Source organism: Lactuca serriola, chromosome 5, assembly GCF_051521515.1.
Source record: "Lactuca serriola cultivar US96UC23 chromosome 5, Lser_US96UC23_V15, whole genome shotgun sequence".
In the NCBI taxonomy this organism is placed as follows: Eukaryota; Viridiplantae; Streptophyta; class Magnoliopsida; order Asterales; family Asteraceae; genus Lactuca; species Lactuca serriola.
The window spans coordinates 263,980,923-264,053,011 of NC_136412.1; the positions used below are offsets into that span (position 1 = coordinate 263,980,923).

Sequence of the window (72,089 nt, forward strand, 5' to 3'; positions counted from 1 at the left end):
GATTACATACCTCTTGTTGTTATATTGTAATAACAACTTGAATCTTCAAACCCTAAGTCTTGAAAGCAAGCACCACAAGTGTAATGCCTCTAATGGCTCACAAACACCAAGAGCAAATGGAGAAGATATAGAGAGAGAGGAGAGGTATAAAAATTCATCCCTGGGAAGCCTTGGGAAGGTATGGACGAATTCATGAGCCAAAGGGGTGTTTATATAGGTGTAGAGATAGGGTTTCAGTCCTTATCCTTATCTAGTTGCTTGCCCACCAAGCAACCCATAAGATAAGCCTTGAATCCTTATCATGAACGAATTCTAAGGCCTTATCACCTTAAATTCGTCCAAACTATCCTTAGGATAATCCTTACCATATTTTGTAACTATCACATAATTACAATTCAGCCCCTCTAGTTTAATTAATTACATTTGATCACAAAATTAATTCTTAATTAATTATTGACCAATATTAATTAAACAAATATGATTTCTACTTTAATATATTATTCTTATAACATATTAATAAATCATAATAACTTCTTTCTCTATTATTTCTCCAGTCAAGTTGCTTTGGTGAAGGCAACCCAAAAGGACCATGCACAATCGGGTCAAGTACTTACCAATTATGGTTAGAGGCTTAGACACTAATCCAACAAAACATCGCTCTACTAACCGGGCCACTTCCCTCTTCATACACAGCCACCAGTAACTATGCTTCAGGTCAAGATACATCTTAGTAGCCCCTAGATGAATGGAAAATCTCGACTTGTGGGCCTCCTTCATCAATACCCGTCGAGCCCCACCAGCATAAGGCACCCAAACCCGCCCGTGAAGAGTTAAAAGCCCCCTGATGTCGATATCAAATGTTGAAATCTGACCAGTTACCCCCTAACTTTTTCGATTTTCTTCATTTATGGCCTCCAATCGTGCTTCTTTTGTTCTTTTCCAACATTGGGTTCATCACAATCATCCTCATACACACATCTTAAATCGGGGTACTCACCGCCCTCTTGCTCTAGGCGTCAACCACCAAATTGGCCTTGCCTTGGTGATACAGAATCTCAAAGTTATAATCTTTCACTATATCCAACTTTGGGTAAAAGGAACGGATAAACTTCGACTCAATATTTGCTAGCACCCACTCACCAAATCACACACAACAATAAGTTTTATAACACCGAGTTACCGGTGTGTTTACATATTATCAATGTGCAACCGATTCGCAAGATACAACTCACACATCTCGGTTTCAAGAATACAAGATATTATCGTCTCACCAATCGCTCGTGATAAAATCCATGAAGCGATCCAAGTGAACGTGGGTTTAATCCAATGCTCAAAATCATATTCATAAGCACTCATGAATGTTGCAGCAAACCTTTGCTATGTCTAATACAATTTAGACAATCTACAAACCAATTCATGACAGTCTTCATTCATACTTACTTCCAACGTATGACTGACTGTGGTCCGTTTGAATAATTCGATTATTCTTAATAAACTCAATTATTCTGGAAGTCAAAACATGCAAAGTGAAACACAAAGGTAATACTAATCCTATATGGTCCCAACCCTTGAGTATAAATAAAACACCTTTATCTAATCACCATATTGATTACTCATTATCTATTGTTTAACGTTTCAGATAATCAACTTTATAACTTGAATTATAACCACAATTGTCCCATGCTCCAGGCATGCACATTTTGGTTTTCAATGGTCTATTACTTTGTGAAATAGATCAAGTGAACACATTGTCAATCATTCTCATTTCACAAATCCCAATTCTCATCATAAGCACAAGAATATCAAATTCTTGTCACTTATAGAATATGTCAAATTCTAATATTTTATGCAATGATTCTCTTGTGAAGTTACGGCACAAAATCACAAAGACTCGGCCATCGAAATCACAAGGTACTCTATTAAAATAGTTACAGAACTATTCTAGATGTGATGTCTCTCACTCAAAGTACATTCCTTGAACATCCTTTTGCATAGTTTTTTTTAATCTAGACATAAATTCTTAATTTACAACTCCCATTTATGAAACATTTCCATATTTACTATATGACAACTCATTCTTAATAGAATCTTATCCATTTATAATGATGTCGATATGGTCCGTTCAACGCCATACTTCCAACCACTCACAAACGACCAATCCTCAGCGAGCTTTGGATCGTCCTTTGATAGTTGTTTAATTATCTTAGTCAAAAAACCGATTCTTGTCCTTTTTCCCTCTTAATGCTCTAGACATTTGGAAAAATTTAGAATGGTGAAATATTATAGCATTTGCAATCGATTCTATACCCGAAGCGCATGGGACACGATGCATAATGTCTTACATGAAGATACGATACTCTATCAATCTTCTGCCATAACATTTTATGTGTCACGTTCTTACAATTCGAACTATGAAGAGGGATACTGTAATCATAATGAAAATTTAAGAACACACTATGTATCCTTTGACTAAATTTATTAAAATTTCTCAATCTAAGCTTTAGATTATGAAACAAAGTACAATATTCTCTCCCTTAATTATAGCAAAACAACTTTTCAACTCTTACGACATTGCAAAGTACAACACTTGTTTTCTATAATTAATATTGCCAACCTGCAATACTTACTATAATAATCATGCTCCCACTTACATGATGATTATTTCTCTACCAGCATAATACTTATGCTCCCACTAGCTTTGACATGTATTCAAAAATCAGCTGAACTTTAAGAAAACAATTTCTCAAGTTCATATTTCTAATACTAGATGCTTCGATAAGACTCTATCTAAGCTTCTTAAACTCATACACCTTTCCTTGGATAGCTCATATGTATATGTCTAAACGATTCTAAGACTCATATCAATAAGTCTAAGATGTTCAGACCTATTTGCCATTTCCCACTTTTCAAACTATGAAGAGGTATGCCGTAATCAAAGTTGAATTTAAGAAACCCAAATCATATAATGCTATCTTCAAAATCTCTCTTAGTGAAAGCGTTTCGTTACAATCATTCTTATGAATGAAAGAAACCTTATGACACTTAGATTTTGTGGTGTATTCATTCTCATCCATGTGAATTTGTCGTAACCATAATCACAAGATAATGTCGATGACAAATCCAAACTCTTATGGATAGAACTTGCTCTTCTTAATTTCTTGCCATCAAGGGTCCCACCATTTACTTCCTAGTTATTTAGCAGCTCACCCCTTCATTTCAATGTACTTTCCATTGAACAAGGTGCCTTGCCCCTATACAATCCATTGAGAACTCGTAGAACTCACTTGCATAATTAACTCAATTCGGAATGGTACAGAAACAAAATAGTGTCAACACGATAGGTCGTAAACCTCAAGTCGTGTGCTAGTGTTGTATTATAAGGTCTATTCTTGATTTGTTCTTGAAACCTTTCAAGACCATTAAGACTCCCACTGACTCCTTGACATATTAGATTCCCTTGTTAAGAAACATTTCTTGACAAACAAATATTCAAGAGTTAGTGCAGCCTTTATCAAGACAAAACTTTTCACATAATTGGTCCTAGTTGGTCTTTGTCTTATCCAAGACATCACAACTTACCAATTTCAAATGTGCGAGAACAAGAAAACCTTTTCCACGTTCCACATTTGATGAAAGTTATAAACCTTCTTAAGACTTGTCACCTAATTCACAATCTTGGATTATAACTCTAAGACTTGACATTGGAACGAAGTATGATTGACTTCTTGATTTAACCATTTTCACAATTCTCATTTCCTCTTCTTAGACATACAAATTGTACTAAGAATCACTTAGAGGCTCAATTTGAGATATGGTTCTTAATCATTAATTCATATCATAAAACACAATAAAAGGTACTCTCACTTCTTCTTAGAACAGAGAAACTTTTATCTTTCTGCCTACTTGATTCTTCTTATTCGTTCTGCTATTGATTGAAACTCTTTTAATCAATTATACTTAATCTTATAAGTGTAACCATATTTATTAAACCTTTAGTAAATCATAATGAATATCTTGTCACTCTTGTGGTGGACTTGATCAACACACAATTTTGTGTACTTGATCTCATAGTCCTTCACTCGACACTTTGCCAACGACTAGTCTAAATTTCCCAAATGTGACAGTTTTCATTCATCATGCAATACTTGTTGCATGATTCCAAGTTCCTATCCACTTGAAACTTGGGCGATGAGAAACTCTCCCTATTTGGTAAACTTTTGACGCTTCCACAAGTAATCTAATTAAGAATATTGCTAATAGTAGAAGTACACAAACATCAATTTTTCATATATGCCATTGCAAGGATAAACAAATAAGATAAAATCCAAATTTTATTTTATTCATTAAAGCAGCGGAAAACATGTCCTTACAACGCAAAATTCAAATGAAAAACTATGTATTCAAATACTTCTAACAAATCTATCATAACATCCTAAGCTCAAAATCTGATCTTCGAATCCATGCGATCGTAATCCATTTCTTCGTGATCAGACTCATCTTGCTATTCCATCAACCTTCCTTTCTTTTCTTTGATCCTGCAAAACATGAAAATGTAATCTTATCACATCATGTATAAAGAATAGGAATTTAATGGAGTTAGATAGTGGATTTTGTACCTGAATCAGAGCCACACTTCTTGACTCTTCCATCTCTTAGATTCTTCAATTCCTTTGGGCAGCTTCGTATCCATTTCCCTTTCCCTTGGCAGTAGAAACATGTGGCCTCTCCTAGAGCGTCCACGGAAGCATGGTTGGTTGATTGACTAGACAAATATGCTCCATTACTTCGCCAAATCATTTCTAATTCATCAGCAATAAGCATGTAAGTTAAGTCAATGAGGGTCGCGTCACTGTTCATCATATGATACTCTCTTATGAACTTATCATATGATTCAGGGAGTGACTGAAGAACCCAGTCCACAGCCAACTTATTGGGGAAAGACGCACCCAACATAATCAACCTATCAATGTGTGATTTCATCAATAGGACGTGAGCACACACGGGTTTACCATCTTCATGTTTCATTGCCAATAGGGTTTTGGTGATCTTGAACCTTTCAGATATTCGTTCTTGTGGGTCGGGGAGAACAACAGGAGGAGGAGGAGGGAGTGAGATCAAGCTAGTCCACATTGATCCTTCACTTTGGAACAAGCTATCACTTTCAATAGGAACACCTTTTCCTTGGGATCCGGGAAGACCACGGTTAGAATCAGACATCTACAAAACGGGAGAAAACAAATTCAAGTTAGTTGATTGATTGAGTCCTTAATAAATCACCCAAATGAGATATTAAGGCTAGGACCCAACAACATTATTTACACATCAGAAGAGGGATGCCGTAATCCAACATGCAAATAATTTGGAGGTAAGTGAATGACGATTCACTAATTCTTCACCATGAAAAACATAAAGGCTTAAGTTTTAAATGTATTAAGAATTCCTAGATTTCCTTTAAGATTCATTGAACTTTTCAATGGCATGTTTAAATCTCGATATGCCCCTCTCGTTTGTGACTGGGATGCCGAGGATCACAAAGCGGGTGTGAATAACCATGCAAACTTACATGGTGCCCCCACATGTTACAGTCATCTATTCGATGTGCCGGTAAACCACACACGCTCCACCGAACTATGAAAAACATTGAGTCACCCTTTGCTACCTTCGTTTAGAACCATTTTGTGTGTCGGTAAACCACACACGCTCCACTAACGTCTTCGCAAGGGTACAAAGTGTAATTTCATGGAATTGCATCAATTCACTTTTTCCTAAGTAACTAAGATTGGGAATTTGTAAATCATTTAGTTACTTTTGTACTTCATTATACTTATAATGGAAGATTTTTTTTGTCCTATCCTACCCGTTCGGCTAACAACCCTCCACTAGTCAAGAGTGCGGTGGGTAAGAGTGGATACCCATTCAATCGCCATTTTATAGACAATTTCTTTAAACACCCCTTATAGACCAGCTTCGTGAATGAGGCCTACTAACGGTAAGACTGACTTTTACTTATACATATATATATAATGTTAGACTTTTAATTTTATATATAATATAGGGTGTGTTTCACACTTTTAAAATACTAGGTGGTCGAATTTAACAATTATACTTTTAATTCAATTAAATTGAAAACCAAAACTTTATGGATTTATTAAACCTCTTTTAAATATACACCTTAATTAATTAATAAAACCATAAGGGTGTGATTTGAACTTTTCAAAACAATACTAGGGTTTTAGAATTTAACATTCCTAAATTAAACTTTTAATCAACTTTTAAATTCCAAAACTTGAGGGCAAGTTTTGAAACATTTCAAAACATTAGGGTTTAGAATTTAATATGTATCAAAATTAAACTTTTAATCAAAATTTAAATTCCAAAACTTGAGGGCAAGTTTTGAAACTTTTCAAAACAATTTAGTTTTAATTTCTCTTAAAAAATTTCGAATTTATGACATGTAAATTAAAATTTCAAATATTAAAACTCTTGATTTAATAATTATCTTGAATTAGACTATTAATTTAATTATTAAATCATAAGGGATTATCTAAATCATGAGGATAATTACCATTTATACATTTAAGATATCCTAATCCCTTAATTATCTCTCTAAAATTCGACAATATGGATAGGATAATGCAAAATCTATAATTACCATATATAACAGTTAGAGGATAATTAGAAGATATGGGATAATCCAAATCCCTAAAATTTAGGATCTTATCTTGGGGAGGAGGCAAATTTCAAAAATCAAGGGATTAAAACAAACCCTAGATTTCGAAATTTAAGGGTTTAAGGAAAGGATTTGAAGATCTTATTCAAACTCTTGCAAATTAGGGTTTGCAAACCCTAATCTCAAAAAACCCTAGCCTCCTAGGGTTTATTGGCAATAAACCCTAATATGTCAAGTTCATACAACTGAATAAACTAATTGAAAACAAGTTAACCAATGGCTCTGATACCACTGATGGGTTTTATACAAACAATCCTATGTGTACATGCAACCCTAGCATTGGATCTATGTTTTCACTATAAGATACACAACATCATGAACACATAATAAAACCCTAAAGATGATTGCTATTTTAGAAATTAACCAAGAAGGTTAGATTACATACCTCTTGTTGTTATATTGTAATAACAACTTGAATCTTCAAACCCTAAGTCTTGAAAGCAAGCACCACAAGTGTAATGCCTCTAATGGCTCACAAACACCAAGAGCAAATGGAGAAGATATAGAGAGAGAGGAGAGGTATAAAAATTCATCCCTGGGAAGCCTTGGGAAGGTATGGACGAATTCATGAGCCAAAGGGGTGTTTATATAGGTGTAGAGATAGGGTTTCAGTCCTTATCCTTATCTAGTTGCTTGCCCACCAAGCAACCCATAAGATAAGCCTTGAATCCTTATCATGAACGAATTCTAAGGCCTTATCACCTTAAATTCGTCCAAACTATCCTTAGGATAATCCTTACCATATTTTGTAACTATCACATAATTACAATTCAGCCCCTCTAGTTTAATTAATTACATTTGATCACAAAATTAATTCTTAATTAATTATTGACCAATATTAATTAAACAAATATGATTTCTACTTTAATATATTATTCTTATAACATATTAATAAATCATAATAACTTCTTTCTCTATTATTTCTCCAGTCAAGTTGCTTTGGTGAAGGCAACCCAAAAGGACCATGCACAATCGGGTCAAGTACTTACCAATTATGGTTAGAGGCTTAGACACTAATCCAACAAAACATCGCTCTACTAACCGGGCCACTTCCCTCTTCATACACAGCCACCAGTAACTATGCTTCAGGTCAAGATACATCTTAGTAGCCCCTAGATGAATGGAAAATCTCGACTTGTGGGCCTCCTTCATCAATACCCGTCGAGCCCCACCAGCATAAGGCACCCAAACCCGCCCGTGAAGAGTTAAAAGCCCCCTGATGTCGATATCAAATGTTGAAATCTGACCAGTTACCCCCTAACTTTTTCGATTTTCTTCATTTATGGCCTCCAATCGTGCTTCTTTTGTTCTTTTCCAACATTGGGTTCATCACAATCATCCTCATACACACATCTTAAATCGGGGTACTCACCGCCCTCTTGCTCTAGGCGTCAACCACCAAATTGGCCTTGCCTTGGTGATACAGAATCTCAAAGTTATAATCTTTCACTATATCCAACTTTGGGTAAAAGGAACGGATAAACTTCGACTCAATATTTGCTAGCACTCACTCACCAAATCACACACAACAATAAGTTTTATAACACCGAGTTACCGGTGTGTTTACATATTATCAATGTGCAACCGATTCGCAAGATACAACTCACACATCTCGGTTTCAAGAATACAAGATATTATCGTCTCACCAATCGCTCGTGATAAAATCCATGAAGCGATCCAAGTGAACGTGGGTTTAATCCAATGCTCAAAATCATATTCATAAGCACTCATGAATGTTGCAGCAAACCTTTGCTATGTCTAATACAATTTAGACAATCTACAAACCAATTCATGACAGTCTTCATTCATACTTACTTCCAACGTATGACTGACTGTGGTCCGTTTGAATAATTCGATTATTCTTAATAAACTCAATTATTCTGGAAGTCAAAACATGCAAAGTGAAACACAAAGGTAATACTAATCCTATATGGTCCCAACCCTTGAGTATAAATAAAACACCTTTATCTAATCACCATATTGATTACTCATTATCTATTGTTTAACGTTTCAGATAATCAACTTTATAACTTGAATTATAACCACAATTGTCCCATGCTCCAGGCATGCACATTTTGGTTTTCAATGGTCTATTACTTTGTGAAATAGATCAAGTGAACACATTGTCAATCATTCTCATTTCACAAATCCCAATTCTCATCATAAGCACAAGAATATCAAATTCTTGTCACTTATAGAATATGTCAAATTCTAATATTTTATGCAATGATTCTCTTGTGAAGGGATTATCTAAATCATGAGGATAATTACCATTTATACATTTAAGATATCCTAATTACCATTTATACATTTAAGATATTAATTTAATTATTAAATCATAAGGGATTATCTAAATCATGAGGATAATTACCATTTATACATTTAAGATATCCTAATCCCTTAATTATCTCTCTAAAATTCGACAATATGGATAGGATAATGCAAAATCTATAATTACCATATATAACAGTTAGAGGATAATTAGAAGATATGGGATAATCCAAATCCCTAAAATTTAGGATCTTATCTTGGGGAGGAGGCAAATTTCAAAAATCAAGGGATTAAAACAAACCCTAGATTTCGAAATTTAAGGGTTTAAGGAAAGGATTTGAAGATCTTATTCAAACTCTTGCAAATTAGGGTTTGCAAACCCTAATCTCAAAAAACCCTAGCCTCCTAGGGTTTATTGGCAATAAACCCTAATATGTCAAGTTCATACAACTGAATAAACTAATTGAAAACAAGTTAACCAATGGCTCTGATACCACTGATGGGTTTTATACAAACAATCCTATGTGTACATGCAACCCTAGCATTGGATCTATGTTTTCACTATAAGATACACAACATCATGAACACATAATAAAACCCTAAAGATGATTGCTATTTTAGAAATTAACCAAGAAGGTTAGATTACATACCTCTTGTTGTTATATTGTAATAACAACTTGAATCTTCAAACCCTAAGTCTTGAAAGCAAGCACCACAAGTGTAATGCCTCTAATGGCTCACAAACACCAAGAGCAAATGGAGAAGATATAGAGAGAGAGGAGAGGTATAAAAATTCATCCCTGGGAAGCCTTGGGAAGGTATGGACGAATTCATGAGCCAAAGGGGTGTTTATATAGGTGTAGAGATAGGGTTTCAGTCCTTATCCTTATCTAGTTGCTTGCCCACCAAGCAACCCATAAGATAAGCCTTGAATCCTTATCATGAACGAATTCTAAGGCCTTATCACCTTAAATTCGTCCAAACTATCCTTAGGATAATCCTTACCATATTTTGTAACTATCACATAATTACAATTCAGCCCCTCTAGTTTAATTAATTACATTTGATCACAAAATTAATTCTTAATTAATTATTGACCAATATTAATTAAACAAATATGATTTCTACTTTAATATATTATTCTTATAACATATTAATAAATCATAATAACTTCTTTCTCTATTATTTCTCCAGTCAAGTTGCTTTGGTGAAGGCAACCCAAAAGGACCATGCACAATCGGGTCAAGTACTTACCAATTATGGTTAGAGGCTTAGACACTAATCCAACAAAACATCGCTCTACTAACCGGGCCACTTCCCTCTTCATACACAGCCACCAGTAACTATGCTTCAGGTCAAGATACATCTTAGTAGCCCCTAGATGAATGGAAAATCTCGACTTGTGGGCCTCCTTCATCAATACCCGTCGAGCCCCACCAGCATAAGGCACCCAAACCCGCCCGTGAAGAGTTAAAAGCCCCCTGATGTCGATATCAAATGTTGAAATCTGACCAGTTACCCCCTAACTTTTTCGATTTTCTTCATTTATGGCCTCCAATCGTGCTTCTTTTGTTCTTTTCCAACATTGGGTTCATCACAATCATCCTCATACACACATCTTAAATCGGGGTACTCACCGCCCTCTTGCTCTAGGCGTCAACCACCAAATTGGCCTTGCCTTGGTGATACAGAATCTCAAAGTTATAATCTTTCACTATATCCAACTTTGGGTAAAAGGAACGGATAAACTTCGACTCAATATTTGCTAGCACTCACTCACCAAATCACACACAACAATAAGTTTTATAACACCGAGTTACCGGTGTGTTTACATATTATCAATGTGCAACCGATTCGCAAGATACAACTCACACATCTCGGTTTCAAGAATACAAGATATTATCGTCTCACCAATCGCTCGTGATAAAATCCATGAAGCGATCCAAGTGAACGTGGGTTTAATCCAATGCTCAAAATCATATTCATAAGCACTCATGAATGTTGCAGCAAACCTTTGCTATGTCTAATACAATTTAGACAATCTACAAACCAATTCATGACAGTCTTCATTCATACTTACTTCCAACGTATGACTGACTGTGGTCCGTTTGAATAATTCGATTATTCTTAATAAACTCAATTATTCTGGAAGTCAAAACATGCAAAGTGAAACACAAAGGTAATACTAATCCTATATGGTCCCAACCCTTGAGTATAAATAAAACACCTTTATCTAATCACCATATTGATTACTCATTATCTATTGTTTAACGTTTCAGATAATCAACTTTATAACTTGAATTATAACCACAATTGTCCCATGCTCCAGGCATGCACATTTTGGTTTTCAATGGTCTATTACTTTGTGAAATAGATCAAGTGAACACATTGTCAATCATTCTCATTTCACAAATCCCAATTCTCATCATAAGCACAAGAATATCAAATTCTTGTCACTTATAGAATATGTCAAATTCTAATATTTTATGCAATGATTCTCTTGTGAAGTTACGGCACAAAATCACAAAGACTCGGCCATCGAAATCACAAGGTACTCTATTAAAATAGTTACAGAACTATTCTAGATGTGATGTCTCTCACTCAAAGTACATTCCTTGAACATCCTTTTGCATAGTTTTTTTTTAATCTAGACATAAATTCTTAATTTACAACTCCCATTTATGAAACATTTCCATATTTACTATATGACAACTCATTCTTAATAGAATCTTATCCATTTATAATGATGTCGATATGGTCCGTTCAACGCCATACTTCCAACCACTCACAAACGACCAATCCTCAGCGAGCTTTGGATCGTCCTTTGATAGTTGTTTAATTATCTTAGTCAAAAAACCGATTCTTGTCCTTTTTCCCTCTTAATGCTCTAGACATTTGGAAAAATTTAGAATGGTGAAATATTATAGCATTTGCAATCGATTCTATACCCGAAGCGCATGGGACACGATGCATAATGTCTTACATGAAGATACGATACTCTATCAATCTTCTGCCATAACATTTTATGTGTCACGTTCTTACAATTCGAACTATGAAGAGGGATACTGTAATCATAATGAAAATTTAAGAACACACTATGTATCCTTTGACTAAATTTATTAAAATTTCTCAATCTAAGCTTTAGATTATGAAACAAAGTACAATATTCTCTCCCTTAATTATAGCAAAACAACTTTTCAACTCTTACGACATTGCAAAGTACAACACTTGTTTTCTATAATTAATATTGCCAACCTGCAATACTTACTATAATAATCATGCTCCCACTTACATGATGATTATTTCTCTACCAGCATAATACTTATGCTCCCACTAGCTTTGACATGTATTCAAAAATCAGCTGAACTTTAAGAAAACAATTTCTCAAGTTCATATTTCTAATACTAGATGCTTCGATAAGACTCTATCTAAGCTTCTTAAACTCATACACCTTTCCTTGGATAGCTCATATGTATATGTCTAAACGATTCTAAGACTCATATCAATAAGTCTAAGATGTTCAGACCTATTTGCCATTTCCCACTTTTCAAACTATGAAGAGGTATGCCGTAATCAAAGTTGAATTTAAGAAACCCAAATCATATAATGCTATCTTCAAAATCTCTCTTAGTGAAAGCGTTTCGTTACAATCATTCTTATGAATGAAAGAAACCTTATGACACTTAGATTTTGTGGTGTATTCATTCTCATCCATGTGAATTTGTCGTAACCATAATCACAAGATAATGTCGATGACAAATCCAAACTCTTATGGATAGAACTTGCTCTTCTTAATTTCTTGCCATCAAGGGTCCCACCATTTACTTCCTAGTTATTTAGCAGCTCACCCCTTCATTTCAATGTACTTTCCATTGAACAAGGTGCCTTGCCCCTATACAATCCATTGAGAACTCGTAGAACTCACTTGCATAATTAACTCAATTCGGAATGGTACAGAAACAAAATAGTGTCAACACGATAGGTCGTAAACCTCAAGTCGTGTGCTAGTGTTGTATTATAAGGTCTATTCTTGATTTGTTCTTGAAACCTTTCAAGACCATTAAGACTCCCACTGACTCCTTGACATATTAGATTCCCTTGTTAAGAAACATTTCTTGACAAACAAATATTCAAGAGTTAGTGCAGCCTTTATCAAGACAAAACTTTTCACATAATTGGTCCTAGTTGGTCTTTGTCTTATCCAAGACATCACAACTTACCAATTTCAAATGTGCGAGAACAAGAAAACCTTTTCCACGTTCCACATTTGATGAAAGTTATAAACCTTCTTAAGACTTGTCACCTAATTCACAATCTTGGATTATAACTCTAAGACTTGACATTGGAACGAAGTATGATTGACTTCTTGATTTAACCATTTTCACAATTCTCATTTCCTCTTCTTAGACATACAAATTGTACTAAGAATCACTTAGAGGCTCAATTTGAGATATGGTTCTTAATCATTAATTCATATCATAAAACACAATAAAAGGTACTCTCACTTCTTCTTAGAACAGAGAAACTTTTATCTTTCTGCCTACTTGATTCTTCTTATTCGTTCTGCTATTGATTGAAACTCTTTTAATCAATTATACTTAATCTTATAAGTGTAACCATATTTATTAAACCTTTAGTAAATCATAATGAATATCTTGTCACTCTTGTGGTGGACTTGATCAACACACAATTTTGTGTACTTGATCTCATAGTCCTTCACTCGACACTTTGCCAACGACTAGTCTAAATTTCCCAAATGTGACAGTTTTCATTCATCATGCAATACTTGTTGCATGATTCCAAGTTCCTATCCACTTGAAACTTGGGCGATGAGAAACTCTCCCTATTTGGTAAACTTTTGACGCTTCCACAAGTAATCTAATTAAGAATATTGCTAATAGTAGAAGTACACAAACATCAATTTTTCATATATGCCATTGCAAGGATAAACAAATAAGATAAAATCCAAATTTTATTTTATTCATTAAAGCAGCGGAAAACATGTCCTTACAACGCAAAATTCAAATGAAAAACTATGTATTCAAATACTTCTAACAAATCTATCATAACATCCTAAGCTCAAAATCTGATCTTCGAATCCATGCGATCGTAATCCATTTCTTCGTGATCAGACTCATCTTGCTATTCCATCAACCTTCCTTTCTTTTCTTTGATCCTGCAAAACATGAAAATGTAATCTTATCACATCATGTATAAAGAATAGGAATTTAATGGAGTTAGATAGTGGATTTTGTACCTGAATCAGAGCCACACTTCTTGACTCTTCCATCTCTTAGATTCTTCAATTCCTTTGGGCAGCTTCGTATCCATTTCCCTTTCCCTTGGCAGTAGAAACATGTGGCCTCTCCTAGAGCGTCCACGGAAGCATGGTTGGTTGATTGACTAGACAAATATGCTCCATTACTTCGCCAAATCATTTCTAATTCATCAGCAATAAGCATGTAAGTTAAGTCAATGAGGGTCGCGTCACTGTTCATCATATGATACTCTCTTATGAACTTATCATATGATTCAGGGAGTGACTGAAGAACCCAGTCCACAGCCAACTTATTGGGGAAAGACGCACCCAACATAATCAACCTATCAATGTGTGATTTCATCAATAGGACGTGAGCACACACGGTTTTACCATCTTCATGTTTCATTGCCAATAGGGTTTTGGTGATCTTGAACCTTTCAGATATTCGTTCTTGTGGGTCGGGGAGAACAACAGGAGGAGGAGGAGGGAGTGAGATCAAGCTAGTCCACATTGATCCTTCACTTTGGAACAAGCTATCACTTTCAATAGGAACACCTTTTCCTTGGGATCCGGGAAGACCACGGTTAGAATCAGACATCTACAAAACGGGAGAAAACAAATTCAAGTTAGTTGATTGATTGAGTCCTTAATAAATCACCCAAATGAGATATTAAGGCTAGGACCCAACAACATTATTTACACATCAGAAGAGGGATGCCGTAATCCAACATGCAAATAATTTGGAGGTAAGTGAATGACGATTCACTAATTCTTCACCATGAAAAACATAAAGGCTTAAGTTTTAAATGTATTAAGAATTCCTAGATTTCCTTTAAGATTCATTGAACTTTTCAATGGCATGTTTAAATCTCGATATGCCCCTCTCGTTTGTGACTGGGATGCCGAGGATCACAAAGCGGGTGTGAATAACCATGCAAACTTACATGGTGCCCCCACATGTTACAGTCATCTATTCGATGTGCCGGTAAACCACACACGCTCCACCGAACTATGACAAACATTGAGTCACCCTTTGCTACCTTCGTTTAGAACCATTTTGTGTGTCGGTAAACCACACACGCTCCACTAACGTCTTCGCAAGGGTACAAAGTGTAATTTCATGGAATTGCATCAATTCACTTTTTCCTAAGTAACTAAGATTGGGAATTTGTAAATCATTTAGTTACTTTTGTACTTCATTATACTTATAATGGAAGATTTTTTTTGTCCTATCCTACCCGTTCGGCTAACGACCCTCCACTAGTCAAGAGTGCGGTGGGTAAGAGTGGATACCCATTCAATCGCCATTTTATAGACAATTTCTTTAAACACCTCTTATAGACCAGCTTCGTGAATGAGGCCTACTAACGGTAAGACTGACTTTTACTTATACATATATATAATGTTAGACTTTTAATTTTATATATAGTATAGGGTGTGTTTCACACTTTTAAAATACTAGGTGGTCGAATTTAACAATTATACTTTTAATTCAATTAAATTGAAAACCAAAACTTTATGGATTTATTAAACCTCTTTTAAATATACACCTTAATTAATTAATAAAACCATAAGGGTGTGATTTGAACTTTTCAAAACAATACTAGGGTTTTAGAATTTAACATTCTTAAATTAAACTTTTAATCAACTTTTAAATTCCAAAACTTGAGGGCAAGTTTTGAAACATTTCAAAACATTAGGGTTTAGAATTTAATATGTATCAAAATTAAACTTTTAATCAAAATTTAAATTCCAAAACTTGAGGGCAAGTTTTGAAACTTTTCAAAACAATTTAGTTTTAATTTCTCTTAAAAAATTTCGAATTTATGACATGTAAATTAAAATTTCAAATATTAAAACTCTTGATTTAATAATTATCTTGAATTAGACTATTAATTTAATTATTAAATCATAAGGGATTATCTAAATCATGAGGATAATTACCATTTATACATTTAAGATATCCTAATCCCTTAATTATCTCTCTAAAATTCGACAATATGGATAGGATAATGCAAAATCTATAATTACCATATATAACAGTTAGAGGATAATTAGAAGATATGGGATAATCCAAATCCCTAAAATTTAGGATCTTATCTTGGGGAGGAGGCAAATTTCAAAAATCAAGGGATTAAAACAAACCCTAGATTTCGAAATTTAAGGGTTTAAGGAAAGGATTTGAAGATCTTATTCAAACTCTTGCAAATTAGGGTTTGCAAACCCTAATCTCAAAAAACCCTAGCCTCCTAGGGTTTATTGGCAATAAACCCTAATATGTCAAGTTCATACAACTGAATAAACTAATTGAAAACAAGTTAACCAATGGCTCTGATACCACTGATGGGTTTTATACAAACAATCTTATGTGTACATGCAACCCTAGCATTGGATCTATGTTTTCACTATAAGATACACAACATCATGAACACATAATAAAACCCTAAAGATGATTGCTATTTTAGAAATTAACCAAGAAGGTTAGATTACATACCTCTTGTTGTTATATTGTAATAACAACTTGAATCTTCAAACCCTAAGTCTTGAAAGCAAGCACCACAAGTGTAATGCCTCTAATGGCTCACAAACACCAAGAGCAAATGGAGAAGATATATAGAGAGAGAGGAGAGGTATAAAAATTCATCCCTGGGAAGCCTTGGGAAGGTATGGACGAAGTCATGAGCCAAAGGGGTGTTTATATAGGTGTAGAGATAGGGTTTCAGTCCTTATCCTTATCTAGTTGCTTGCCCACCAAGCAACCCATAAGATAAGCCTTGAATCCTTATCATGAACGAATTCTAAGGCCTTATCACCTTAAATTCGTCCAAACTATCCTTAGGATAATCCTTACCATATTTTGTAACTATCACATAATTACAATTCAGCCCCTCTAGTTTAATTAATTACATTTGATCACAAAATTAATTCTTAATTAATTATTGACCAATATTAATTAAACAAATATGATTTCTACTTTAATATATTATTCTTATAACATATTAATAAATCATAATAACTTCTTTCTCTATTATTTCTCCAGTCAAGTTGCTTTGGTGAAGGCAACCCAAAAGGACCATGCACAATCGGGTCAAGTACTTACCAATTATGGTTAGAGGCTTAGACACTAATCCAACAAAACATCGCTCTACTAACCGGGCCACTTCCCTCTTCATACACAGCCACCAGTAACTATGCTTCAGGTCAAGATACATCTTAGTAGCCCCTAGATGAATGGAAAATCTCGACTTGTGGGCCTCCTTCATCAATACCCGTCGAGCCCCACCAGCATAAGGCACCCAAACCCGCCCGTGAAGAGTTAAAAGCCCCCTGATGTCGATATCAAATGTTGAAATCTGACCAGTTACCCCCTAACTTTTTCGATTTTCTTCATTTATGGCCTCCAATCGTGCTTCTTTTGTTCTTTTCCAACATTGGGTTCGTCACAATCATCCTCATACACACATCTTAAATCGGGGTACTCACCGCCCTCTAGCTCAAGGCGTCAACCACCAAATTGGCCTTGCCTTGGTGATACAGAATCTCAAAGTTATAATCTTTCACTATATCCAACCACCTCCTTGGCCTCATGTTTAGGTTAGGCTATTCCAAAAGACATCTTAGGCTCTTATGGTTTGTGTACACAACAATAAAGATAGTGGCACCAAATCTTGAGAGCGAAAACCACATCCCCCAATTCCAAATCATGAGCGGTATACTTCGCTTCATGAGGCTTCAGCTGACTCGAAGTGTATGTAATCACATGCCCCCTCTACGTCAACACAAGACCCAACCTTGAAATGGATGCATTGCAGTAGACCACACAACCCTCAACTCCCTTAGGGAGGGCAAGTATTAATGCCTCACACAGTCTCTTGCAAAGATTCTCAAATGATGTCTGCTGCTCAGGCCCCCAACTGAACAAAACATCCTTCCTCGTTAACTTAGTGAGAGTAACAACAATCTTGGAGAAGTCTTGAATGGATCTCCGATAATATCCCGCGTAAACGAGGAAGCTCTGAATCTCATATGGAGAATTCAGCACTTCCCACCACATCACCACCTCTATCTTGGCTGGGTCGACCAAGATACCGTTCTGGTTGATGAGGTGTCCCATAAACTGAACCTCACGCAACCAGAAGTCACACTTGGAGAACTTGGCATAGAGCTTCTCCATCCTCAAAACTCCGAGAATCTCGTGCAGATGCTCTTCATGCTGCTCTTTATCTTCGAATAGACCTAAATGTCATCGATGAAGACGATCACCGATCGATCCAACATGGTCCTACATACCCGATTCTTGAGATCTATGAACACCTCTGGTACGTTGGTGAGTCCAAAAGCCATCACCATGAACTCGTAATGTCCATAATGAGTTCGGAAGGCCGTCTTCTGAATATCCTCCTCTTTCACCCTCATCTGATGGTAACCAAACCTCAAATCGATCTTGGAAATCCAAGATGCCCCATACAACTGATCAAAAAGTTCATCAATCCTTGACAATCGATAAGGGTTCTTCACTGACAACTTGTTCAACTCCCGGTAATCAATGCACATCTAGTGTGAACCATCCTTCTTCTTGAAGAAAAGGATAGGCGCTCCTTATGGAGAACTGCTTGGGTGAATAAAATCCTTTCGTAATAGCTCCTGAAGCTGAGAGGATAACTCTCGCATCTCAGGAGGTGCACAACGATACGGTGCCTTGGCAATTGGCGCAACATCCGAGATCAGATTGATCCTGAACTCCACTTGCCTCTTAGGAGGCACACCGGGCAATTCCTCAGGGAAAACATTAGGGAACTCACGCACAACAGGAACATCAACAATAGAAACTGATCTCTTCTCATCAACTCGAGTATCCACTACATATTCCAAATAACCCATGCACCCATGTTGTAAACTCTATCTTTCCCTAGCGGCTAACCAAAAAACTGATCCTGACGTAGTTCCTTCGCCATAAACGGTCAACACTCCCCCACTAGTATCTCGAACCATCACCAACTGTCGCTCGTAGTCAATCAGATCCCCAAATCAGCTCAACCAATCCATACCCACGATCACACATACATCTCTCATTGCAATAGGGATAAGATCTATCGGATATCTAACACCAAATATCTCTAAAACACAACCCCGATAGATGTCAATAACGAAGACCGAACGCTCATCAGGTATAGAAACTCTCATGCCCTATTCAAGGCCTCCAATGCAATACTAAAACCATGACAAAAAGATGATGACATAAAAGAACGAATCGCACCCCAGTCAAACAACACAAGCACATGTACAAAATTCACAAGGAAAGTACCTACATGAGCAATAACATAAGAAACATTAATAAATTAGCAGAATAATAAAGAACATGTAGCATCCCAAAAATACAGTCTAAAAATTTCATTTTAATTTAATAATAAAACCATAGTCATCGAACATCATATAAAAATCATAAACAATGTATCTCAAGATATCGTAACAATCATCAAAATATCAGAGTATAAACATCCCAGACTGAATAGATAGTATGTGCACTGCAATCTTCCCGAGCTCCTCTTTTGAAACTGAGTACCTGAAACCAAAACTAAAACTGTAACCACAAAGCTTAGTGAGCTCCCCCAAACTACCACATACCATACAATAACATATAAAGCAACTACTGGGCCTTGCCCACTGCATCGAACCGAAGTTCGGAAACTGCATCAGACCGAAGTCCGGAACTAACTAGGGCCTTGCCCTATGCATCAGACCGAAGTCCGGAACTAACCAGGGCCTTTCCCTCTGCATCGGACCGATATACGGAAACTGCATCGGACCAAATTTCGGAACTGATTGGGACCTTGTCCCCTGCATCGGACCGGAGTCCGGAACTGACTGCATCAGACCAAAGTCCGGAACTGACTGCATCGGACCGAAGTCTGGAACTGACTAAACATAGCATAGCATAAACATATCAACTAGCATGAACACATATACTGCATACTGCATCAGACCGAAGTCCGGAACACATAACACAAATAAGCTTGAATCACAAATACATCAAGCACACTGAACTACTGCATCGGACCGAAGTCCGGAACTACTGCTAACTAAACTGGTTGGCATTGTGGCTGTAGACCCGTTCCTACTGGAAGGAAAACTCACCTCACACTGCTGAAGTCCCGCTGACAGAACCATAGCTGCTCGATGACAAATTCCCAATCTGTCAATATCAAAACATCACCCAATTAATAATTGTGTTCCATCATATATCCATAAATCCATATTGGGGGTAAAAGACTGTTTTACCCCTAACTTGGCTTGATTCAAGCCCAAGGCTCAATCCGAAGGCCCAAAAATCAATTATGAGTCAAAGCCCAACATATGGCCCAATTTTCCATATTGGGCCCAACCCCTCATATGGACCTTATCCAAAATCCCATCCTAATATTCTGGTCCATATGATTATTCTTGGATAGCCCATTATTGGCCCAATTACCAAAATCCAATAGGAAGACCCAACTTAAGGACCAAGCAAGATTAGGGTTTTCTCATAGAATGACGATTAGGGTTAATTACCATTTTATGTTCAAACTCTTACCAATTCATTATATATATATAAAAATTCTCGACTTATGATGAAACGTCCCATATTTTTATATGGCTTTTGAAGGTAAAATCTATCTCTAATAAAATTATATGCCACACCATTGGAAGACTCGATAAATGTATTTAAATTGATTTTAATAAAATCAACTCATTGTCTAATTAAATTTGGGTACAATTCTTGAATCAATAAAATTCAGCCCAAGATAGAAAATAGCCCATGAACTCAATAATAATGTTATACCATTTGCAAGCCCACCACATCAAGCCCTAATTCTAAATGAAGACCACCAAAGTCAAAATTAGTCAAAAGCTTATACCTTTCTTTTTGTTCCAGAAATCGAATGGAGCCGTTGGACCTCCAAAATGACGCACTTCAAGCCTCCTTCAATGACGATGCCCGCCTTCTTAGCCATTATCCTTCTCGCAGAAAAACATCCCATCGAATGCATCCTTACACTCTGATAAAATCGCAAGCAAATTCGAAACAAAGAAGCACATAACTTTGGTCTTCGTTGAAATCTCCTATCGTTTCCTGCTACTGCCCAGAGACCATCCACGGTGGGTCGTCCATCCCCTCCGTCGACTACGTTCACTCGCGCATCCCTCTATCTCACTGCTCACGCCATTAACTGATGTCATCAGAAACCATGGAAAATCTTTTCATAAAACTTGAGGGAATCGGAGTTCACACACACACACAAAACATTCGACATACCCTTGCGGCTCCCTCTCTCACTTTCCCCAAACCCTAATGCCTTAAATGCTAGATTTATATCGATAACTTTGGTCGAGGCGAATGCCTTTTGGGTCGAGTTCTTACAGGCCCGAGAGAGAAAATGGGAAAGAACATCATGCTGCGCTCCTGCAATGGTTAACCAGAAAAAGACAATGAAGTTCTAAAACTTGGCAAGTCTAGTCCCTGGGATGCGATGTGGGGAAGGGATACAGGTATATACCGTGATCCATTTCAAACATTTGATCTATTTATTCAACTTCAGCCCCTCCATCCTAATTCGTTTTCAAACTAAATACAAAACATACCAAATAGACCCTGCCCTCAGAAATCTTTACAAACTGAATCCAAAACTTACTTTTTAAACCCTGATCTCATAAATTTCTTTCATAATAGATCCCTAAATCACTAATAAACCCTTAAACCTTCAAATCTTTTAAATTTAAGTCCTGAACGTACACTTTTAACCCTCGACTTTCAAAATTCTTCACAGACTAGTCCGAGACTTACATTTATTAATTTATTTAAATAAATGGGGCGTTACAGAACACATACCAACAACGACGGCTAGAGCTGCTCGGGCCTCCTCTACTATCAACTAAAATTCTCTCCCTCGAACCTTCGGTGTCTCGGCCTTCCCCTACGGTCATCAGTAATATGTAGGGACACGGGGGCTAGAGTCTGAATCGCCCCAGATACAAGTTGAAGACAGTCGACCCTGAAATGACCTGTCTAGTTGCAGTTGAAGCAAACCTGAAATCCCTTGGGGAAATCCCTAGCCAAATGCCTCTCCTTGACACACATGTAACAAGCAGTCCCTGGCCGACAAGGTCCTTCATGCCCATTGTCGCACTTACCGCAAGTACGACCCTTCTGGCCTCCGAATCTTGATTTTGTGGGCTTGAGCCGCTTAGTCACCGACTGCGACTGTACAGGCATCCTATCTCTCATGTGGATCTCCCTCTCCTCTCTAGCCTGGGTCTCCAACTCAATCTCTCTCCTCCTGGCATTGGTCTGCAGCTTAGCCAATGTCCGATATGAAGTTTTCACCATAAACTCATAAATATCCCTCCTCAGAATACTCAGATACCGGCTCATACATGCTAAATCAGTCGACACGTGCTCATTGCAAAATTTGGCCCTCATTAAATATCCCGGAGATCTCAATCACCATCTCTATCTTCTACTTTAGAGACAGGAACTCCTAGGCCAACCCTCTCTCTCTCTCTCTCTCAAACAGTGGTACAAACTCATCTATGAACATCTCAGTAAATCTCTCCCGGGTCACCGCATAACGCTCTGCTATAGTATAGTCAGTTGTCACAAACTTCCACTAATCCTTCACTTCCAAGCGAAGCAGATTCAGTGCAAAATGAACCTTTAGATTCTCTAGACAAGAGCAAGTGTAAACAAAACAATCAACATCAGAAATCTATCTCATCGCAGCAATCAGATCATGGGTCCCATCAAACATGGGTGGCTTCGTGTTGTTGAACTCCCGATACCACAACGAATCACCCCCTGTGGTCTCGTAGCAACAACTACAGTGGCTGCGACAGTGGAAACCTCAGTGATGGCGGCTTAGCGCTCGTCAAAAGTCTCAATCAGTGTGCTCTTGATAGACCCAAACATCTATGGTATAACAAATCTGATCGATGTGGCCACCTCGGCGGCAACAATCCTACAGATCTCATCAACACTGACACTCGGCATCTCGGGGTCGCTGGAGCCTGAACCTCAGATAACCACCATAATGAAACACACACCAGAAAACCATTAGAATCATGCTAAAGCACATACATAAATATCCACACACTCCTACAAGTTCCTTAAGATTCCTCCTTGAGCCGCATACGAATTCGGTGCTCAGGCCCAATACTACCTTACACACCACCCTGTATTTTTCTCAAGTCGTCCTCTCAAGACCCTAAGTCATAAGGACTCTATTTCTCAAGATCAGTTGTACACTCACCCTGTCGGTTACTCATAAACACTACTAAGCATCTCGACACTCATTCTAGATTGCTCCCCAGCACTGCTCCGCCTCATAAGATCTCCGTTGTCCTTGCCATTTTCTTTGCGCATGCCAATTGTACACAATACGAGAATCGATAGACATTAGAATAAATGATTCTACCTCAAATCCACAACCAAATAAGGAGCAGGAAGAAAGGCTAAATTAGGCATTCTAAGGCTATAAAATCCTAACTATGTACAATTATACAACATACTCCAAGCAAATAGCAATGACAAATTCAATCTCATAAGAACTAACTCCTAGGATAAAGGCATCACAAATCAGGCAACCCTATCACACAATTCCTACAGGATCCTTAGCCTACCACTAACTAGCATGCAATTCTATCAACTCATAAAATATCAGCTCTACATTACTCATAATATAAATTGAGATCTTTTGGAAAACAACCGCTCAAGCTCTGGTTTATTGTACACACTACTTCACTGGGTTTTTCTCTTGTAAAAATATTCATTTCTTTGAATTTTTTTTATAAAAATCTTCATATCCTTCGTTTGAGTTTGAATTACCCTAGAGTTCATCCAAATACCTTAAACCATGGTTCTGATACCAAATTATAACGCCTCAAATTTCAAACCAAAATTTTGATTTTTAAATTACCCAAAATATTGTTCATAAACCAAGTCATCGCAAAAACACAAGTATCAAATATAATTCATCATCACAAAATATCAGAGTGCCATAAAATGCCCAGTAGCAAATCTCCCAGTGAGTGTGTATAATCAGCATCGCCTTCCCACGATCCTTAGAAGTACCTGAAACACATATAATCAATAACTGTAAGCACAAAGCTAAACGAGTTCTCCAAAATACCACATATAACACAACATAAATAAATAACTATGGGTTATCAGCAACCTTAGGGACTATCAGTAGTCCCAGTGGACAAACAACACGCCCTGTAGGTCATCAGCGAACCTACAGAATACCCAAAATCTCAGTCACACATAAACAACATAACACAATAATAAAAGCTAGACCCAGTTGGTCATCACAGACATAACTATTCTACCAAACATGTAAGAATAAGTGAGGAGACTTACTTGATACCGATGACAAAAATCTCACACCTGAACTGTCGAAACTAGACTCCACCTAATAAACACAACAAGTAACCCTAGTCAATTAGGGTCATTATCCCGACTCACAAGTCCAAATCCCACAACCACGCTCCTTGAGGGCAAAAGTCCATTTTCCCCTTCCATGGTCCAAAACCCTAAATCCTTAACCAAAGTCAAAAGTCAACAAGACATCAACCGCCCAGCATGTATGTTGGGTGTACACTTCCGACGCTTTGCGTACTCATAGAATCAGATGGGTTGGAGTTAAGCCTGGATATGTTGGGCGTACGTTGTCTGATCCCAAAATAACCTCCAAATGTCTTAATCCATATAGACTTGCAATCCAAACATAGATCTGACCTCTATAGAATGTCTTAATCCATAAAGTCCATAACTTTAATCCTTTGCATGGCTAAAATAAGCTTAAACCTCAAAACCCTAACTTAAATCATACCCAAAACCATTACACTCTTGCATGGGAAGAAAGGGAACTTCAAGCAAACATTTTTATGAATCTACAAGACCTAAAACACATGAAAGGACAGCTAATGTGCTCTGGAGTGCACCATACTCACAAAGATCCAAGCTTGAGAACCTATCAACTAACGGTTCTGTCAAACTTGCCTCATACCAACATGCTCCAAGTAATGATACAACTGGAACTACCCAATAAACGATGCAAAAACACCCAAATTAGTCAACTAATAACAATTTTAGATCTTCGGGCAGCAAAGAAAGCCTCCATTGAAATCATTGCCAGAAATTAGGACACAAAAAAGAAAATTGTTGGAGGCTACGAGGAAAGGGGTAACCGAGGAACAACCATTATATGCAATCTCAATCTAGAAATCATGAAGCTAATGTTGTCTAAGGAGAACAGAAGGATGTCACAACTGTTGAGATTCAAGAAATCAGCAGGTTGAATAGAGAAGAGATTGAGAAACTTCACAGCTTCTTCACCACTATCGATAAACCAGTAGGTTCATGCTTTATGGCTCAGTTTGGTAAGTACTCTACAAATTGCCCTTTAAACGGCTCTTCAACTGTATCAGATAGAATTTGGGTGGTAGACTCAGGTGCAATTGGCCATATGATGAACTCCTCTCATAATCTTTCAACATGCACCCCATTTCTAAGCAATAAAAAAATAAAAATTGTCGACGAAACTTTAAAATCTGTTGTTGGAAAAGGAACCGTCAAACCTACTCCAACCATAACCCTTCATTCGAGTTTACATGTCCCAAAATCATCCCAGTTTACTTTCTATTAAGTAGGTTGCATCTCAATTAAATTGTAAAGTGACATTTTATCCAACCTACTGTCAATTTTAGGATTTGAAAACAGGGAAGATGATTGGGCATGCTAAGGAGGAGGATGGGATTTATTACCTGGACACAAATAGTTGTGGTCTTAGAAGTAGTTTCCTTTCTAAAGCATATTTGTCTTTAACTCATTCTGCCAGTAAGGCTCAAATTTGGCTTCATCATGTTCAGATGGGTCATCCATCTTTTACATTAATACAAACAATGTTTCCATTCTTGTTTAAAAATCTGAATGTCAACGAATTCAATTGTGAAGTGTGTCAAATAACCAAATACCATAGAGTCTCCTTTCCAATCAGCACTTCAAGATCTTCTAAGCCTTTTCCCTAGTTTATACAGATGTTTGGGGACCCTTGAAGATCCCTAATATTAATGGAACCGGATGGTTTGTGTCATTTATCGACGATTATCTAAGAATTACTTGGATTTACTTGATGAAAAATAAATCTCATGTGAGTATTACTTTTTCCCAATTTCATCAAATGATTCTCACTCAGTTTGGAGTATGCATTAAACATATTCGATCCGACTACGATACTGGATATTTTAATCAAATTATTTCCCTATTCCTCACTACAAAGGGTATCATTCACGAATCCTATTGTATTGTAACCCCGAAACAAAATAGGATTGTAGAGAGAAAAAACCATTATCTTCTATTCGAAAAAAAGGTTCCAAAATTTTATTAGGGAGAAGCGGTTTGCACATCTGCGCATTTGATCAATCGATTACCCAGTAGAGTCCTTAAGGTCGATCCCATATTGATATTCTTTCTGAACATTTTCCAGACCTTAAACACTTATTCCTTCCATTAAGAACATTCGGGTGTGTTTCTTATGTTCACATTCAACAAATGATCGATTGAATAAACTTGATCAGGGAGCCTTAAAAACCATTTTTCTTGGATATTCTTCTACAGAAAAGGGGTACAAGTATTATCAACCAAGTTATCGAAAAACCAATGTCTTCAAAGATGTCATATTTCTTGAAAAACAAGGGTTCTGAATGGAATCGAAGAGGATCTCTGCAAATTCATCGTTGGTGAAGTTCTTTCTCCAACTATGATGTAAAATGTTAGAACTGCTACTAACAATACAGATGTTGCTCAACAAGCTGAGAAATGGCTCAAAAATGAAAATAAATGTATGCTTGAACTCTGTGGTGCTCTTCCACTAGTTGTTTACAACTATGTGTGTATTTCTAAGACTTCAAATGAGATTTGGGATACACTGAAGGAGAAGTATCAAGGCAATGAGAAAACAAAGATAAGCTCTGTTAAGCGGTGCATGTTAGAGTTAGGAGAGTTTAAACAGAAGGAAGGAGAATCCATTGAGCTCTATTACGATCATCTGAATGAACTAATCTACAAGTGTAACAAATATGGAGTTACAAGGTCAACAAAGGAGTTCAACTTAACTTTCATCATGGGGCTTCTCAAGAAATGGCGCAATGTCAGCTTAATGAATAAAACTCAACAAAGCTTCGACTACTTTTCTCTCAGTGATCTTTATAATGTGTTGAAGGAACATGAAAGTGAAGTGAATGAGATAGCTCAGGAAACAAGAAGTAGTTTGGGAAGTCCTTTTGCACTGATGTCGAAGGTTGCTAGTAAAGAGGCTAAGAAAGAGTCTGGTGAAAATGAGGGTTCAAAAGATGAAGGTTTGATTATCAATTCTGATGACGATGCAGTGGCATTCTATTCGAATAACCATGTACAAATTCTTCAAAAATCCATTTAATTCGAAGTCAAGAGTAGGTGAGATGAAAGGAACTTTTTCTGGGAAGAATGTGGTTGAAGAGAAGAAAGAGGAGAAAAAGGAATTGAAGTCTGAGGATGTGAAGAAAGAGAAAAAGATCAAGGGAGATTATGGATTCGACTCCATTATTGCAATGGAGAAAATCACATGGCAAGTGATTGCATGTTGAGGAAGCGAGATAAGAAGAAGAGTATAGTCAAGGACGAAGCCTACTACGTGGAGAGGCTTGAGGAAGAGAGGGCGAAGACTAAGGGGACGTCCCTGGTTGTGAAGGGTTTAGATGATGAGGAGGGGACTTATCAATTCTGGTCATCAGGTTCAGATGATGAAGAGATGAGAAACCCAACTCACGGAGCAATGTTCTCAAGGTTTGAGGGAGAGGATGAAGAGAATGTCACAGGAACATGCTTTATTTTGACCACTGCTCACAAGTCTCCTATGACTTCGCAGGTACGTTCTCTTCTTCAATCCTTCAATATTCCTTCTAATGTGTATAATTTGATGTTATCTGAGTTTGATGAAGCAATTACTTATGTTAATGATTTGCTTATTTCTGCTAGCAGTGATGTTGAAAAGTCTAAGACATTACTGCTAGAAACTCAGAGATGTTTGGAATCCAAGAAGGCTAGAATAGAACATTTAGGTTTACAAATAACCAATATCATGTGTGATAGAGACAGTTTGAGTTCTGATGTTAAGATTTTGCTGAAACAACGAAATATATATTGTAATTCAGCTAAATGCTTTTATGAAAAATTAACTACATTGCATCATTCATCTGACATTAGGAAAGAACAACATGGGAAGCTTTTGCCATTCGAAATGGAGAAAATTAATTCGACTTCCTATGATTGTGAAGAGACAATTTCTGAGTTTGATAAGGTTCCAGATGATAGATATGCATATGGTGTTATTAGAATTGATGAATGTTTAGATGCAAATAATCTTGTTGATGTTGTGAATAAAACCTTGATCAAAAACGAACAAATCAAAATTTTCAAAAAGAACTAAGAATTCGACATCTAACTCTCAAAACATTTTGCTGATATCGAAGATTACTCTGATGATATTAGTGAAATTGAGGAGGAGAAAGTTGTTGATTGTTCTCAGTTATCTGTCATTAATGTCACTTTGATGGCTAAGGGTAAGGAAATTTGTTATGATTCTTCGGTTAAAGTTAACACTAACCAACCCTCGACTCTGAAAGTTCATGAACCTGACCATGTGATTGTTGAAGATAGTCAAACAAATAGTGCAGAAGATAATGATGATGATTCGAAAGAAACCACACCTCGGGTTGTAGTTGATCAAGTCTATGAGGAAACTGATAAGTTCAACAAAATAGTGAAGGAAAAAGTCTCTCATTATCTTGAATCAAATTCGGTTGTGTATCCAAACTTTAAATGCACAGATGAAGTTATCTTTCCAAATAAGGTGTTTGTTACTACTAAGAATGGTGATAAAGTTAAACCTGAAATCAACAAAATTGTTGAAGAAGATAACAAGAAAGCTTCAAAAGAAGGGTATTTCTCCAACCAAAGCACTATCAAAATAATCTCAACAAGAACTCTTCCACTTTTCAAAGACAAAAACCACAAAGAAATTGGGTAGTTAAAACTAAAAAAACCAAAAGATGAGAAACAAGAAAATGTCGATGTTTCTCAAAAGTCAAATCAAAAAGTTAAAAATTTCAAAGAACAAACTGAAAAGATTTCAAAAAAACATGGAATTTCGATGAATAAAGTAAGAAAGAAGGTTCATTGGAAAAATATTTAGTCTCGAAAGAAACAAAAAACATTTTGTCCAATAAATTGTCTGAAACGATTAAGTCCAAACTAGTTCAGAGAAATTCTCAAAACAAGTCTTTCGTTAAGAAAACACCCGCTCAAACTCAAAAAGATTTGTCAAAAAGTCAATCTCAAAAAGAGTTTTCAAAAAGTCAACCACAAACTTTGTCATCCAATTCAAAACAAAATTTTCAAAACTCAAACAAAGAGAATTTTGTGAAAAATCAACATTCAAATAATTTTGTTCATCATTCTTAAAACAAAAGGTTTTCACAAAATAATTTTCAAAGAAATGGTTTTCAACCAAATGAACAAAGGAATTCTTCTTAATTTTCTAATCAAAAACAAATTCCAAATGGTTCACAAGCTTTTTAAAGATCAAATGTTGGTTATCAAAAGCGGTTTCAAAATCGTTTTCAACCACAAGTAAAATCTGGTTTTTCAAAATAACACTTTGAAAAGTTGAATATAAATGCAAAGAGAAATGAGACATTCAAACCAACATAACCTCATTCTCCCAATCCTCCTTCGAAGAAACCGAGAAACACTTCGTTTTCCAAAGGAAACACAGATGTGAAAAACAATAATCACTGGTTAGAAGGAAAAGGCAAACCTTATCAAAATGGGAAATTCTCTCAAGAAAAGATCATGTACGCTTATGAAAGCTACTTGAATGAGTCGACAAGTGGAAGCTCTTCATCCAAGGACTCGAATCAATCTGTTTGACAGTGGAGAGCTGTTCCAAAAGTGAAAGTTGATGAGAACCGAACTGAGAAGGTTAAAAGGAAAGTTAGTGTTAATTCTAAACCAATGAATGATTTCATTTAAATACCTTCATCTAACGAAGTGGACTTAATTGATAATTTGAAATCCAAAGTTTGTCATTAGATTTTAGGATCTTCATTTCATCATGCATTTTGTTCTAATAACCAAGGACCCAAACAGCCTTGGGGACCTAAATTCTTTCACTGATTTCAGGTTTTGTGTGATGAGCAATATGATGAAAAATGGTACATTGATTGTGGTTGCTCTCATCACATGAATGGTAGAAAGGAAAACTTGCGAGACTATCAAAGACTAGATAATGTTGGTGTGGTGAAATTTGGCAATAATCACAAATGTTACGTCAAAGGTTATGGTAAAGTTATGAATGTCAAGTTCCCTGTTAACAGGGTAGCATATGTCAAAGGTCTTCAACACAATTTGATAAGTGTTTCACAACTTGTTGTGGGCACTAGCAATCAAGTTGTTTTTAATGAAGAAGGAAGTGTTATTTCAAACATTGAAACAAAAGAAGTCTTGCTCAAATCCAAAAGAAAAGACGATATGTTTACTCTTGACATCAAACCAATAGTTGATGTTCCCTCAATTTTTTTACTCTCGAAAGCTTCATCAGACATAAGTTGGATATGACATCGAAGGCTCTCTCACTTGAATATCAAGAATCTGAGTAAATTGGTGTTAAATGATATTGTTCGTGGTTTGGCAGTATTAAAATTTGATAATGATACTTTATGTGAAACTTGTGAACAAGAAAAGCAACATAGACAAGGTCATCCGATTGTCATTGATTCGAAGATTGTTGAATCTCTGGAACTTGTTCACATTCACCTTTATGGTCCTTCAATGGTTGAAACTCTCAACAAGAAGAGGTACATCTTGGTTATTATTGATGATTTTTCCAGGTTTATTTGGGTATATTTTCTACATTTAAAGTCATAAACAACTCAAGAAATGATTGAATTTATCAAGCACATAGAAGTGAGTTTGAAGAAAAATGTTCGTAAGATCAAGAGTGACAATGGCTTAGAGTTCAAGAACAAGGTTCTTGATTCGATCTTAACCGACAAAGGAATTTCGCATAACTTTTCATCTCCATATACACCTTAACAAAATGGTGTTGTCGAAAGGAGGAACAACTCTCTTTGTGAAGCAACAAGAACCATGCTTACATATGCAAATCTTCCACAATATCTTTAGGCTGAAGTCGTTTCGACAACTTGTTTTACTCAAAATCGATGTTTCTTTCATCATCGATTTAATATCATAAAATATGAAATCATTAACAATAGGAAACCAAATGTTAAATTTTCCATGTTTTTGGTGGCAGGTGCTTCATTATGAATCTTAAGGATAACCTTTCGAAATTTCAGTCAAAAGCTGATAAAGGGATATTCTCATAATTCGGTTACATACAGGGTGTTAAACAAATGAACCAAGAAACTCGAAGAAACTTTTAATCTTACCTATAATGACTATTATGTTACAAGAGTCGAAAAATGCTTTGAACAAAAGCTAGTCATTGATGAATTGAATGATGCATCAAATAGTTGGAATTCGTCAGATTTTGATTATGATTTAATCTTTGATGTTCTTGACAGGGTAATTGATGCAGAACTTTATGCTGATGATAATCAAGTACTTGAAGCATCGAAGCACACTGATGATTCGACTATCACACAAGATGTTGTTGATATGAACTCTTCAACGAATTCTACAATGAGAAACGAAAGTTTACCAGTGGTACCCAATGATCAAGTGGAGGGGGAGCACTTGACTTCAACTAGTAGTGTTGAGAGGGAGCATACTTTCGAGGGGGAGAAACATCAATTGGATATCAATCTCGAGTGGGAGCATTATATTAGTGATTCAATTGTTGAGGGGGAGTAACATGGACCTTTACTAAATATTTCGAATGTTCAAACTGATGTATTTAATGACATACCTGATAATTTGTCAAATATAGGGGAAGGATCGGAAAATGAAGAAAAGTTTGAAGATGCACCATTAGACTTTGATATTACATATGCACCAACGGATAAGTGGACTCGAAGTCATCCAAAAGAATAAGAATTGGAATGACGAATATCACAAAGTTGAGAGTACCGATGGTAGTTAGAACAATGCTTGGTCCTTCATTGGATAAGTCGGCTGTCGATCCCACATTATGCAATCAACATGAAGAAAATTCCATTGTATTGTGACTCACATAGTGCTATTCACATCTACCATAACCCTATGCAACATTCAAACACCAAATACATTGCACTTCGTTATCACTTTATCGAAGATCATGTTGAAGATGGAAAAATTGAAGTTCACTTTATAAAGACAACAGATCAGCTTGCTGATATCTTTACAAAACCATTGGATGAAAAAAAAACTTCTTTGAATTTTTTTCGGGCTTAGGCAAGCTAGATTCAAATGTTGTTCTAAGACTGAATTCATTATAAAGCCAAGTGCTATCGAACTCTTGTTGATCCATTCAGAGGTTACTATTCACTATTCAACATTCGACACACTTGGCTTTCAACATTCCTCTGAACGATTCAGCACACGCTTCGTTACTTCATTCCAAGAGTTATGTCGATATATTCATTCCTTATGTCGACACTTTACACTTCGCATGTCTGATACATTTTTCTTTCTTTTCTTGTTACTTTTCATTCAAAAATCAAAAATATCAAAAAGATTATCTTATTTTTGTCATTTTCATTCAAAAATCAAAAATATCAAAAATATTTTCTTATTTTTGTCATTTTCATCAAAAATCAAAAATATCAAAAAGATTTTCTTATTTTTGTTATTTTCATTGAAAAATCAAAAAGCCAAAAATATTTTTTCTATTTTGTTTGGTTAACATGCTTGTGAAGCTTTCTAGCAAAGATCTATAGTGGAACAAGTTTTGCAGCTCCAGGAAAAGGTATATATTCGATACTTTGTACTAGTTAGATGTCCCTAGAAGCTTGATGTGTAAAACCTAGTCTAATGTATCAATCGAAGTCACTAGAATTGGTGCAGAATCCTAATTAAGTGATTAATGCAAAACAGTTAAAACGAATCAAGAACACAATTAACAAATCCTCAATGCATAATATATTGCTCAATAGTCTAGTACATAAGATCTCTGTGGTTCTCGGTTCTCTCTTTCTGTCTAAACTCGAAAACCCAAATTACAAAGGCCCAACCGAAAACCCAAATTGAAAGCATCATTAAGCCCCCCGAAATCATATGGTGATTTCGGTCCGAACACCACCGAATTCATGGTGTTTTTGGTCCTAGACCGAGAACTCTAAAAGTCATCAAAAGTAAAGTATAAACCACAAATCATGTCCTAACATGCTGCAACATGACGACCCAAGCCTCCATGACTCAATGTGTTTCGAAGCCTTAATAGATTTCTCATCACGAGGTTTCCTTCCCAATTAGGTTATATTCATATTAGTCCTTGAGCTACCTTACTTTTCTCAAATGAGTTAAGAGTTTCCTGCTTGGTGCACTAATTGCAGAGCTACTTTACATTATCTAACCAACTTTTTCATCAAATATTCCTACATGATCACACACAATGACATATGCCTAAGAGATTTCTGGTTGGAACCAACCAGGATTTTAGGCATGTCTAAAGTCTATGTTTATGATCCTGATTCATGTAACAGTGATGAAGGTGAAACCCACAATTTCGAAACTTATAAGGAATTCACAGTGAACTTTTAGTTCAAGAATGTAATGAAACATTTGTTTATGTACCTTAATTTGATATTCAAAATCATATTCATTCTTTTTTAGTGGTCTTGATAAACTGTTCGAAACCGACAACATTTTTACCCAACAAGATCCAGGACAACAATTTTTTGGAATATGATTTCAGTCTGGATATCAATTTGATTCTTCGTTACTTGATATATTTTTTCCAAAGTATACTTGTCACTGTCTATACTGGTCACACAAGTTATTTTGTTTACATTTAATCACACTTATTTTGATCTGTGATATGTAACAAAATTTTAGCCTACCCTCGAAGCTTTTCAAAAGATGCCCTTCGATACTCCTCTATGAGTATTCGGTTGTAATTCACGGGAAAACACACAAGCTGTTCGACATCTCTCTTGATGTAGAACGAAGCGATCTTTGCCTGGGATCTTATTGCTTTATGTTGATTTTTCATTGACATCACAGAACTATTTTTTTATCTTGATCTCATCCGAATTTTGGTACACATAAGCACACATTGAAAGCCTTGAGGTTCTAAGTAATACCAACTCAAGCTGATGATTTCGAAAGGTGTGGCATATGACTTCGCTTCTCAACCCAAAAGTGAAAGAGCCTTGCCTCCATGCTGAAGGGTTCTTGATGGTTCTTACCCTATTAGGGAAAACAAACAGACTGATTGACGTGATGTTCTGCTTACCTTACGGTTTTCTAGGAAAAAATGATCCTCACTTTTCAGACGTGGCTACTTTTACGGCTACTGGTCCAGTTTTCAAGGTGACACGTGGCTTGCATTTAATGCTTAAACCGCTTCAAATTTAAATTGGGTTTTACGTATAAAAGGGTTTTGGGTTACCTCTTTACAACTTTACGCGATCAAATTTTCCCCAATATTTTCTTGCCCAATTCGTTCTGTTTTGTCAAATTCTTACAAACCCTAACAATGGCATTTGCTCATGATCATGTTGATCCATCTCAAACAACAGATGTGTAACATCCTATTTTCAAGTAGCTTCAAATTCATTCCTCATATTATTAATTATGTCATTTTTAGCCCTTGGTTTGGAAGGAAGTGGCAAAAGGAGTCCCTAGTGGCAAAGTGGTAATTTTGGGAGATTGAAGTAGTACGTTGGGCGTATACATGTGTATGTTGGGCGTACGAGTGCCAGGATGGAACTCTAAATTTTAGGGTTTGTGGAGTATTTAAGCACCTTATCAACCATTTCCTCTCATCTCTTTCAGCCTCCACACCTCCCTTAGCCGACTTGAGAGAACCCTAGCCTCCTAGTGATCATTCTTGAGCTTGGAAGTGTGTTTTTGTGCCTTTAAGAAGAAGCTTGTGCATCAAGGAGTCAAGGAGGGAAGATTGGATTGTAGATCTTGGTTCATCATTTGTTTTGGGAGCTCCAGAAGGTATAAATTTGTTACTTTTGTTCCTATTTCTTCTAGATCTATCCTTGGTAGCTCATTTGCACTCTTTTGTCCCATAAAGTCTCATTATAACGCATGGTTCGTTTTAGATGATTTGAGCTGTCCTTTCAGACCCTAGAATGGGTCTTAAGGCATAAAAATGAGGTCCCTTGAGCTAGTTTAGTCCCTAGTTCTTTGTAGAAAGTCTTAATGGATTAAGACCATGTTTTGAGCCCTTTTCAGCCGACCAAAGTCTTAAAGTTTCATTCTTTACGGTTCTAGAGCACATTTGATCAGTGGATCTGAAGTTTAAGCTTAAGTGCTTAATTCGTTAAGCACTTTTGGAATTTTTAAGACCTGCGAGGTTACACCCCACGTAGAGAGCAGTACGCCCCGCGTACTCAGTCAGTGTCCCTGTATCTTGGTCAATGCGAGGCCTCGTGTACGCCGAGTGTACCTCAGGAGTACGCCTCACGTACGCGACTGTTTTGGGCTTCTTTTCTTTGGGCTTTGGGCATTAAGCCATCTGTTTGGGCCTTGATGTTTGGGCTCTAATGGACTCTCTGGATTAGTGAGTCTCAGGAAAATAGGAGGATTAGACCTTTGGAAAAGGCCCGATAAAGATTTCGGCCCAATTGGAAAATTAGGCCACTAATGGGCCTTGTATATGTGGACTTTTGGATCATGGATTTGGTACCTTGGCCCAAATTAGAGAAAAGGCAAAATGGACTAGTATGCTATGTGGGACCCTTGGTCAAGATTGATATTCCGGTTGTTGACTTAGTACTCGTTATTTTGGATAGTTCGAGATTTTTGGTGAGATAGTGACTTGGGAATTGGATCCCTCGATTCAGATCGACATTGCGAGGTCAGTTATTCTCACTATACTCAAGGGTCTAAGGAACCAAGGTCGGCCCTTTGATTTGTTCTTTGGAATCGTTACTGTTATGATACGTTAGCTCGACATCCTGGTAGACCGGATGGTTATATGCTAGTATGATCTATTAGATCTGTATCCTGGTAGATAAGATGGTTATATGCTAGTATGATCTGTTAGATAGGTATCCTAGTAGATAGAATGGTTATATGCTAGTGTGATCGGTTGGATTGGTATCCTGGTAGATAGGATGTGGTTATGTTTAGAGACCTATAGTTGATCTGATTGTCTGTATACTGTTAGGTGATTATCTGTTATATGTGCACATGCTCGTTATGTTAATTGAGGGTATTCCATCTCGAGGATGAGTGGACCCTAGTATGTTTTCTTTATAGACCGTTATATGATTATCTGATATAGGTGCACATTTTTGATTGGTTGTCGTCATTCCAACCCGATGGTTGTGGGCCGAGAGTACTCCATCCCGACGGATGATTGGACTCGTAGTATGTGGGCAATCCAACCCGATGGTTGTGGGCCGAGAGTATTCCAACATTATGGATGATTGGACTCATAGTATATTGGCATTCTAACTTGATGGTTGAGTGCCTAGGGTATTCCAACCCGATGGTTGATTGGTCCCATAGTATGTTGGCATTCCAACCCAATGGTTGAGGGCCTAGGGTATTCCATCCCGATGGATGATTGGACCCAAAGTAATTGTTATATATGTATTGTGTGTGGGCATTCCAACCCAATGGTTATGGGCCGAGAGTATTCCATCTCGAGGATGATTGGACTCATAGTATGTTGGCATTCCAACCCGATGGTTGAGGGGTCTGGGGTATTCTATCCCTATGGATGATTGGACCCATACTATGTTGTTTGTTATTATATGTGTATTATCATGTGTATGAGTATTTTGGGGGTAACTCACTAAGCCTTCGAGCTTACATATATCGATTATTGTTTCACGTTCAGCGGATGAGCGTGGGAAGGCAAATGTGTGACCATACACTTCCACGATTTATGATTATGAATTCTGGGAACTCTGATGTTTAGACTATTTTGAAAACAATTTGTAATAACTGAATGATTTTAAATGCTTTAAAAGTTTTAAATTGGCTCGAATTTTATGGATGTTACAAGATGGTGTTACTTCTTAACCTTTAATGAAGATTCAAAGCACTAATTACCGAGTTCAACTGGATGTTACCCAATATCCTGAATAATTAAAGATGCTCATTGTCGCTTTGAACCACTTTGGTTTGTCTACAACAATGTCGACATCTTTTTCTGTATCGATGACATGGTTGTCACTTACTGGTTCTACTGCGATGTTCAACAAGACAATCAAGGTGGTTACCTTTCAATTAATTACTGAGAAGAATTTCATGTTAACCAAGAAGACGTTTGCTTAAATGGGTTATCAACCATATTTAACAAAGATAAGTGATTTCAAGAAATCTTCTTTGCCTTGCATCTGGAATTTTCTGTTTGGTATTTTTCTTCGATGCCTAATGGGTCGGACCGTTGGATTGGATAAGGAAAAATTAGAAATTTATGCCATGGTAGCAGGGATTTATTATGATTTCCAGGTTGATTATGCGACACAATTGTCGGAAGAATTTGTAAAAAGCATAAGTAACACGAATGTGGTGAATGGAATTTCTTGTGCTCGTTACTGGAGTCTAATCTTGCAGTATGCATATGAAAAGGAGGGTATTGTTGTTCCTGATGATGAACCAAAGGCCGAATTTGCTCTTTATCATCATCCAAAGATGGAGGAGGATAATCCGACCGAGTTTCCATCGATTGCATGCATTTCTGATGCTATGCTTCAAAAAGTTGATCCTACAAATCCAATTTTGGTGGCGTATCTTACAACTATCAATCCATCGATTGAAACTGGAGTGTTGTTACGAAAAACTGTTGGTGGTCCATTGAAGAAGAGCAAAGGCTCTAAGAAGATATTTATGGCTATTCCTTCGAAGCCTAGTCCTGAGCCAGTTGAGAAAGTTGTTAAAGTTTCTACAAGGAACGTTTCTAAGCCAATTTTCGAAGACACGTCTATTCCAGCCAAGGAAACCATGCCTTCGAAGTTTGGGGTACTTAAGAAGTTAAATAAAATGGCTCACAGACCTCGTCATTCACCTGAACATCCTGATTCATGCTCAAAGAAGATTCATAAGCCTCAAATCAATCGTAAGGGAGTTGTTTTTCGTGAGATTCCAACTCATGTTTCTCCTGCTTCTAAGAAGCGAAGATCTCAGGATACAATGACAAATATTCAGAAGAAGAAAAAGAAGCTTATTGATTCTATGGATGAGGTAGTTCTAGAGTCTGATTTTGATAAATCTCCATCTCCACGACAGGATGATAATTTGTTCTTTCCATTACCTTCGAGGGGATCTCCACTCAAGTCGAATTTCGAGGAGACCGGAGGTCCTGGTGGCTCTGTGAAAACATCTAATGTGGACACAACAACTAATCAAGGTGATCCTTTGAAAGTATCCACTCCTAAGAAGACTATTGTCACACCACCCAAAGTTTCGCATATCGAATCAGTCTCTAAGGTGGTTCAGACTTTAGGGTGATCCTTCGAAACATATCTAACACTGACGCAAATGTCAACATGGGTGATGGAGTGTCGACCAACGAAGCCCGAGGTACTTTTATTATAATAATTTCATATTCGTTCGAAACATCTACCATTAATACCAATACTTCTCTACCACGATTCCATTCCACCATTTCCACCACATTGCCACATTCCACACATTCACCAACCTTTGATAACGTCATAAATCATTCCATCACTTCTTTATTTCCATCACAATCTACGGAAGGTCATAAATCTGTTCAATAGGATGATACTACAAAAGATGGTGAGTTTATGGGATCTTTTGCCGAAATCCAATTTGATACAGAGGATGAGAACATTCTTGATCATATGTTAATGTCAGGGAAACAATTCAAGATTCTCAATATGAAGCTTAACTCTTTATTGATGCAGGGGTTCAAAATTATGTGTCTGGGATTGAAGTGGACGTAATGCTCAAGGCTCAAGAGCTTCGTCTGAGAAATGAATTGGATCAAATGGACAAGAACAATGAGTCATGTGTAAAGGCTCAGTCTTCATCTTTCAATCATGAGCTTAAGGAAATGAAAGCAGTGGCAAAATAAAGGCTTATTTTGTTTGTTCAAGATGTTAAAAAGGTTCGTGAAGATGTTAACCTGAAGATTGAGGAACTGAGGGTTGATATGGCGAAGGAAGTTGCAGCTCTTACTCACGATTATTCTTCTTTCCACACCAAGGTGGATATAATCACCGATACTATTACAAATGTGGTTAAATGGTATCATTCGGTACTTCCTAAGGTTGATAAGAAGGCTGAACTTGATGTTCAGAGTTTTGGCAAAATTGAAGTGACGTTGAACAATCTTAAGGAATTAGTTTCAAAGATTAGTTCTTCATCATCTTCGTTGCTCACTCCGGAATCTTTTTCTTAGAATTTTATGACTTTGGAGTCCACAATCAAGGCTGAATTAGCTCCACTTGCGAAGTTGTTAAATTTGATGCCAATAGATACCCCAACTTGTAGCACTGAGGTGCTAGAGGGAGAAGGAGTAAGCGATGGCATAAATATGAGTGTTGCATTGGGAGGAAGTGGTTCACGGAAAGATGAATATGATGCAAAAGTATTTGGGAAGGTTATGTCAACCCAAATATCTACTTCGTTACCAAAAACCATTATTCCAATTTTGTCGACAACAAAAACAACAACAAAGCCCTTAATGAAAGGTGTTGTAGTTGGTTCTGGTGCTTAAGGTTCAAGTTCGTCGAAGCCACCTCCATCAACAGAAGAAATGAAAAATAAAGGGAATGGTATCTCTTTAGAATCAACTGCATAAGAGAAAAATGATGCCATTGAAAAAGAAATGGAAAATCAAAGACATATACAAAGCATTCTACGTCGAAGAGCTAATGACCCTCCTAGTCTTGAAAAGGGTGATCCTTTGAAACATTATTGCTATGAAAACATTGAAGCCCTGGTTTTAGATGGGGAAATGCATGATTTTGAGAAAACTCCGAAGAAGAGTTATGCCACAGAAAATACTGATTTGAATATGTTGGATTTTGCAATCAACAAGATGATGTTCATGGCTGTTGAATATCAGATCGCTGATAAGTTCGAAGATAAAGAAGAATATAAATGAATTGAGATTCGATTCCATGTAGTTATTTGAAAAAGAGAAGAGGAGATTTGGTCATTGGTCAAGATAATTGGAGTTCTCAACATTTCCAAAGATGTTTTGTTCGAGGGTGAGTTATAGAATTATTTCTTTCATGTTGTTAGAGCAAATAATGTGGCATTTGATTTTTCAGTGGCTGACTTCCCTTCGATGAATATTCATGATCTGATTTGTGTTGCAAGAATTTTGAAGGGAACTGATGTCTTAAAGCTTCAGTTAACAAGAAAAGAAGATTTCTTAATCGGATTTGCTCACATCAAGTTGTTTATAGACAATTACTATGAGTATCTTGCTTTAACTGATGTTGAATTAGCCTTGGCGATCGGTAAACAGATCATAGTGCCCCAATCTATGTTGAAAAGTCAAGCTAGTTTGAAGAGCTATGAAGATGGGAAGATTTGTTTGAAGCCTCTTGGAATTGTGTTTGTTGGAAAGAACAAGAAGTGGAAGATTACATGGTTTCTATTACAAGTTTGTGATGTTGAAAGATATACCACACCTCATAATACAAACCTTATTGTTTGAATGAATAGTTATGCAAAGAACAATGAAGGTGACAAAGCTGAAATTTGCAAGGTGGTAAACTGGTATGTAGAAATTTGAAGGGTGATAGATCAAGAAGCTCAGATACCGATGAATTAGATTCGACACTTCTCATAAAGGGGGAGAATGTTGAGTTTGAAAGTAGATGTGAGGTGTCGCAGTCTGTCTAGGTCATTCTTTGTGTCGAAAGTTTGTTTGTATGTTTTGTATAAGGGCATTGTATGTTTCTAAACTGTAATGTTTTAGTCTCTCATATTTTTTGTACGCTTTTGTTATCCCTATAAATATGGGATGGGTACTAGAGTTAGAGTAGTTTTTGGAGTCTTTGACTTGTACTTTCTATATTCTCTCTGTATCATGTTAAAGCGTAATTGAGCCATACATATCATATTTACATCGTGTGTTCATAATTAATCTCACACTCTGATCTAGTTTCATATACTCGATTAATTACAACTACAGGTTCATTTTCAGTTCTAAAGAACAAACGAGAAAATTCGATGTGACAGCTGATGAGGGCATTTTTCTAGGTTATTCATTAGCTTCGAAATCATATAGGGTTCTAAACAAGAAATCAAGAAAGATTGAAGAACCTATTATGTAACTTTTGATGATAACTATATGAAAAAGTTTTAGAAAGCGGATTGTCAATCTGAGGAGATCTTTCCTTCAATGAGTCCTATGACAATTCCTCTTTCAAATATGTATGAGGAATTTCTAAATATGTTTGATGAGCCTGAAAAAGCTATCTCTTCTGAATCAAATGCAAAGGACAATCATGGGGATGAGTTAGACAAAATTGATGATGACACTGCTAAAAACATCAAAACCTCTCAGGAGACACCAATTTCGAAAGCTTCTGATCTACCATCTCAATCAGCACCTTTTGATCCTCCATTCCAGAGGGAGAGCTCCTCTTCAACCTTAAATCCCGATGTTCCAATCCAGGGGGAGAATCCGATTCCAAATGAAGACACACATGCAAACTTCCAGGGGGAGCATGAAAATAATGATTATGATGTGCAATCGTAATATGAGGAACTTTTTGCTGAAGTCGATCCACCCTATGATCCATGTTATCCACCAATGATAAAATGGACTAAAGGTCATCCAAAATCTCAAGTGATTGGAGAAGCATCCTCAGGAGTTCTTATAAGGGCACAACAAAAAACGAATCAAACTTCATTATTTTCAAAAATGGAATATTGCATGTTTAATACGCTCATCTCTAAAATTGAGCCTAAAATTGTAAAGATTGCTCTCGATCATGTTGATTGGGTGCAAGCTATGCAGGAAGAACTAAATGAATTTGAGAGAAACAAATTTTGGAGACTAGTTCCCACTCCAAAGGATGCTTCAGTCGTCGTAATGGAATGGCTGTTCCGGAATAAATATGATAATGAAGGCAATGTGATTCGCAATAAGGCATGATTCGTTGTGAAAGGATACTGCCAAGAGGAAGGTATAGACTATGAAGAGATGTTTGTACCAGTTTCAAGGCTAGAATCTGTTTGGATTTTCCTTGCATATGCCGCTCACAAAAACTTTGAAATTTATCAAATGGATGTGAAGTGTGCATTTCTGAACGGTGAACTTGAGGAAATAGTCTATGTGGAACAACCACCCTAGATTTCATAAATGAAAAGTATCCAAATCATTGCTATGTTCTGGATAAGGTTATGTATGGTTTGAAACAAGCTCCAAGGGCATGGTATGAAACCCACTCGTTTTCTGAAACAATCAAAATTTAAACAAGGTTCGGTTGACCCAACCTTCTTTCGTAAGAAAGATGGTGACCATTTGATGATCGTTTTGATTTATATTGATGACATCGTTTTTGGATCCACTAATCCTAAATTAATTGTTGAATTCTGAAAACTGATGGAAACTAAACTTGAATTGAGTTCAATGGGTCCTATTAACTTTTTCTTTGGTTTAAACATTAGACAGAGTTCAGAGGGGATATTCATCAACCAAAAAGCTTACACGAAGACCTTGCTAGCGAAATTCAGTATGGTAGGAGATTCAAAGGTCAAGGTTCTAATGGCGTCGGAACGAAGCTTACACCATCCTTGGATAATCCGGAAACATATATCACTCTATATCAACATATGATTGGGTCTTTAATGTATCTAGCATCGAGTCGTCCGGATATAATGTTTGATGCTTGTTATTGTTCTAGGTTTCAGGCGAATCCATGTGAACCTTATATGATTGCTGTCAAAAACGTATTTCGATATCTCAAAAGAACCACCTCTCTCGGAATTTGGTATCCTTCTAACTTTGGTTTCTTTGTGCAAACATATCCCGATGTTGATCTTGGTGGATGTGGGCTCGATCGCAAAAGCCCTTCTAGGTGATATCAGTTTTTGGATGGCAAACTTGTTAGTTGGCAACATGAAGAGGATTCCATTATATTGTGATTCAGAAAGTGCAATCAGCATCTGCCATAATCCAATGCAACACTCAAAGACGAAACACATACCGCTGTGATATCATTATATGAAGGATCACATTGAGGATGGAAATGTTGAAGTACATTTTGTTAGATCCTTTGATCAGTTGGCTGATATTTTCACAAAAGCCTTACCTGAAGCTACGTTCAATCATATCTTACAAGGGATTGGAATGATAGAAGCTAACTCAGTTTCGAAATCCCATTCATAATCGGAATTTATTGTTCATGTTCCGAGCTTCCGAATGGTTCGGATTCTATTATTCATCAGGGTTTCAGAATGCTTCTGTATACTTTGTACATTATGGGTCTTCCAATTTATTCCGAGCTTCAAAATGTTTCGGAAGTTACTGTTCATTTGTGCTTCTGAATTTATTTTATTTAGTATTTTATCTTTATTTTTTGGTTTTTAGAAAAATCAAAACTCACAAAAATATTTTCTTTATTTATGTTTTATCTTTTTTTAGAAAATCCAAATATTAAAAAAATATTTTTCTTTAATTATTTGTCTGTTATTTTCAGAATACGTTCATGATTCAGGTACAAATTCTTGTTACCACAATTCAGAACGATGGGGCATGTATAATTCTGAATCTATGTACTAGCTAAGTGTCCCTACAAGCATGCTACCGCATGTTGTCCTAAGCCTCTGAGACTCTATGTTTGAAGCCTTAACGAAACTTTCATTACTATCGTTTCTTCCTAATCAGGCTGAAAAATCACATAAGTCATGAGCTACCTTAATCTTCTCACACTGAGTTAAGAGTTGACTGCTTTGTCACTAATTTATAACAGAGGTACACTTTCTCCTTTGGAACCAACCTCCTATTTCTCCATCAACTTCACATTCATAAATGTAATCCTTGAGACTCTCAACAATTACCACTAAGGTTTATGGTTACACAACATTTGTGTTGATGATCTTAAAATCGTTATTACCACAATTTGTGTGAAACCCAAAATCCGAAACCATTTCTGAATTGACGGTGAACAATTAAATGTTCTAGAATTTTCACCAATGAATTGATGATTTAAACCTTATTGGTTAGTACAATTATCATATGAAATCTCATTTTTTACATTTATATGATCTTAATGAAATGTTCTCAACCTAAGACGTTTCTTCCTAAAAGATCTAGATTTTTATTTTTCTTGAGATCTCGTTCATATCCAGCTACTTACAGAATATCCAAAACATACTTGTTCTTATGGATACATTTGTCAAACAAGTACTTCTTTCAAATCTTCAAACTTATGTTGAGTTTTGGAATTTGATTGAAGCTCAAGCCACCCTTTCATCCTACTTAAAAGAAGCCGTTCACTATTTCTTAATAAATAGATGATCGTAATTCAACGGGATGTCACACAAGCACTTCCGAGTCTTTCTTGACTCAAAGGGAAGAGATCGTTGCCTGGGATCCATCTGAATTTCATGTCAATTTTATTTGACATCACCGAATCCCAACTATTTAATTTGCTTTATTTCTTTCTTTGTCACACTCTTGCACAAAAATATTTATGATTTTTCCCGAGTCTGGTTCTTATTCCGATTAATTACTATTTTACACAGAACAAGTTATGGTGGTGTAACGACCCAAAAATCATGACTAAAAATTTCTTTTAAACATTACTAAAAAATAGATTTATAACAACGTATCATAAGTCAAACATAACTTTTGAGTATTAAATTCAAAACATAATATCATTATCAGAGTCAAACATTCCCAGGCTAACTGACTATGGTGTGTGCTCTGCAATCTTCCCGAGCTCCTCTTTTGAAAACCGAGTACCTGAAACCAAAACTGAAAACCGTAAGCACGAAGCTTAGTGAGCTCCCCCAATCTACCACATACCACACAAAAACATATAAAGCACATATTGGGCCTTGCCCACTGCATCAGACCGAAGTCCGGACTAACTGGGGCCTTGCCCCCTGCATCGGACCGAAGTCCAGAAACTGACTGGGACCTTGTCCCCTGCATCGGACCGAAGTCCGGACTAACTGGGACCTTGTCCCCTGCATCGGACCGAAGTCCGGGCTAACTGACTGGGACCTTGTCCCCTGCATCGGACCGAAGTCCGGACTAACTGGGACCTTGTCCCCTGCATCGGACCGAAGTCCGGGCTAACTGATTGGGACCTTGTCCCCTGCATCGGACCGAAGTCCGGACTAACTGGGACCTTGTCCCCTGCATCGGACCGAAGTCCGGGCTAACTGACTGGGACCTTGTCCCATGCATCGGACCGAAGTCCGGACTAACTGGGACCTTGTCCCCTGCATCGGACCGAAGTCCGGACTAACTGGGACCTTGCCCCCTGCATCGGACCGAAGTCCGGGCTAACTGGGGCCTTGCCCCCTGCATCGGACCGAAGTCCTGACTAACTGGGACCTTGTCCCCTGCATCAGACCGAAGTCCGGGCTAACTGGGGCCTTGCCCCCTGCATCGGACCGAAGTCCGGACTAACTGGGACCTTGTCCCCTGCATCAGACCGAAGTACGGGCTAACTAAACATAACATAACATAAACATATCAACTAGCATGAACACACGTATACTGCATACTACTTCGGGCCGTAGCCCGGAACACATAACACATAAATCCTGTATGAGCCACGAAGGCATCAAACATACTAACTACTATATCAGATCAACATCCGAAAACTACTGCTAGCTAAACGGGCCGGCATTGTGGCCTTAGACCCATTCCTACTGGAAGGAGACTCACCTGAACTGCTGAGCCCTGCTGATAAACCTCTGGCTGCTACTCGACAATCCCCTGAACCGCTGCTCCTCTAGCTCTCCGAGCTATCAATATACATATAACACTTAATCTGACAGTCAACTAAGTCAACTCTGGTTAAAGTCAACCTTCCAGGTCAACCTTACTCGCCGAGTCTTCCTAAAGACTCGCCGAGTTCATAAGCTCAGGGTCTTTCTTATTCGCGACCCGACTCGCCAAGTCAGTCCATGACTCGCCGAGTCCAACTAGTTCCAAGTCCTGACCTGTCCAACTCGCTGAGTCACCACCCGACTCACTGATTCGAGTCTCAACTCAAAGGGTTTAGGGTTTCGCGATCTGACTCGCCGAGTCTAAGAACAGACTCGCTGAGTCCTAGACAATCTTCAACCAACTCGTCGAGTTGTTCATCCAACTCGCCGAGTCCATGCCTAACTTCATCCGACTCGACGAGCTGTTCATCCTACTCGTCGAGTTCCTCCTCATCTTCAAGCTACTCGCCGAGTCCACTCGAAGGACTCGCCGAGTCTATCCAGTCCTTAATCCATGCAGTGGCTTTTCGAGCCAAACAGAGCTTCCAACTCATAGATCTATACTTCTAGGGCCTATTCCCCACGTAAAGTGGCAAACTTTACGTGTAGATTGAGAGATCTATGCTCAAAACACACTAAACTAGGGTTTATGGCAAACATGCCTCTTCAACATACCAAGGGCTGATACTTTAGGGGATTCAAGACCAAAACAAACATGGATCTGAGGTAGCAACCTCAGATCTGAACCTCCAACTCGAATTGGTTACATATCATACCAATAATGACCAAAACTCACACATAAGAATAGATCTAGATGCAAAGGGAGTCCAAGCAACAGCTTATTACCTCCAATTGGTCTGAAATGACTCCTCAATCCCAGATCTACAGTCCCTTCTTGCACCTCCAAGGTCTTTCTTCCTCCTCCAAGCTTTAGTGCACTCTTCAAGGCAAGATCTAGCTCAAAAACGGATATGGCGGCTAGGGTTTGGTGTTCTGAGGTAAAGAGGCAGTAAAGGAACCCTAGGAAGGAGAATGAGACGCTTAAATAGGCTCCAAGTCTCGGATTTAGGGTTTTCCTCATTCAGACCCAACTCGTCGAGTCTCCTTGGCCGACTCGTCGAGTCGGTCGCTAACACATCAACCGGGATCCCGCTCGGACTCGCCGAGTCCCTCCATGGACTCGCCGAGTCTCCCCTAAACTTGAGGTTTTCTTTCTTTTCTTGGCTTTCCAAATTTTGGGGTGTTACAACTCTCCCCCACTTAAACTAAACTTCGTCCTTGAAGTTTGCTATGATCAACTGCCTGCGAACTGCCTCCAACTCTCTGTCTGGAAAATCTAACACTCTTTTGTCCGACACTCCAGCCACTCACCATGCCGATCATTACCAATGGAACATACTGGATCCTTCTCTTTTCCATAATTTCCTCAACGTTACATCCTCCGACTGAAAATCCTGCTGCCTCCCATCCGCCTACCGGATGAACTGAGACTATTCTGGTCTAACCAATCTCCCGATATCTGAGTTACCGGACTCCCACCGGTCACTACACTCCATCGCAAACTCCTAGTCTCTTCCAGCGACTCCTGAAGATACTTCGACTATCTATAACTGTTCTATCCATTCTGCCGCTCATACAGAAACGATGCTGCTGGAACCAACTTGCTTTTATCCCACCTAATACTCATCTCCTACTTACTCGAGCCTTCCCTCCTGAAGGAAAAGCTACCTGCCTAGCCATCCCTACAGATCACTTATACTCGGCAGAAGGCTCGACTGATCCTGCTGAGAGGGACTTGCCATTTCCAAATCAACCAACTATACCGTCAGCACTTGCATTCCAACACAAATACACTACTGACCCAAAACCCTGAACCTTCCAAGCACTGAACTGCCTGCAATAATGAACATGCCTGAAACACTAAACTGCTTGAAACGCTGAGCTACCTGAAACACTGAACTGGCTGAAACACTGAGCTGCCTGAAATATTGAACTCCAACCCAACTGTGGAGTCAAGGGACTCCTCACCTAGTCGCTTCTACGACTTCTGAACAAAATCTTTCTCTGGAGCTAGTTTTCACTAGTTATCCTGTCACTGCGGCTCTAACAATCTTCCGATCCAACCGATCGGGTCCATACGTCACATCCTGACATCATCAATTCCACGACTAACATCATGATGGCTCCCAGACTGACGGTAGCCCTTAACATACCCGAACCCCAACGGTCCACTACTACTCTGATCTCATAACTGATGCAACGTTCTATAGCCAAAATTGCTGACTTAGCCATCACTGAACCATTTGGGAAATCCGAAATCTAACCCGTGGATTCCCATATCCTCACTGCTGCACTAGAACTGGTGGGTACTACTACTTTTCCGCGTCCAACACGCGCTCATGCCACCTACCAATCTGATAAAGGCTGCGACTACGCTCGCGGACTTACAACTCTCTAGTACTATATGGCTACTAGTGAATGCTACGGCTACCCCCGCAGACTTACAACACCACTACTACTACTCTATCCCGAGGACATCCTGACTATCCCTAGTTCCGCTAGTGATTCCTCATCCCGATTTCTCAAACCAGCCCTCAGTCTTTGAATTCTGCATCATCCTCGACATCTTATATCCTTGATATACTTAGCGCTTCGTCGAGGAATTCTTCGGCTTGGTTCCCAAACCAACCGTCTATTAGTCCGGATACAAGAAGTTATTGTTGGGAAGTTTCCAACCTCCCAACTCCCGAATCTACGCAACCTGCATGCCGCCTCAAACACTGGCTACTAATACGAAAACATCTCTTGATACCCGTTCTCAGGATCCTCATTCCGACTCTCATGCGTCCGACAGGTGGTCCTCCATTCCTGGATTCCCAACCAGCTTCTAACCATCTCGATCACATGAACTAGCTGCTGGGAAAAGTTCTTGAACTCCCAATTCTGAACTTCTCAATCCATCCATCACTGTGCTACTACCATTTCTTCTCGGAGGTTGCGCACTCATTCTGGGTCTACGTGTCTCTTATCCATGAATACTCGGAGGGTTCTCCCCCACTTCGATCCTGCTTACCCCTTGCTGCTTCACACTCAAAAGAGATCCTGATCTTCACTACCATTCCGGAACATCTACTAGGGAACCCAAGCCTGCCAGGTAGGAATTTAACCAATCCATCCCAATCACTAACCACTCCGAACTAGTGAAACGAACCAAATCTCTCTCAACCATGCTACAGTTACTGCATCCTCCGAAACCTTCTCCATAAGAGCACATCCCCTAACTACCAACCAATTATCCGAGGTATGCAAATGGCATATAACATAATCACAAGCAAGCCACACTATAACACAACACTTATACCACAATTTGATGCAGAACCATAACAATATAATCATGACATAAGCTGACAGAAAAACAAAAGTTACGTACCTTCATTACCCAGTGCTGCTCGAATCCCTGCTGAAATCTACCGGAAAACTCAGCTCTGAGCCGTAGGCACCCTTGCCCGGCCTCGACAACTGCTGGCAGTACTCGAAGTCCCAAGGGCAGGAGCTGGCACCTGCCCTGCTGGATACAAACTCGGACAGTGGGCCTTCTTGTGGCCCCTCTGACTGCAATGGAAACATAACGGATCAAGCCCCTGGGCGATGGTAACAACACAGTCTCTACTAAAATGACCAATCTGGCCGCACTTGAAACACCCAACATCGCCACCACTTCTACGCCTACACACACCCATGTGCGTCCTTCCGCACTTCACGCATCGACTGCGGCTCTGATAGTTCCTCGTCCTCAAATCTGGACCCTTGGGCCTCTTACCCGAACCTGTGGCTACCTGAGTCTCATCAATTTTCCTTTTCCCTTCTGACTCCCTGCCCGACTCTCGCTCCTGCGTTACCCCAACGGCAACGCCTGCTAACTAAACAACAGATGTCTGATCCTGAAGCCTCGCTATCAATCTATCAGTGATCCTCACGACCATGTCGGGCAGATCCTCGCGAATGGCTCGTGAAACTTCCTCAACTATCCAATCATGCAATGGTCTCTCTTGGAGACAGAATTCCCCACTCACCCCTGCCCCCTGATGGCAGGAACTAGAAATGGGATCTCCCTCCCTGATGGATCCCTGAACTCCATAAGATTCGGGACCTAGACGAGCCCCAATCTGTCCTGAAACTAACCCGGCCTTAAAGGCCTCAAGATGACTGTCCATGAGCTCCACAATGGCCTCTCTAACCGAACCGAAAATCACTGGAGTCTGATCAATGATGTTGCGCGTAATCTCTGCGGAAATGAAATCCCTCATCTGATCATCAAGCTGCCCGGCTCTGAAGCCCGAGCCAGACCCCTCCTCGACACCTGAACTGCTAACTGGTATCTCGCGCAACGTCACCATGCTGAAAATATAACAAAATCCTGATCAATTTACATACTACTGCTGAGGAATTTCTCGCATACTCTACTAGTTCCTTGATTTTGCCTCGGCCCCTCTTGAATCGAATACGGATCCTCTGCTTTCAGTAGTATGGGCCCCTACTACCTTCCACATCTATCCGTACTTTCCTCAAGAGTTACCTCAACTCCACCAAGTCCCCTTTATTCTTCAACTGATCTTTGCTACTCTCATCCTAGGCTTGCCCTAGGGAACCTCTGACTCTACCCAAACAGTCATCAGCTGCTGAAGGCCTCCCAGTAATGCCAATTAGTCACCACCTGAATACCATCACATGTGACGAGGCTCAGATAATCCTTCAAGTAAAAGACTCGTCCCTACGACGGTTGGACTCAGACAAGAGCTGCGCAGTAGGGCCAAATCCAGCACTCTGAGATTATTCAACCCTGATCACATGTGATGTGATGTATTCACCTAATGGCTAACTCCCATCACTCAGAGTCCCACACAGCACAAAGCAAGCAACATTCGGATAAAGGAAACATACTCAAGCAAATCTATCCTCATAACGAAAAACTGCACTAGCATACAATGCTAAGCTCATGCTATCAGGCATAACCTACACAGGCTATCCTACTACTGTCTACTTAATACTAGCATGCAATTCTTATCAAGCTGAAACACATAAAGCAGGCACATAAGGCATCACCCTAGATCCTTAGTCCTATTCTAGCATGTTGTTCTACTGAAGCTGAAACTGAAACTGAAACTGAAACCGATACTGATAATCATAATATAACTTGTATGGGTAAATTGGGAGTACTTACTTGAGCTCGGCTGATTGCATGCACCACACCCTTTTCTCTTTTCAAAACTCTTTTTGCTTTTTCTAAAAATTGTTTTCTTTTCTCAAAATTCTTTTGTAACTACGATTTTTCTTTTGAAAACTATATACCACTTCCTTAGTTTGAGTTCAAACACACTCAGGAGTGCGCCCGAATCCCTCAAACCAAGGCTCTGATACCAACTTGTAACGACCCAAAAATCATGACTAAAAATTTCTTTTAAACATTACTAAAAAATAGATTTATAACAACGTATCATAAGTCAAACATAACTTTTGAGTATTAAATTCAAAACATAATATCATTATCAGAGTCAAACATTCCCAGGCTAACTGACTATGGTGTGTGCTCTGCAATCTTCCCGAGCTCCTCTTTTGAAAACCGAGTACCTGAAACCAAAACTGAAAACCGTAAGCACGAAGCTTAGTGAGCTCCCCCAATCTACCACATACCACACAAAAACATATAAAGCACATATTGGGCCTTGCCCACTGCATCAGACCGAAGTCCGGACTAACTGGGGCCTTGCCCCCTGCATCGGACCGAAGTCCGGAAACTGACTGGGACCTTGTCCCCTGCATCGGACCGAAGTCCGGACTAACTGGGACCTTGTCCCCTGCATCGGACCGAAGTCCGGGCTAACTGACTGGGACCTTGTCCCCTGCATCGGACCGAAGTCCGGACTAACTGGGACCTTGTCCCCTGCATCGGACCGAAGTCCGGGCTAACTGACTGGGACCTTGTCCCCTGCATCGGACCGAAGTCCGGACTAACTGGGACCTTGTCCCCTGCATCAGACTGAAGTACGGGCTAACTGACTGGGACCTTGTCCCCTGCATTGGACCGAAGTCCGGACTAACTGGGACCTTGTCCCCTGCATCGGACCGAAGTCCGGGCTAACTGACTGGGACCTTGTCCCCTGCATCGGACCGAAGTCCGGACTAACTGGGACCTTGTCCCCTACATCGGACCGAAGTCCGGGCTAACTGGGGCCTTGCCCCCTGCATCGGACCGAAGTCCGGACTAACTGGGACCTTGTCCCCTGCATCGGACCGAAGTCCGGGCTAACTGGGGCCTTGCCCCCTGCATCGGACCGAAGTCCGGACTAACTGGGACCTTGTCCCCTGCATAGGACCGAAGTCCGGGCTAACTGAACAGAACATAACATAAACATATCAACTAGCATGAACACACGTATACTGCATACTACTTCGGGCCGTAGCCCGGAACACATAACACATAAATCCTGTCTGAGCCACGAAGGCATCAAACATACTAACTACTATATCAGATCAACATCCGAAAACTACTGCTAGCTAAACGGGCCGGCATTGTGGCCTTAGACCCATTCCTACTGGAAGGAGACTCACCTGAACTGCTGAGCCCTGCTGATAAACCTCTGGCTGCTACCCGACAATCCCCTGAACCGCTGCTCCTCTAGCTCTCCGAGCTATCAATATACATATAACACTTAATCTGACAGTCAACTAAGTCAACTCTGGTTAAAGTCAACCTTCCAGGTCAACCTTACTCGCTGAGTCTTCCTAAAGACTTGTCGAGTTCATAAGCTCAGGGTCTTTCTTATTCGCGACCCGACTCGCCGAGTCCAACTAGTTCCAAGTCCTGACCTGTCCAACTCGCTGAGTCACCACCCGACTCACTGATTCGAGTCTCAACTCAAAGGGTTTAGGGTTTCGCGATCTGTAACGCCCGTGTTTCTTGGCTTGCCATTTTAGCAATGTAATAGTCTAGGTTAACCATTGTAACCCCAATTTGAAATAATAAAATGTATTATTTGTGAATTATGTGAATTATGTGATTTATGTGTTTATTTTCTTATTTAATGAATTAAGAATAAAATAAGCGTCAAAATTTAAGTGTGAGATAAGCCCGATATCTTTTTATAAAGTTGTAGTGGTTGAAACAAGGATTCCGGAGATATAAGGAATGCCAAAATCCGAGTTATAACGAAGAAGTTATGACCTGTCGAAGTTTCGCGACAGAACCGGCACGACGTCGAGTGACGTAAAATATGAATTTAAGATAGAGCGATATTTAGCCTTAGCGATCGAAACGAAAGTCGTAGATTTCGTTAAACCGAGAGCGTGCATAAAAGGAACGCCCAAATCTGACTTCGTATGAGGAAGTTATGATTTTTCTAAGTTTTGACTTAGCAGTATGCAGCCCAAATACTCGATTTGAGATCGAGCAGCTTTTAGCCGAAACAATCTAAATGAGAATCGAAGATCTCGTTGTTAGTAGCGAAACGATGAAAAGTTAGGCGAGAACGGACGTCAGACGAAGAAGTTATGAATTTATAACGAAGTTTTTCTGTCCCGGCCTTCTAAAAATAAATAATAAAAATAAAAGTCAAAATTAGCCGACGAAGTCTAAATGAAAGTTGTAGAGTATGGTCTGACCTTCGCGTGGATATAAAGAACGTCGAAAACGGAGCTCGTATGCGAAAGTTACGCAATTTAGAAGTTCGACGAGTCAATTACGCCCCGCGTAATTGAGTACGCCCCGCGTACTCAGTCGGATGCAACTTGTCTGACCAATACTCGAGTGCCACCAGTTGACGCATGCAGTGACGTCAAAGTACGCCCCGCGTACTGAGTACGCCCTGCGTAATTTGAGATTACGCGCCGCGTAATCCCAGACCCTCAGCCTATAAATAGAACTCGAAATCAGCCATTTTCTCTTGTTCAAACTCTTCCCTCTCTCTAAGTTTTGCCTCGATTTGCGTGCCAATCATATCCCGAAGCCCCGGTATTATTCCCGAGCCCCGAAGCGAGATCCGAAGCCCCGAGAATCCCGAAGAGCGTTATTCCCGAGCCGAAGCCCTGCCCGCGAGGAGCCGGTTTTTGTGAAGATCTTCCAGATCTACGGAGAGACGCTACTTCTATAAGCCGTAGTGCTGTCGGATCATCTTCTGATCAGGTGAGTGTATAGTCCCTTTTCAAAACGCAATATTATGAAGTATTTAATATAAAATACGTGCTACGTGTATATATTTTGTGGTTATATGTGTGAATGTATATTCACTCTCTTCTATCTCATAGATCTGATATATTCTCTATGAAATACGTGTTATGTGTGTATGCCTCATCTGTTATGTGGAATATGTATTGATTAAAGCATGCTATACAGGTTTTTAAACAATGTATAAAAATGTATATTTTTATCTACTAATATGTTGGGTAGAACATGGGTAGATAATTGGTGTGAAATAAACAGATGAGAGGCCTCGGTGTTATTGGTGTTATTCTAGTCATTCAGCAGAGTATGGATGACGACCACGGACTATTCTAGACTGTCCTGTGGAACACTAGCAGGCTCATTACCTGTAGGTGTTGTGAACGACGTGTTCACTGGTGTACTCTATCCCCCACATGGTTGCCTTTAGGACACTTATTGTTGAGGAAGCCCCTCAGCAGTAATGTCCGTCCCGATGAAAATCCTGAATATAAGTTCCTTATAATAGACGTTATTTTTAGGAACGTAAGGTGAGGATAACGGGAATGGGTAATCGGGTTTATTGTTGATTGATGAAATTAAATATAATTATTGTGGGTTTGAAAACCCTATATGCTCACCAGGCTCCCAAGCCTGACCCACTCAGTTGATTTGTATTACAGGAAGTGGCGCAAGAGCTTAAGATGGGCGAATCATCAAGTCGTTTTTGTTTACAAGTCTGCATATGTATATATTTGTTGAACGACTTTTAATATCATCGTTTATACTTTATGATCTATATCGGAACATGACATCCCGACTTTTGATTTATGAAATGAAATCATATTTCTATATGAAATGTTTTGATAAATATTTATTTTATCATGTTTTGTTTTTGGGAACAAATTCCGCATCTCTTTTAAAATCAAACGGATTTACTCTGAAAATGTTTTAAAAAGCATAAATGAAATCGGTCTTTTCTGGCCGAGATTTTTGGGGATGTCACACGATCTGACTCGCCGAGTCCAAGAACAGACTCGCCGAGTCCTAGACAATCTTCAACCAACTCGTCGAGTTGTTCATCCAACTCGCCGAGTCCATGCCTAACTTCATCCGACTCGACGAGCTGTTCATCCTACTCGTCGAGTTCCTCCTCATCTTCAAGCTACTCGCCGAGTCCACTCGAAGGACTCGCCGAGTCTATCCAGTCCTCAATCCATGCAGTGGCTTTTCGAGCCAAACAGAGCTTTCAACTCATAGATCTATACTTCTAGGGCCTATTCCCCACGTAAAGTGGCAAACTTTACGTGTAGATTGAGAGATCTATGCTCAAAACACACTAAGCTAGGGTTTATGGCAAACATGCCTCTTCAACATACCAAGGGCTGATACTTTAGGGGATTCAAGACCAAAACAAACATGGATCTGAGGTAGCAACCTCAGATCTGAACCTCCAACTCGAATTGGTTACATATCATACCAATAATGACCAAAATTCACACATAAGAATAGATCTAGATGCAAAGGGAGTCCAAGCAACAACTTATTACCTCCAATTGGTCTGAAATGACTCCTCAATCCTAGATCTACAGTCCCTTCTTGCACCTCCAAGGTCTTTCTTCCTCCTCCAAGCTTTAGTGCACTCTTCAAGGCAAGATCTAGCTCAAAAACGGATATGGCGGCTAGGGTTTGGTGTTCTGAGGTAAAGAGGCAGTAAAGGAACCCTAGGAAGGAGAATGAGACGCTTAAATAGGCTCCAAGTCCCGGATTTAGGATTTTCCTCATTCAGACCCAACTCGTCGAGTCTCCTTGGCCGACTCGCCGAGTCGGTCGCTAACACATCAACCGGGATCCCGCTCGGACTCGCCGAGTCCCTCCATGGACTCGCCGAGTCTCCCCTAAACTTGAGGTTTTCTTTCTTTTCTTGGCTTTCCAAATTTTGGGGTGTTACAGGTGGAGTGATATCTTATTCTGAATGAGTCAAGATTGAAAAGGCGGTTTCTTGGGGATAAGGATTCAAATAAGGCGTGCATATTTCAAATCCCCAACATCACACGTGTTAGTTACAAGAGGTCTAACATTTAATTAGCTATCACTCTATCCCAGGCTACTTTTACGGGATATGGGAATGTCAAACGACGATTTTTCTCTCACCACTCATGACGTATAAAAGGGTTTTCATTGGTTTATTTTCTCTCACCACTCACAAAGTATTCAAACTCTCAAGGAAAAAACCCCTTTTCTCTCTCTATTATTCATCTTCTTCCTTGCTGCTTCAATGGACGGATCATCTGAAACAACTTCTTTTGTTGATCAATCTGCTTCCATCATGATGTTGAATGTAAAGCCAATCCATTATCTCACTCTTGATCTTGACTCATCTCGCTACACTGAAGTCCCATGGCCGATGATTGAGTGTTTAAATTTCTCGACACTGGCTCAAGCCTTGACCATGACAGAATCTGTCCCCTTGGTTCATCTTGCCAATGCATATTCCTTTGCTATCTATAGTAAGCATGATGGAGTTATACACTTCAAAGTCGCTTCTCACAAATCTTCGATCTCTAAAGCCCATTTTTGCAGACTTTTAGGGGTTGCTTCAACTAAAGAGCTCGTGGACCCTGACTCAATTTCCTCTACTACTCTCATGGAGATGTTTTACCAGATGGGGTATATTGGGGATATCTCTCTTTTGTCCAAGTTCGGAAAGCCCAATCTTCCTCCAATGTGGAATTGGCTATTCATACTTTTGTTCAAGAGCCTTTCTGAAAGGGTAGCTAGATCTAACAGTGCAAGTAAGTAGTTCTGTACTTTAATTTATGGCCTCTACACTACATTAACTTGGATAATGGTTTTATTCTCTAGGCACAACTTATTCAGAGCTTAGTCTCCATTTCTCGCCATTCAGAGATCTCTTGTGCTTGTTTCTGGTATGCTATGGTTAAACAATCCCTAACCCACTTCAAGGTTCAATTGGTGGATGATGTTGTTATAGCTGCTATTTCATTTCTGCAAACATCGACTTTCATGATCTCTGATCCAAGCAAGTTCAGCTTCGTTGGTTCTATTCCGGAAGCAACGTTGGAGAATGTTCTTTCTGACAATGCAATTGTAAATGAGTATCACAAGAAGCCTGTTTCTGGTGCTCGCCCTATGCCAGGCGACTTGCAAAAGGCGATTGAGGAGGCAAACGAACCAAAGAGGGGTGCAAAACGAAAGGGAAAAAAAGTTGGTGCTTCTAAGGTTGTCAAAACTCCGAAGAAGATGGTTAAGAAGCCCGCTCAGAAACCGAGGTCACCATCTCCAGTTGTTCAGGGGGCTTCGGAATCCAGAACACAATCTCATATTCGTGAGGGTGATCCATTTCAGAAATAAGTTGAAGATACAGTAACCACTTCAGATCCAACTCCAACCATACCAATTCTGAAGGTATCCACTCCACCTAATTCTTCTACCCCTTTCTCTGACTTCTTCCAGATGAACACTCCACCATCCTCTTCGATAACTACTTCCACTCTTATCACTACTATAATACCAATCACTATTGCTCCACTACCACCAAAGATTTATGTGAGTGCTTAACTTCTACAGATTTCTGTTCCACTCTCCACCCCATTCTATACAGATTCAATTGCTACCACAACAACCACTATTAGTACACCTGAAGTTACTGTCAACGTACATTATACGGGAGCACATGTCAATTTTGGTGTTAATATGGGTCCAGGCACATCTACAACTTCACCTTTTCGAGATGACAATCCAAACATAGTTTTTGGTGATGATCAGGAAGCTTTTCAAGATTTTACTTTCTGTCCCTTTACCATCAATCAAACCAGTGACGTCGACGATGCCCCGATGACCCAAGGGCAATTAAAACAGCTTAGTGTTAAGTTGGATTCTATTTTCGAGTCATCTATAACCTCAACCAACTATGAGTTCATGTTGAAGTCCCACTGAGCAACGGTTAAGATGCTCACAAAGGAGAATGAAAAAGTCCTTGCTGAATCTATAAAGATTATCCAAGCATCAGAGAAAGCGATTTCAGACATGACCACAAAAGTCGAAAAACTACATGATGAAGTAACGAAGTTCATGGCTGACTTCCGAAGATCTTCTGATGAAAATACTGAAGTTGTCAATAAAGTCATTGCAGTTCTTGGATCTACACTATAAATTGAGAATGAAGTGTAGTGGTGTTGATTATGATGGCATGTGCGGAATTTAGAAAAGATCTAGTGATTCATCATACAAATTCAAGAACACCATGAGTAAATAAATCTTTGTAAGCTCTTATTAGATCTAGAAATATTATACAAATGAGTTTGTATACAAATTCTCTCTCTAGTCTAACACTCCAAAATGGACTCTTACATTCTTACATAATGGGAGTCACTCATTTCCTATTTATAGGAAAAGACTCAACCCATTTACACATACAAAGAGGAAAGCCTAAAACATTACATCCAAGCATGACTTTGCACCCTAACATTCTCCCCCTCAAAGTTAGGATTTGATGTCCGGCTTTAATCTCCAACGAGCTAGCGCGATCAAGACCAAACTCCCCCTCGAAGTAACACCGGTCTTCAAATCCGCAAATGAATATTCGACAAACCCGAGAAGCTTCGAATACCCATCATTCTCCCCCTTTTTAAAATCAAAAAATGATTATAAAACCCACTAAGGATGAGAAGCGCCCGAGGAATAGTCTACGATACTCCCCCTTGATGTGTACCAAAAATGAATCACCAAAAATCTTGCAAGGAAAAACAATCACGAAAAAGCCACAAAAAAATTTTCCAATTTATGAAAATTTTTGACTTTTTGGGTGAAAGTTGCAAGATTTTTCAAAATCCGGGTAGAAATTGTCACTTTCTGAAACTTGCAGGGACCCGTTGCGCCAAAAACAGTCAAATATGCGAAACTCTAGCCCATTCGCGAAACCGGGCATAAAGCGTAAATTCGCACAAACTGTAGGGACCAAAACTGAAAATTCTGCATTTTTTCAGCTTTTATTGTCATTTTGCGAAGTTGGGTCAATTTTGTCATTTCGTGGAAAGATCAGGGATCAAATGCGAAACTATTAGCCTTCTTCCCCAATTCGCATTTTACTGTAAAATTCTTTGTGTTCTTACCCAAATCACAGACTTCGCATCTTAATGTTTCGCATGTTTAACTCACCAAAATGCGAATCATAATGAGATGAATTCGCATTTTGACTCCAATACAAAACTCCAAATGCGAATGAAACACTTCCCAGTCATCATATGCGAACCATGTTTGACACACTCAAATGCGAACACAAATTGATTATGCGAATTCAACTTATTTCATATGCGAGCTGAAACCCAGATGCGAACTCGCACAAATCAATCACAAAATTTTCTCATTCGCATTTCATTCACCAATAATTTTCAATCACAAACCAGTGAACCTTGATTTCAACTGTTCGTCAATCGACTCCAAAATTTCTTCGATCACAAACCAACACTTCGTGTTTACATCGATTGGCAGTAATCAATCCAAAATCAAAGTCATTATCCAACATATAGCCTTCTTTAACAATAATCGAATCCATTTATTCCAAAACAGTTTACTTCGCAATCGATATCTTCCAATCGATCGAAATCTAAAATCGTGAATCATCGACCACCAAATATGCGAACATTACGCTTTTCATTCAAGAAATCAATTTTGAAATCATGGTTACAGGTTCAAGACTCAAGAACAGAAGAATACCCTTCGTTCATTCAAAATCCAAACCCAAATTAAGTGATTCTTCCAAAATTCTTCAATTAAGCCTTCAACATCCAATCGAAATCAATTAAACATCAAGAACAAGAGCATCGACCATAATGATATCGATCGATTCCAATAAATCATTCCGTTTTCCAGTTTTTCCCCCAAAAAAAAACTTCAATTGATCGTGATTATCATTCGACCCTAAACGAACGAAATTGATGATTCATTCCCAATACAAAATCGATTTCGTTTGATTCCCAAATAGGTTTACAGTATGCGAACAAGTATCATCATGTCGATTTCAACGATTCATCATTCCAATTCGTCTCCAGGAATTCGACTATCAATTTGAGCACAACACGTCGAATCTGATTTCGATCGTCAATTATCCCAAGCATATGTTCAATGAGTTTGACTCCAAGAAGTCAACTCTAAAATCGAAATCGATATTAACGTCAAGTAAAATCATTCAACTCTAGTACTGATTTCATTCAACAAAACGAATTTCAGAATGCAAATACTAACTCTAATCAAAGACAATTTCATATGATTTCAATCAATGTGAATTCATTCTTCCGACGCTGATTGTTCAAGACGAACCAGGCTTTGATATTGACAACTGATTTTAGATGAGTAATCTCCAAATTTGACTCTTGACTTTGTTGAATCAAAGTCGGAAATCCGAGAATATGAGATATCGATACAAAGAGAATGAACAGTGATTGATCCAATTTGGATTTGGGCTAAAAACATAGGAACAGTAAACCGATTTATTATTTGCCTCAAGATTTTGGATCGGAAGAAAAAAAAACATTTGAAATGTTGAGCTTCCAAACATGGACCAGATAAACAAAGAATGAAAATGATTTTGGGCTTCAAATCGGATTAATGGGTAAACAGATCACAAAAAAAATTGAGAGTTTGATTTTTGTTTGATAAATTTTTTTTGTTGAATCACCAATGGGGTAAAAACGGATTAGATTCAACGAAACAAATTGATCAAAATTCAAAAACGCAACGCACGAATCGAAATCATGGACGTTTTGGAATCCATTTTAGAATTTGAGATACCTTTTTGACGAATCGAGTTCCGTTTTCAACGAACGAATCAAATATGGAAGATCTTGGTTCTTTTGTCGGAATGAGAAAATCTCCAAATCGAACATTGTACCACCCACCATGCGAGATGTACAACTCGTTCTTCGTGTTCTTCGTGTTCTTCAACGATCCAAGAACATCTTCAAAAGAACCACCAACACATTTGGGTTTTGACTTCAAATTCAATGCAGCCTTTGGAGATTGTTGCTTTGGAACCCAAATTTGCTTCACGGATTTCGGCTTCACAACATATGACGATTTTTGTGAGTAAACCCGCTTATTCTTCCGATTCATCTTCTTCTTCTTTTTCTTTCTCATCTTTTTGCATCTTGAAGACTTGACTTCATGAACAAACCCACTTTCAACAACATGAACATTTTGAGTTTGAATCAAATCTTTTGGAGTTTGATACTTGTGATTTTCTTGGATCACCAGCTTCCGATAAGGAATCATTCCTTCAAACGAATCACAAGAACACAAAATATCATCGGTTTGAACGCCAATTGAGCAAAAAACTTTTTCATCTTGAAAATCAACTTGAACTCCTTTTTCTTGAACATCATCATCATCAAGAACACCATCCCGAGCTTCACGACAATCTGCATAATATTCAAGTTTATTTCTTCCATATTTGCATTCAGCACGAGAAATTCCTTTTATGACTTCTCCATCTCTTCTATTTCTTCGTCTCTTTTGATATGTTGTAATCAATCGATCAAACAAATGTTTGGTTCGAAAAATTGGACAACTAATTAATTCTCCAACTTCGTTCTTTTCTCCATTTACAACAATATCATATTCACTTATCAATCCAATAGTTAAGCTCTTAAGAAGATATTCAAATGAGCATTCATATTGAACATCTTCACTACGAATCATCCATTTCTCCATGATTACAAGAACTTGAAATTTTCTAGAGAGAGAAAGTGATTTTGAATGGGTTTTCTAGAAAGAGAAAGTGATACAAACAAGTATTCTAGAGAGAGAAAGTCGAATTATGGATCAAATCAAGAAAAAATTCGACTTCTAGAATACAAAAACACTCTCTAAACACGAAGATCAATGAACAATAAGAATCACCAAATCAAAATAGCCATCAAGGATCAATTCTTGATGAGATTCAAGAACACCCGCTCTGATACCAATTGTAGTGGTGTTGATTCTGATGGCATGTGCGGAATTTAGAAAAGATCTAGTGATTCATCATACAAATTCCAGAACACCAGGAGTAAATAAATCTTTGTAAGCTCGTATTAGATCTAGAAAGATTATACAAATGGGTTTGTATACAAATTCTCTCTCTAGTCTAACACTCCAAAATGGACTCTTACATTCTTACATAATGGGAGTCACTCACTTCCTATTTATAGGAAAAGACTCAACCCATTTACACATACAAAGAGGAAAGCCTAAAACATTACATCCAAGCATGACTTTGCACCCTAACATGAAGCACTTTCTCATGTTTGCTCTGAAATCAAGGCTAATAATGTTGAACTCAAGGCCTCTATCGTGTCTAAGATTGAACAAATTCAGAACGATGACTTGGAGTCTGAGAAGACTGTGGTTAGAAGTTGTGTTTCGGATATTAATCAATATCTGCAAAGCCTTGTAGAAACTCGTGAATCCCTGTTTACAGTTTCGGTACGACAACTTCTTGTAGAAAAAATCAAATCAGTATTTTCAATGCTCAATAGACTTGAAGGTGTTTCGAAACGTGATGGTCTTCCGAAACAAGGGGGGATATTAAAGAAAAACCTAAGCAAAATTATGGTAAACCTATTGGTGAAACTGAACAGAAACTAAAACCGAATCCTAATGATCAGAAGGGTAAGGAAGCTTCTAGATCTAAAGGAAAAGAGAAATTTGTTGATAAATAATAATAATAATAAGAAGAAGAAGAAGAAGAGTTATCTGAAGGTGAAAAGCTAGTCAAAAAGAAGCGTGATAAAGAGCTTGATGATATTTTGTGCATTAGAAAAGAATTAGAAAATCAAGAAATGGAAGCCAAGATTGAGAAGGTCAGCCTTGAAACTTAGAAGTCACTCTTTCCTCTATGGACACTGGAAAGAATTCAAAAGGAAACAGTTGATGATCTGAGCACTCTTTGGTTGGAGCCTTCGGTATCATTTGAGTTGGATAATACTGCTAACTCTCAACTTGATTTTCTGATCACTCCTAGGGCTTTTCTATTCAGATGCTTCGAGAAGATTGAGAAGGTGCCACTCTCGGATTATGATGTTAATCATATGCTCTTCTCCTTCTATCTTAAGTATGGAAAGCCTCAATTCAAAACATGGATTTTGTAGAAGATTGTTGATGTGAAGGTTTATGCTCCTTTTCCGATTGAAAACTTCATAAACATCAAGTTCAAAGGATTCAGAAGAGCAAGTCCTGTTGAAGTTAATTTTACACTTGCTGATTTACCATGCATGAATCCATATGATTGAATTTCTTTGTTCCTTATTTTGTCAAAAGATGAACAGAAGTTCGAGCCGATCATAGCCCATCTGAAGAGGATGCTTATTTGTTACATTCATGAGATCGGAAAGATGGATGTAGAAATAGCATTTGTTCTGAAGAAGAAGCCAATTCTGAAACCTAAGGGGGAATCGAAGTATCTCCACAAGTTGAAGCTGGGAAAAATCCTAAAAGACAATTGGAGTGTGGTGTACCGACGGAAGAATGATCAAACGGTTCAGAGGTGTATGTTATTCTTGCTGGACAAAAACTTACACTTAACTTCCGCTCTGAACAATATCATGGGATTTATTGAAGCTTATAAAGCGAACAATATTGCTGATCAGAAATGCTTTTTAGATATGCTCAAGTGGTATATAGTTGTCAGAAACACACTTCTGAATTTAATGTCGTTATTATTCAAGTTGCAGAAAAGACAACAACAATAGAAGAACTCCTTCCTTATTTGACATAAAGCGGGATATTGTTGGGTTTTAAATGTATTGATTCAAATATATGTACTAGAATACTCTTATTTACCGGTTTGGGCCTTTCCATTCACGGCTTTGTGTTCTAAGGTTAGACTATTTAATGTGCATACATGTAACAATTAGGGTTGATTGTTTTGTTGCCCTACCTAGCTCTTATAGAGAAGTTCTCATTGAACTCTGCTAGAGCTTTTATAATCAAATTATTTGGCACTATTTTGATCATAATTCTTGTCATTTAATTCACGTTATAAACTATAGAATCTGTCGAGCTTAGTAATTATTGTTTCAACAGAAATGTTATGAGACTGCGGGGTGGCCCGTAGCATTCCCTAGCTGGCAGTCAGTGTGGAAATGTTGTAAAACTATGGGGTGGCCTGTAGCATTCACTGGTCCCTATGCAGCAGTGGGGGAATAGTAAATACTTGATTTGTCGTGGATTCGTCAGATGGATTGGACCAGGATGAGTCTGTTCGTAAGAATGTGGGAGGGCCACAACATGCATGGAATCAGGAAATGGTAGGTCGTTGGAGACCAGGTATGATATGAGACTACAGTGGGTCTTGTAGCATTCATTTTAGTAATGGATTTGGTGGAAAGGTGGTTTGGGCAATGTGACATCCCCAATTTCACGGCCAGAAAAGACCGATTTGTTTATGCTTTGTTTTATAAATCAGAGTATTCGTTTAAAGAAAACGGTTGCGGAATTTGTTCCCAAAACAAAATACGATAAGAATTTATCAAAGCATTTCTTTAAAGAAATATATTTTCATTAAATAACAAAATCTTGGGATGCCATGTTCCGATACAGACCAAAAGCATAAACAATATAAAATAGACCTTACAACAGTTATTTATAACTACTGATCTATAATCCAAAATCTCTCGTCAAGTCCACCAACTTATACTCTTGTGTCATTACCTGTAATGCAAAGAAAACTGAGTGGGCCAGGCTTGGGAACCTGGTGAGCATATAGGGTTTTCAACCCACAATATTATATTATATTATATATATATATATATATATATATATATATATATATATATATATATATAATCATCAAACGATCATTCCGATTACCCATCCCATTATCTTCCTTACTCTTAAGGGCCTACCCTAAGATTCATCTATTCGTTCACTCCGTATTAAGCACTAAGACAATAGCTGCCAGGATTCTTTATTAGGCACTAAGACAATAGCTGCCAAGGTTCTTTCGTAAAGCACTAATTCCATAGCTGCTATGGTTCATTCATCGGGTACTAAATCCATAGCTACCAATATAGGTACTAAGTCCATAGCTACCAACGTTTATCTAACAGGTACTAAGTCCATAGCTATCATTGTCTATCTAACAGTACTAAATCCATGGCTACCAACGTTCGTCTATACGGTACTAAATCCATAGCCACCAAGGTTCATCTATATACAATACTAAATCCATAGCTACCGAGGCTTATCTTTACAGTACTAAATCCATAGCTACCGAGGTTTATCTTTCGTCTCATCCTCAAACTCATCCTTCATCACATACCAACTATTTCGTCTACCCATGTTCTATGCAACATATTTGTAGAGATAAAATACATATAGAGTTTAACTCATTTAAAACCTATATGAAAGTTCAATTCCATGCCCATCTCAAATAGACAAATAATATATAAACACATAGCACATATTTCATAGCAAATACTTCGTATTTATGTGTTAGAAGAAAGTAACTACACACTCACCCAAACATATACTTAATACATTCAAACAATACTTGTATTATACTCGTGTTTATGAAAGGGACTATACACCCACACATATAAACAACTTTATATTATACACATAGCATGTATTTCATAGAAAATACTTAATATTTATGTGTTAGAAGAAAGTGACCACACACTCACTTGATTAGAAGATGATTGGACAACACTATGGCTTGTAGAAGTAGTATTCTTCGGTAGATCTGGAAGATCTTCACAAAAATCGGGCTTCTCACGGGCAGAGCTTCGGCTCGGGAATCTCACTTCTTGGGATCTTCAAGCTTCGGGACTTGATTCGGGTCTCGGGATGAAACCGGGGCTTCGGGGGTACTTCGGGATGACTATAGAGGGTATCGGGAGTGAGAGAGAGGAGTTGGAGCAACCCAAACTCGGCTGGCCCTTCAAATCTATTTATAAGGCAAAAATTGCCCTTGCCACGTCGTGGTGGATGGGTCGTCACTGTATGCGTCATTGAAAGTGGGTCTGACAGACTCCAGAGCTCCTGCCACGTCATGGCACTTTTACCACGTCGTGGTGGCTGATAGTTTTGGGGTTTCGCGCCCCGAACTTCAGAAATTCATAACTTTCGCATACGAACTCCGTTTTTAACGTTTTTTATATCGACGCGTAGGTGAGAATATGCTCTACAACTCTCGTTTAGACTCCATTGGCTAATTTTATGTTTATTTTTAATATATTATAAATATATTACTTTTATATTATTTTTAGTAGGTCAGGACAAAAAAACTCCATTATAAATTCATAACTTCTTCATCTGACGTCCGTTTCCGCCTATCTTTTTATCATTTCACTAATATCATTGAGATCTCCGATTCTCATTTAGATTGTTTCGGCTAAAAATCACTCGATCTCAAATCGAGGATTCGGGTTGCATACTGCTAAGTCAAAACTTATGAAAAATCATAACTTCCTCATACGAAGTCAGATTTGGGCGTTCTTTTTATGCACGCTTTCTGTTTAACGTATTCTATGAGTTTTGTTTAGGTCTCTAAGGCTAAATATTTCTCTAACATAAATTCACTTTTTACGTCATTCAGCGTCGTGTCGGTTCTGTCACGAAACTTCGACGGGTCATAACTTCTTCGTTATAACTCGGATTTCGGCGTTCTTTATATGCACGGAATCCTTGTAACATATACTAAAAATTAGTTAAGATTACTCCTTATAAATAATCTTCCATCAAAAAAGGTCATTTTTGACGCTTATCGTCTCCAAATTGACTAGCCCGGATCTACAGGCGTTACAGGCAATTATTACCAGTCAAGATTTTCTTTCGGAGAGTCACGTGGGGCGACTATGTGTCTTTGTGTCTTTTGGCTCAGTAATCGGGTAGGAGCCTGGTGTTTCAGGTAGTTGGCAGACAGGTTGGGACCAGGGAGGTCTCAACTACATTTGGAGAGCAGCTAGGGGGAGCAAGATGAGTAGACCTGGCAACTCGTGTATTCGTGTCATGAAAACGTATCAGCCACGAACTTGACACGATACGATTACACGATGAGAAATAAGCTTTATCTCAATTTTTAAGATGTATTCGTGTCGTGTCGTGTCTCTCACAGATTCGTTTCTTCCTGTCTGAAATTTCCATGTCCAAAGATGAGTCGGAATGGTTTCAGTGATTTGGGATTCGTGTGTGGAGTCGCTTGTTATTTGGGGAATATGTTAATTTGCTCGCAGTTGTATTAAATAATTTCAGAGTGGTTGACTGGACTATGTTGCATAGCTCTTGTTTGAGTCTAAGCATTGCAGGGATGAATCTTCTACCTGAATGATTATCTAAGCCTTCTATCAAGTGTAAGTGTTTTGCAACTGTTTATGGTCAGTGATTTTGTTCCTTTGGAAGCATCAAGATAATCAATGTTGGAAGTGTCTTGTTCAATCTATTATTAAATAAGGATTTGGCTTAATAGTGGTTTGGTGTGGGTGGTCAATCGGGAAGTCAGACCAATTCGAGATATCGGGTTTTGGGAAAGGTAGAGGTGGTTTTTGCAAGGTTTTAAGATTCGTTCTTCTTTAGATTTGGTGAGTTCTTCTAAGGTTGGTTTCAGTCATCTTGGGAAGCTTGTGGTATTCTTAGTATTGTGGTTGTGTTGCACATGATGTTGTCATAATGGGAAAGGTAAGGACGGATTTCAAGGACAAAATCTAATTTAAGTGGGGGAGAGTTGTAACGCTCTGTTTCGAATAATTACCCATTAGGACGGGGGTGATGAAATGTAGATGCTTCGGGCATTCGGAATTGGTTTTGGTGTCAAGGGGCATTTTGGTAAATTGGCAGAGGGCCTTTATGGTAATTGGATTTTGTGTTCGGAGAACTTTAAGTCAAGTATGATTTGATAATTGTGTAGGGCTTCTCGATACCTTTTCATTAATATAAGGATGGTTGGAATCAGAGTTGTATGGAGAAAGTTATGGCCTTTAGAATGAATTAGGGTTTAAGGGTAAACCCTAATACACGAGGCCTACCAAGGTAGTACGCGGGGCGTACTGATGCTTTATGGGTTACGCCATGCGTAATGGAGCAGACGCTTAGCATACTGCGGATATGGGATCGGACATTGTACGTTGGGCATACGAGGGTTAGTGAGAAACCCTAATTTTCGTATTTGTACCTTATAAAAGCCTTATGTTAGCTCCTTTCCCTCATTTCTAAGTCAGCCTCCACACTCTAAAAACCCTAAATCGACATTGTAGCCTTTTGGAGGTGTTCTTGAGCTATTGGGAGGCTTTGATGCTCAATTTTTTCCCTTGGGAAGGCAAGAAGACAAGCTTAAAGTTTTTTTGCTTGGTGGGAAAGCTTTGGATCCAGAATCATCATCTTGTGGGAAAGGTTTTTGAGGTATCAAGTTTTCATCTTGGTTTGTGTATGATTAGATCTCTTTATGGCTAGTTTATAATGATTTTGGCCTTCTTTCTGAGATCATGGATGAGTTAGGTTGTTTAAGGGTTCATCCTTTCAGATATGAGTCTGTTTTGGTATCCTTGAGCATAAAGTTGCAAGCTTTATGGGTATTATGGAGTCATGCATGCATTAAATCAACCAATAAGTCCCTTTTAAGCTTAATATTTTCTTTTAGTCATGTATGAATGTAAAGTTGGTAACTTTACGTGGTATTCCAGATCAAGGAGGTTATATCTGTGGTTTGGAAAGCTTTGCCTTAATGGATTAAGTGAAAATCAGGTTTGGGCTGAATAAGGTGAGTAGGGTGTGCGTATAAGCAGTTATGCACAGTGTACAAGCCTCCAAGCGAGTACGTTGTGCGTACATGCTTGTACGCCCCACGTACTCGGTCTATTGGGCTTTGAGTGTTTAAGCTTCAGTTTGGGCTACCTTTTTGGGTTTGGTTGTTTGGGGTTTGTTGGGCTAGCTGAGAATATGTGTTTTGGATTAGGAAAAGTTAATGGGCTTTAGGGTAATGCCCATGTAAGGTTTTGGGCCCAATTTGGAAAATCGGGCCATTAGTGGGCTTTGGATTATTATTAGTTTGTCGGCCTTTATGATTATGACTCTGGGCCTTAGTCTTGGACTCAACTAGGTGAGGGGTAAAATGGTCTTTTTACCCTATATATGGATTATTGGATTTGGTTTAGAACCCAATTGTTAATTGGGTGTTAATTGTTTGATAGTGCGATGACTCTAGCGCATCAGCGGTCAGAGATTTATTTGTGTGTTCAACAATTGAGGTGAGTCTCCTCACTATTCTATGGGTCGCAGGCACCAATGCCGACCCATTTGGTTTATGTATTATAGGAAGACCAGGGGTGGCCCTTGAAATTTTGTATGAAAGACCAGGAGGTGAATCCTAGAAATCTGTATGCAAGACCAGAGTCTGAACTCTTGCAGTTAATTAGTTAAGTAGTTGTAGATTGTATGCTAGTTGTTTTTGTGATGCTTGCATGGAAGACCAGGAGGTGGCTCCTGGCACTTGTCTGTAAGACCCAGGGTTTTGGCCCCTGGCCTGGTAAGGAAGACCGTGATACGGCTCATGGCATAATGGCAAGACTATGGTTGTCACATAGCACTTTCTATTGATTGTTAGATATGTATGATATGTATGGTATGTGGTATTTGGGGAACTCACTAATCTTCGTGCTTACATTTTGTGGTTTATGGTTTCAGATACTTCTAGTTTGAAAGGGAAGGGCTCGACTTGATCGCAGCGCGTACACCCGACTTTTTCCACAATTCATGATTTTGGGATTTTACTTTGATAATTGTTTTACTTTGGAATACTTTTAAATGATTGAATAAAGATAAGTGAATGTTTGAATATATATTAAAAATGAAATTTTACCCTATGATTTTCGGGATGTTACTAGTTTTTTCCACTAACAATAGAATCACTGACCGATCCTTGTTGCTGAAACGATACGCTACTGCTACAATTCTAAAATCCATAACTTTCCATACCTACACACAGGTAAAACCATTCCAAAGAACAATCACATGGTCCTATTCTACCATCCGAACTGAAAACATCCCTTTTGACCCTGAACCCTCCAATTGATATCCTTGGCATACATATTCCTTAATTCCTATATTGCTATAATATATATCTTGCATAGCCTCACTAACGATTCCTAATGCGAGTCTCGACCAATAGCCAACTTGGTACCTAACTTGAAACCCGAGATCCAATGATTACACTAGCATTCACCTGAAATCTTCTAATTCATTGCATCCATTCACTAAACTTGGATATAAAAATCCCCAATCCACCACTGAGACTACCAGCCTCACACCTGGTTCGGCCACTAGGTTCCTAAGAGTCTAACTAATAAGGCTACCCTAGCCTATGCATCACCCCTTGCCACTCACTGACCATATAACATCCCACTAAAACCATGACCCAATACCTTAACCTAACCGGTCTCTACTAGGTCTCACCTATACTGCCATAATCATGCGGGCCTTGCCCATGGGTCTCACCTAGTCTCTACCAACGAAAGGACCATGCCCACGAGTCTCACCCCATCGAGAGCTACACATGCCTAACCTCGCCTCGGACCCCAATGGTCCTCTTCCTATAACAGAAAGATGCTTTATGGTAATCATGTCCGCCTTGCCCAAGGCACGAACTAGTCCTCCTCCATTCCAACGATGGCCTATCTCAATCTGGTGAATACTACGATCCCATCGCAGACTTACAGCACTTCCATATTATCTGGCAATCTAGTGAATGCTACGGCCACCCCCACAGTCTTATGACACGTCAAACCCACCATGGTTACCACCCATGGTCTTACCACACCTATACCATATGAACCCCAATCATCCTGAGTGAACCCGCATCCAACTAAATTCCAATCAGGTGTTCAGGTCATACTTCGAATCCCAAAGACTTAATCAAACAAGAACAGGCAGCGAGTATCTAACACAACCCTCAACTTGTACCCATCCACATGCCTGCTATACATCACAAAAAAGACGCCAACTAGATGTTGGAAGTTTCCTGGACTTCCAACTTACAGAACTTCAATCCATATGGCCACTTGAGTTGTCTCCCCTCCCGAATGGGATGTGGAACTTACCCTAGCTTCACACCTGGTCCAGCTCTCGGAATTCTTAACGATACTCCCCCACTTGGATTCGTTGAATCTCTCCCAAGTCATAAAATTTGATGGATCCTCAACTCATCTTACCTCCTTATAATTCGAACCGCCAACGACCTGCACTTACCAATACTAGCATTCCATAACTAGCCAATATTCATGATCGCACAAATCTTGAAATCCAAATAAATACTCCTTGAACTCTCAACCATCTCGATAGCCCCAATCGATTCCCATGATACTACACAAAATACTTAAGTCATTTACGTTGGTGAAAAGGCCATAACCCTTGCTCTGATCTGGCAAATCTTCATTCCAACTTCCCATCCTCAGAAGGATCTTTGAATTCTAACCATCTTCACCCTTGTGATAATAAAATTCTCCTGGCACCTCCAATGACCAAACAAACTCATACGGTTTCCATCTTCATCTCCTTACTATCG

General features: G+C 38.5%; 2 protein-coding genes and 1 long non-coding RNA gene across 3 annotated transcripts; 1 reads left to right on the forward strand and 2 right to left on the reverse strand.

Moving 5' to 3' along the window:
• Positions 1 to 18,030: 18,030 nt before the first annotated feature.
• On the reverse strand, positions 18,031 to 18,435 carry LOC145050446 (putative mitochondrial protein AtMg00860). The gene has a single exon (XM_078998693.1). The coding sequence runs from the start codon at positions 18,433 to 18,435 to the stop codon at positions 18,031 to 18,033; it is 405 nt and encodes a 134-aa protein (XP_078854819.1).
• Positions 18,436 to 19,645: 1,210 nt separating this feature from the next.
• LOC145051604 (uncharacterized) lies at positions 19,646 to 21,690 on the reverse strand. Its single transcript, XR_013683723.1, has 3 exons — positions 21,158 to 21,690; positions 20,397 to 20,454; positions 19,646 to 19,824 (listed from the first exon to the last, which is right to left on the reverse strand). It is a non-coding gene; the product is annotated as an uncharacterized LOC145051604 (long non-coding RNA).
• A 20,623-nt stretch (positions 21,691 to 42,313) lies between these two features.
• Positions 42,314 to 43,476, forward strand: LOC145050447 (uncharacterized). Its single transcript, XM_078998694.1, has 2 exons — positions 42,314 to 42,541; positions 43,063 to 43,476. The coding sequence occupies exons 1-2, from the start codon at positions 42,314 to 42,316 to the stop codon at positions 43,474 to 43,476; spliced, it is 642 nt and encodes a 213-aa protein (XP_078854820.1).
• Positions 43,477 to 72,089: the final 28,613 nt, after the last annotated feature.

Excerpts from the sequence above, each read along its gene's own strand:
- LOC145050446 (XM_078998693.1), bottom strand. The coding sequence starts at position 18,435 with ATGGAGAAGCTCTATGCCAAGTTCTCCAAGTGTGACTTCTGGTTGCGT.
- LOC145050447 (XM_078998694.1), top strand. The coding sequence starts at position 42,314 with ATGGAATATTGCATGTTTAATACGCTCATCTCTAAAATTGAGCCTAAA. Across the intron at positions 42,542-43,062 it reads GCAATGTGATTCGCAATAAG|ACAGAGTTCAGAGGGGATAT; the intron begins GCATGATTCGTT and ends TTTAAACATTAG.